The 72089-nt window shown below is 41.4% G+C and overlaps 1 protein-coding gene across 1 annotated transcript; it reads left to right on the top strand.

The window, feature by feature from the left end:
- Positions 1–23752: 23752 nt before the first annotated feature.
- On the top strand, positions 23753–68728 carry SYNE3 (spectrin repeat containing nuclear envelope family member 3). The gene is made up of 17 exons (XM_008933570.4): positions 23753–23905; positions 26886–27058; positions 27489–27798; positions 32888–33049; positions 33797–34141; positions 35297–35433; positions 37379–37526; positions 38287–38469; positions 38725–38868; positions 39718–39852; positions 40805–40966; positions 41700–41863; positions 42817–42940; positions 43113–43268; positions 43899–44048; positions 45305–45343; positions 57803–68728. Exons 1-17 carry the CDS (start codon positions 23762–23764, stop codon positions 57998–58000), a joined length of 2874 nt encoding a protein of 957 aa, XP_008931818.2. The 5' UTR covers positions 23753–23761; the 3' UTR covers positions 58001–68728.
- Positions 68729–72089: the final 3361 nt, after the last annotated feature.

The following is a 72089-nucleotide window of genomic DNA, read 5'->3' as shown; positions in this document are numbered from 1 at the left end:
GTTTGCCCATGTATAGGATTTTTTTTCTACCTCAGCATGTACAAGCTGTTTGAGGTAGTAAAATCAGAGCCATGAAAGCATCCACATAGGGAAATGCAGAAGAGGAACTTTGTGCAAGCAATTTTTAGAGACAGGGATGCATTGTCCCCAACCAGCAAACTCTTTGAATACAAGAGGCTTAAAAGGTCTATGTATGCAAAGTAATTTCCAAGGGGTGGTTTCAAGGAATTAATTGCTGCCAGTGACAGTGGTTCATGTACTCACTGTGATAACTGAGCCAGTTTTCCGAAGGTGAATTCATTGGTAAGATTTGATATTCTCTATCATCTACCTATTCTAGAGACATTCCCTTGGAGTCTAGCCCCTTTGGGTTGTATCCATTTCCTCACGCTATTCCGAAGGTCATTATGAGATAATCAGCTCTGAATTACTATGAGCAAGAGCAGTTGCATAGCCATAGATTCAATTTTACACACTGGCAATATGAACTTTACTCCAGGTAAATAGTCTGTCCTTTGACCTTTAACACTGCTGGTGAGGGATAGTGATTCCTGATGGTTTGGGAGCAATATAAATAAAGAGCTATTCCAATTAAGACTGTGCTGGCACGTGAATGGCAGATCACCTTTCTGGCTATGGGCAGAAATGAGCCTACGAAGGCTCCCCCGGCTGATACAACCAGAGACCACTGTTGATGTGAGTCATCCCATCCACCCGGTACTAAAGGGTCGAGAGCTGTCACCCCCTGCCTCTCGCAGAATCGGGGAGCTCACTCTTTCTTCACTTCCGAACTACATATCTCGAGGCTCTTGACCACAGTACTGTTATGTGTAATCAGATTTTTATCGCAAATAGCCCGTTTTTCTGCTCGTTAGGCAGACGCACCGCTCAAGTTCCCAGCAGCAGAGGGCAGCAATATAAACCCTGCCAAAGAGGACGTTTTCGTGCTTTATGAAATACAAACCTCTTCACATGCTCATTCAGTTTGTTTACATTATATTGTTGTTCAAATATGAAGAGGCTGTTCATTCTTTCCCTCCTTCCCTCCCTGTGGCTCAGTGCACAGGCTCTCATATGATTGTAATTTTTTGATGCCGCAGATGGAGCACAAGATGTTGATGACTTCCTGGCTTCTCTCCCTGGGCTACAGAACCGACGCTGTGGCTGGCAACGCACCACTGCTGCTGCTCCTTTTGTTTCTTTCTGATTTTCCCATAATTACCTGAACACACGCAGTAGACTTTGTGCTCAGCCAGTATTACAGTGGAAACAGGTTTTGTTTCTTAAGTTTTCGTTGGTTTTTGTTTGTTTGTTTGTTTGTTTTTTCTCAAAATGTCACTTCGTGCATCCAAATGAATTCCCGGTCGCACTACTTTGTGATGAGCTGGGGTTGTTTCACGCACGTGTAACTGCTGAGGTACAGGGCATTCTAAAGAAACATTAAGAGACTTGCCCACGTGCTGGCGCGGATCACCGGGGCTACCGGCACGCGTGGGGATCGCCTGGGGCTTGTCGCCCGCGGTGGTCGGTGACTCTCACAGCTCCAAGCCCCGCAGAACACGATACTGTGAGAAACTCAGCTTTTCCTCTTCTAGTGCATTTTACTCTTGCTAAAAATAGCAGAATGCGGGTGCTCACCTGGCGCCCGTGGCCGCGGCCGCCGCGCGGGGACAGCCCGGCCGCGGTGCCCAGCCCCGGGCAGGCCGTCCCGCTCCGCGGTCCCCTCGCCGAGGGCTCCGCTGGCGGCGGGGCGGGCCGGCCCGCGTTACATAAGCGCGCCGCCCGGGCGGGCCCGCGCCGGCGAGGGCGGGCCTCGCGCCGTCCCGCGCAGCCCCCGGAGCGCGGGGCCGGTGCGGGGTGGCCCCGCCGAGCCGAGCGAAGCTCCCTAGCGGCCGCAGCGCGGCGGGGGAGAGGAGCACCGCGGCCCTGGGGCTGCCCGCGGGGGGGCGCGGCGGTGCCGCGGCGGGTGAGTGGGACGGGGCTGACGGGGCCTGTTGCCGTGCGCTGCGGGGAGGGAGTACTGCGGCCGGGACTGCGCGTCGGGGCTGCGGCGTCCCGGGAGCGGCTGCGGCACGTCCGCGGGCGTGCGGAGCCGGGGCTGCGGCGGGGGACTGCGGAGCTCTGGGGATGCGGAGTTGGGCTGCGGCAGCTCTGGGACTGCACGTCCCGTCCCGTCAGTCCCGTCCCGTCCGGGCCGTGCCTTCCCGCCGGGCTGGAGCGCGGTCTGGCCGCGGGGCTCTCTGACAGCCCGCCGGCTCCAGACCCGCCTCCTGTTGCTCGGCGCTCCCTCTGGCCCGGGACCGGCGCGGCGGGGCCAAACGGGAGCCCGGTCCCCGCTCGGCCCCCCGGGTAACAGGGACAGCGGGCACCGCCGGAGCCGCAGAGCGGGAACAGCGGCAGGGCTTGTCCTTGCCAGGACAGCTCCCTGGGTAGTCCGAAAGCTCCCTGTCTAGTCCTGATACAAGTAATAGCGTAGCTGCAGTAACTGCGGCGTATCTCCCTAAATAATATAAGCTAAACGGGTAAAGCCTTTTATTTAGCTTCTTTAAAAAAAGAATCGCATCTGCCAACGAGTGCCAGCCTGGTTCAGCGTTCAGCTGCAATTCTGCAACTTTTTCTCCCCAGACAGGTGTCGGGCTCTTGCCAAAGCCGGTTGCTCAGCGTTACTATGAGGTTTCTTCATCTCTAGGTCCCCACTGCTAGGACGCCACTGCGGTTTGCAAGGTCCCTGTTCCTCTTCTCCCTTCCTGCTTCTTCCCCCTTCAAATCTATTAGATATATCTTCGCTTGGCTCTGATTGCCCTTAAGCAGGTCTGACTTCGTCACATGTTTTTTTCCTAAACTGTTAGAAAGTTTCCCAGTTTAATATTATAAGGCCCTCTACCCTCATTTTTGGATTCTGTGCAACTTTTGTATGTGAAGTCCCCCTGCCCTTATGTGTCATAAGGCTTTGGTTTCTCATACACTTGTTTTCTGCCATCTCTTTTATTCCTAAATCCCTATTGGTTTGGCTTGTGTGAGTCCAGGAGAATTTTATTCTTAGGAATAGGTCTATTCAAATAGGTTAACAAATTGAAATCTGCAGGAATTATGCATGTATATGATGACTAATTGTGAAAATGATGGTTGCAAGACTACTTTATTTTGCAAGTTAATCAGAGCAGGACGCCTGCCTTCTCCTTTGCTTTAAATGTAATCCTGGCTATCTTGAATCATTAATGAAAAGTCATGTCACTCTGCCACTCTTACCCAGCTCCTTGCTGCTACTTTTGGATGTTACTTTTAAGCTGTTGGCATGCTGTGTGTAATTTGAAAATCTTTGTAGGCAGTGCTTGTTTTCTGGGGAAAGAATTCAAAAAATGCCACAAAACTTTGAAAGCTGATTGGTTGCCTTAAAGTGTTTTCCTTGTTTTCCTAAAAATGTCTCAAATCTGATGTTGAAATGAACATCAGCTTGGCATGGTCTCTGTGGCTGCCAAGTGTGTGAGCCAGTTGGATCTCAAGGAAATATAACTTAATGCAATCAGTCCCGTGGTGACTTTTTTTTCCACAAGAAACAAACATCTTTTGGTGAGTCACAGCAACATTGTTCCCTACAAACTAGCTGTCAGGAAATGGAGTCTGACAAAGCTGATGGTCTCTATAAAAACAGCTTTCCCCTACACCCAGTGCTGCTTTCCCATTGTTTGTGAATCATCAGATCTCAAATTTCCAAGGAAGGCAGAATTAGCTACCATTCAGGGTGCGACACTGTGGTGCTTAACTTTCTTCCTGTGTTCCTTCTGATAGTTTCAGTTCTTTCCTTCAGACATGTATTTCACTGCTCCTTCTTTCCCTCTTATCTTAGTCAAGACTTCTACCATGCTTCCAAGTCTGTTACTGGTGCAAAGGTCCTCTGTGTGGCCTTTGTGCACTAACCTCATTAAAAAGAGTGTCTAGCTTTTCCTTGGGAGTAAGCCATTTTTTGTGCTCCTCTACTTATCTGTGGCTTGCAAATCATCCTAAAAGCTGCTGTGTGGATGCTCAGCCTCAGAATGTGGCTGTACCTGCATCCACATGACTTTGGAGAGCAATTCCACTGCCTGAGGGGATGCTACACACCTGCATAGATCAAAAAGATAACTAGCTTCTATTGGAAACAAGGTTTTTGCCATTCCTTAATGTATGTGTACACATGTATTTGTCCCTTAAATAATATTTTATCACCATTTCCCAGTTTCACACCAAGTGTGACATAAGGAGAACAGCTCCAAGGTAATTAAGTTTCTGCAAATTTTGTAGGCCAGCTGAGAAAAAGCAAGTCTAAAATCAGACATTTGCCAGGTTTCCCCAGTTTTTAGCTCAGTGACTGAGTGATATGTTTTTATGTGACAACCTCTATTTGGTAATAAGATATTGGATGTAAACGAAGCTGTAAAGAGAAAGGGAGAAGGATTTTCTGGGCAAATGCCCCTGAACGGGCATCTCCCTTAAAACTTCAAAGAACACAACTCTGATTTGATACGTTGCATTTTGAACATGGGAACAGAAAATCTTTGTACAGCTCAGTGTAAACTTTTAATCAACCAAGGAACAGTTCTGTAGGAGATCTGATTTCTTGAGTTCGGCTGGTCACAAAGTGCTTTGTTTTTATGTCCCTGCATCTCCAGGGCACAGCTCCTGTCTTTGTTCTGCCAGGCACGCATTTGAGCAAGTACACCACGTACAGATGGGCTGTGATCTCAGCTAGTGTCTTTAGATCTATTTCATTTTGACAGAATTGGCCAACAGTTTCAAGACTTACTGAATGCCATCATGTAAGCGTAATTCCCTTGAAACCAAGCAAAAGCAATGATCACTCATCCTGACTCAGAATAATGTATTTCTTGACATGGCTGGTAGAACAAATCCCAGATCTTTTGTAGCAGTGACAAGACACTGAATCTTGTTTTGGATTGGATTTTTTTTTTAAACTGTTAGTCCTTGTCAGCTGTAGATGGGGTTTCGTGATACAGCTTCAACCTGTCCTGGCAAGCTTGTTCTACCATATATACAGATGCTATGACATCCTTAGAAAGGGTACCTTTACAACTGGATTGGTTATGTCCATTTAAGGACTGTGAGCAAAATGTGAATCCCGGTAATTCAGCCATGTGCAAGGAAAAAGCCACACTGTTACAAGAAGAATTCTTGAGCTCCAGGATTGTTAACAGAGGGTGTAACTGGCAAGAGAGTTTTTAACTTGGCACAGTTTCTATGTCAAGGCAAAGGTATTGAGGCATCTGAAATCAACAGGAATAAATACCAGGTTCCTAAATACCATTTTGAGTCTGGCTGAAAATATTCTTACTGTCTTTGAAGTTTAGGAAGTGGAACACTTTTATTCTTGAAGGAAAATATCTCTTAGGGCAGGGCTTACTGGTAGTCAGTAATGTCTCAGCTTCTTCAAGCTACAATTCTGTGAAATTAAAAAATCCAAACAGGCGTTCAGGGTGTCTTTTGATCATGCTAGTCTGCTCTGCAAACAACTGAATGGTAGGATTTGTGCCTTCAGTTAATATTGGTTAAAATACTCTGGAATTACACAAGAAAAACTGAAAAGTGTTTAAAATTCAGTGTTTAAACTTCAAAACTGAGCCTGATATTGATTAAATGATAGGCTCCAAGCTATACATCCTTGAATTTTGCTTAAGTTTTGATCTGAAATATATTTCCATTGCCTGAGGCTGATATTGGCGTATGCATTTAGGAATGCAGACTTTTCTTATAACAATACTTCCGTGACTAGCTGCAGTATTGTAAGCATCAACTTAAATACAGTTTTGTTCTTTTGTTTGAAAATTTACTTTTCTTGTTTGTTCTCTACTGTTTGTTGAGGGCATAACTGACAGAATTTTAAAGAAATGGAGTCTTTTAAACTTACCTAAGGATCTCTCCTTACTCACTCCTCTGTGGAGCTGGAGCTTGAAGTCAGTCCTTGCCTTCCACAAGAATTGATGGCTTTGCAACCTGCTGTCTGTTAGGCATTGCTGTTGGATTCACTGCTTCATAGACTCAAAGTAGCACAAACTGTTGCTTATTGTAATATGTTCCTGTGTTGCTAATAAATTGCATCACCAGATGGTACTGCCTGCATTACAAAAAAATTACTCAGAGTTGTGACCCCTGGGGAATTTAATTTCAGGTATCTGAAGTGGCTCCACCTCAATGTTGAGATAAGGACGGCAGGCCTGACAGGGAAGGGCATTCTCACTGACACCACATGACAGTTTAATAAATAATCTTTGATGTGTCTGTGCACACAGTTTAATTGTATTCCAATGGCAGTGCATTGATTTTAAAGAGGATGTGGAATAATTTGTTTCCCTTTAGCAGAACTGACTTTTCATGTCTGTTGTTACAAGCTTCTTTTCTATGTTACTTAAACAAAACACACGGGCTTGGTATGAAGTCTTCCGTATGAAGGGATTTCAAGGGAATTTCTGCTCTGAATGTAACAGACTGAGGATTAAGGGGCAGTCTCAGCCTTGGGATATCACTGAACAGGTGCATGATAAAACATACTGGAAGAAACTGAGAAATTGCAGGAAAGAGGGAGAACCAGGAGATTGTAATTTGAATTGAACTCAGGTATCAAGCCATGGCTTTCTTGGTTTGCTCTTGATTAGTGTTTGTTTAGAGGTATTAAAAGATGAAATAACTGCTGTTGCAGTTGTGCTATGCAGAAAGCCTTTTGAGAAACGTGACAGTAATACTTGGGAGCACAAGCTGAATGAGAGGCTGATGTGAGATAGCATGTGCTGGGGGACTTACTGTTATACTTAGTATTCCCTGCCTCTCACTAGGGAATCCTAGAAACACTTTACATAAGGCTACATGCTGCTCCCCTTACAGTTGATATGGTGATAATAACAGTAAGAATAGAATAGATACTTCAGTTGGAAGGGACCTACAGCATCACCTGGTCTAACTGCCTGACCACTGAGGCTGAGCAAAAGTAAAGCACCTTATTAAGGGCACCGAAAGCCTCTTAAACACTGACAGACTTGAGGCATCAACTACCTCTCTAGGAAGCTTTTCCACTGTTTGACCACCCTCTCAGTCAAGAAATGTTTCCTAGTAGCCAGTCTAAATCTCCCTTAATGCAGCTTTTCCTGCCGCAGGTTTGCTCTGCAATCTTGAAGAAGCATGTACAGAGTTTTAAAATGGGAGCAGTAATGTTGGATGCCTCGTGTTGTTGGGTTTGGCACTGTCTGTCAGAGGCTACATTTGAAAGATAGATGCTGCTGAGAGCATCAGTGTCTCCATGTGTGAAATGGTACACTAATATCTCATCTCATAGGCTACACTTGTGTGTGGCAGCTGTGTTGAAGGTATTAGGTTGGAGGGTGTCATAGGTGTGACAGAGTAAACCACCCATAGTGGATCTCAATATTTGGGTTTATTTAAAAACCAAGAGTAGAGTTTTCACCCCAAGATATTACCTCACACACCAACTCACCTGCTCACTCAGCTGGACTGACACAACAGCAGTAATAAATTAAGCTGTGAAAAAAGCGTAGGGGTTACTTTTGGCTGTGTTTTCTTTCCACCTCACATAGAAGTGATATATGATTTAGAACATTACATCCTTGTAATCCTTGTGAATAATCCTGCTATTATAATGAGCCAATTGTATCAGAAAAACATGTGTTGCCTGACTGAGGAGTAGTTTAAGAGATATAACAGCTGGTCTTTATCCAGGCTCTGTACCCCATTGTTGGTGCAGCCTGAAGAAGTTCAGGGAGGCTGAACTGGAAGTGTACAGACACTGTACCCGCTGCATTTTCAAGTCAGTTAGATGGAAAGCCAGGGGCATGTGAGGAAATATGCCCCTGCCTGAAAGTTTCTGTGAGTAAATAAAAGAAATCTTTGAAGCTGTCAATTCTTCCCCAGGCTGTGCATTTCCTTTGACTTAGGTGACTGACTTTTCCTAATGCAAAAGTGTCTTTGCATGAGCACTCTCGAGCCTCCGTGGGAATGTGGTAGTGGTTATACGAATGGCAGATGACAGCGGTTGACAAATGTAGGTGATGTAAGTCAGCAGAATTGGTTTATAGCTGGTTAAGCACAGGCTTTGTGCGAAGTAAACAGCTAATTACACAAGCTCAGTAAACACCAGAGACGCTCGTGTTAATTTAGATCTGCAGATTAAGAGAGCACCCAAGGAAAAATTTACTTGTTACCTTGTCTTTTAAGTCCACAGGAGTCAGGGTAGAAATCTTGGCTCTGTGACAGTATTGCCCTTGGCTTCACCAGAGCCTGAGTTCTTCTCTTGTATTCTCAGATTATAGAGCTGCCGACTGCATTAGCTGTTTTGTCAGTGGGTGCATGCTGCTGGTGTGAAACGCCAATCTACAGAAAATGTCTTCAGCCTAAGAAAAAAGGAAAATATTTCAACCCCTTCTGGTGTTGTGTTGTTTTTGTTTGTTTGTTTGTTTGTTTTATGGTTTGTTTGTTTGTTTTGGTGTTTGGTTTGTTTGGGGTTTTTTTGGGGGGAGGAGAGGGAGAGGGTGATATTTGTTTGGTTTGGGTTCATTTGGTTTTTTCTACAACACAAATTCCCATCCAGGACAGAGCTACCAGCAACCCTAAAGATATTCTTGCCTTCAGCATTACTTTATTTCTCCCCTCAGGTGTTTGCTTGTCCAACTATTGCATAATGTGAGAATACAGGTTGTGCAGAGAGGCTTTGGAGTCTCCTTCTCTGGAGATACTCAAAAGCCATCTGGACACAATCCTGAATAACATGCTTTACTAGGGGACCCTGATCAAGCAGGGAAGTTGGACTAGATGACCTCCAGTGGTCCCTTTCAACCTCAGCCATTCTGTGATTCTGTGAATACCTCATGATGGAGGACAGAGAGCTGGTGCTGTTATTCTTGTCTGCGGAGCAAACTAGCATTTGCTGTCTGATGAAAGAGCTGAAGGTGTTTATAAAAAACATTTTTGCCAATAATTACATGAACACTTTTAATCCCAATACTTAAAGTGTCACAGCCTTTTTTTTTTTTTTAAGTCCTTTTGTTGTTGGATAGTTGTAGTTAGTCAGTGCTGAGGAATTTACCTGGATGTGCTTCAGTGCTTCTCAAATAATTGTTTTCTACAGTGTGCCCTTCCCATGTCAACTATCAGTCTGGTATTTGTGAAGAGCTGTTAGGTTATTGCTACTAGCAGGTTACACCTTAGTTTGGGGATTTGCAAATAGATGTTTTTCCCAGTTAAGCGACTATATCAGCAGTTAACCCTCTTCTTGGTTTATTTAGTCTTGTCCAGATCAGATCTGACATTTTTCAGAGTTTGGTTTTATGTGTGGATTAAGGGGGTTTTTTGGGTTTTGTTGTTTTTTTTTGTTTTCGTGGGGTTTTTTTATGCTGTTAAGTCAAAATCCTTTTTTTTTTCCCACTTGTTCAATGGGACAGAGCATAAAGATGACCCAAGCCTGATCTTCCAGATGCTCAGCTTGCAGGTGGGACACCTGCATCATTAGGCTGTGCATAATGATTAGGTTCTGCATTATGATTCATTATTTACACATAGTGAAACTGTGTAAAACCAGAAAGAGGGATGAAGAGCTTGACAACTGTCTGTGCCATCTGTGCCAGTACCTCCAAACCCAGTACTTGAGACAACCTGATTGCTTGATGTGGGTATTTCTTTTCTGAAAAGTCCTTTCACAGCAATTCCAAACCAGATTCTTTGGCAAGTAGCAATTGCTTGGGCAGTCCCTTTATACCAATGTTATTCTAATTCAGAACCAAAATACAGTTAGAAATATGATCTTTCCCAGAATGTGGAAATTTTGATTCCCATACATGCCCAAGCTGCATTTCCTTTATTACTGAGAGAGCAGCTTCCACCTCTGGCCAGTCTATGGCACCAACCCGCGCCAACTTGGCAGACTCACCTGACCACTTTCATGCTTTTTCTCCCAGTCTTGTCCTCACACGTAATCCTTCCCAAATCCACATCATGACCATTGTTCAGATTCCTCCTTAACACCTTTTTGCTACCATGTCTGTGGAAATTTGGCCCTGGTTAGGCAGCTGCTCTTCTGCCTGTGGCTTTTCATGCTAATATTTCTCATTTCTCCTATGTGTGTCCCCTCTGTCTGTATCCATGTTCTATCTGTTCTCTTCTGCTTCAGCAGTACCCTCTGTGAACTGGGGATGCCACCACTGCTCCACACATGCTACCTGCAGTGTGGTGTAGTGCTGATTCACATTTAGAACCTGAGCCTCTGCAGGGTAGTAAGAATACATAACACAGTTGTAATGGTTGTCCTTGGAGAAAATTTTTTATACTGCTGCTCTGTTTCTTATCTGAGGGGTTTCATAGCTCTTTGTCAGAGCTCAGACAATACTTTAAAACCCTTGCAACCCTACTAGGGTGACAACCTCTGTCTCCTAAACAGATAGTGGACTAGTACATCACTAGCTGCTCGTGCTAGTGGGCAATGAGGCCAGTCTGTCCAGAGTATCACTTACAGTAGATTAATCGGTGGGGCAGTGCAGTCATTTAACTCCATGGGCTGCACTGGGTTTGCAGAAATGTTTCCTTTGCAGTGCCTAGAGGCTGCCAGGTAATCTAAGATCATCCAACAAATGTTCCAACAGTTAGAGTTACAACAGATGTTACCACAGTTACGGATGTAACTGAATCCATATTTGAACAGAGATGTCGGGCTAAAGAAGGGGCCGTTCAAATGCTTTTGACTGTCACAACAGAAATGATAGTTGGCCAGAAAAGTGGGAAAAAACCTGTTCCACCCCCTGTTGAAACTGAAAATAGTGTTCTTTGTGTGGTAGAGAAAAGAATGACAGGTCAGATGTGGGAATATTTGGAATATTTTACTGAATCTGGTTTCCTTTAAAAATATGGAAAAATATAAAATCAAATTTACTCTAAAGAGAATTATGCTCAAGTGGTAATCTGATATTTATATGTTTCAAATATGTTTAACTGTATGTCAATATACTAACTTATGGAAAGTTTTGTGGGGAATGCTGCATTTTTCACTGTTAGTTTGATTCTTTCATTGCTGCCTCCACGTTGTGGCTCTCTGGCTTTCTAGGGGAGCTCTTTGGCTTTCTAGGTTAGTCATCTAAAGAGACTGCTTCTTACCATGTTTTAGAAGCTGCTGTGCATAGCTGCTTTTAACCTCATATGCTCTTCTTCCTTAGTTTCAGTCCTTTTTTTTTTTTTTAACAGGACTATGGCAAATTTACGGTGACTGTGGATATATCACAGCAGAGAGAGAACAAGAGAAAAGCAGTGAAGGGGTTCACTTATAGGCACTTTAAACTCTACTGTTCAAACAACACAATTCTAAACCAACCCTGATTTGACTTTCAGATAAGTGGACCCATCTCCAGTTTTTGTTCCTCCAGGCATTGTATATTTTAGTCTGCACACTGATGTGCTTTGAGATGTTCTTATCATTTCTAAGGATCATTCATGTTAGCAAAAGGCTAACAAGGCAGTTGGAAAATAACTGGTGTATCACTTCCCTCTCTAGAGGTACTGTCAGTTTACTAACTCTTAAGATGTTCCTCCTCTTCTGTTCCTCCAATTCTGTGTTTGGTTGACTGTGCTGAGGTCACTATTACACGTAGGGGTCACAGCCTCACTGAGGCTACTGGTCTTCGGTTAATCCTCTGTATTAGCAACTTCACAGGGTTAGCTTGATCAACAGTTTCTATTCTGTTGCTGTTCTTCCACCTAGATTTTCATCCATCTTTGTTCTTCTCTTCAGTTTTTACCCATGCTGCTCACTTGTGCTCCCCAATTCTGAAATGGGTGGAGACGATCACAGTTTTATCCCTGTTTGTAACTGTACTTTCTATTTTGGCAGTAGAATTTGAACCAACTTCCCCCCCATGTTTTGCTTTCACTGATTTCTTCACCTCTCCTCTTTATGTTTATTGTAATACTAGAAATGTTGCTCAGTGTGGTACAAATTATGATACACAGCAACTGAACAACTAGAGAGATTGGTAGCCTTACGGGCTTGCTTTGGATTTACACCAACTTGAGTAAGTGGGATCTGTTTGGTCCTGAAGTGTATTAACTACATCTACACCATAAGGATGATGCAAATGGTAGTGGTGTGGATAGACCAAACCAGTGGGTTTTATTGAATGTCTAACAGCAGGCATACCCAGCAGGATCATAATTAATCAGGGGAGAATGCTGCTTTATATTTTCCAACAGTTTTGGGGAATTAGGAATGGAGAATTCATCATGTGCTCTGGCACGAGAGACAGCTGACGCCTACAGAGTGTATTCCATTCAGCCAAACTGTGCAGCAGAGGTATTTCCTGGAAATATCAGCTAACCTCTTTCTTCCCTTGCATGATTGTAACTGAAAGCAGGATCTAGATTACTGTGTCAGTCTGCAAAGGGAATCTCCTGCTACAGAGCTGTGACTGAAAAAGAAGTGAAAGATAAAGGAAAATTATAATTATGTTAGAGGCTGAGCTAATGATTTCTAAAAATCTCAGCTCTGACATGTACCTGTCTGCACTTCTACTTCTTGCTGGTCTTCATGCTGTTTATTCTGGACTAATTCCTGTTTAGCAAACATCTGTCAGGCATAATAATTTCAACCATTAATCCCTACAGGAATTAACCAGCTTGTTAGTTGATGACCTGAACTAGATAGTTTCTGGGGATTATTGCTATTTAAATCTCACCTACCTTTTAAACAGTGGCGACATGCTCTGCTCTGGGTTTCTTTCCTTTCTTTCTTTTTTTTTTTTTTTTCCTGGCCTGATATATCTTTAGATTGCCATCCCCTCTTTCGCTCTCACAGCACGGAAGGAGGCAGAAAGGAAGTCCTGTGCTGCCTCTGACATGAGTGAGGAGGAAGCTACTAGTTTCTATTCGTGCCAGACTTGCTCGTGCTGCCAACTGAGCGAATTGCTGTTGTAATATCCAGTGGAGGCCAGGCTGGATACTTCTTGCTGTGTTGGGAACCCATCAGGGAACTTTGATGGAATCACCACAGACTTTTACCTGCCCCTTCTTCCAGATTTCCCAGGCTTTTGGTAAGGTTTTTGCAAGGTTACTTTTATTTCGTAATGAAGTGAGATGGTTGTGACCAGTCGATGTGTCTGTATCTTTTTGACTCCTAATAACTTTTGAACTTATTTTCTGCTTTCCCCTAATTTGCCAGAGAGATAGAAGTTTAAAGCTTTCAAGTTCCTTGAAACTTCAAGGATTTGAATTCTAGTGAAAAGGGAAGTAGAAGCAAGTGGCCTGTTGCAGGAGAGCCAAGACCAGCCTATTCATTGTCTTCAGAGCAAGCCCATGCCTTGCCTCCTGCCTGGTGAGGGTGGGAGGGTCCAAGGGTAAGGGCCCTGTGCAATGAAATAAGGTCCATAAATTGCTTTGTGAGCAGCAGACCAGGATGGGGAACTCCTTCATGTAAGGCGGGAGAAAAGAAGCGAAAATATCCCCACCATGGTGCTCACTATGGGTTGGAGATAAGGGGCAGACAGTGAAGTTAATAGAGAGAGAGTGTCTGCTGGGAGCTGGGAGTGTTGCTGCACTCAAGACATGATATCAGCTTTTACAACCCCAACATGTTTGCCAAATTGGAACTGCTGAGATCCCTTCCCTGAAGTTTGTGAAATAGTGTGGGTTTAATACCCCTTATGTGACTGTTGAAATGTGATCTGGGCCTAGGCAATAGGTAAAAAAGGGGATTAAAGAAATTCAATATTATTTTTTTTAAGTAGGAAATATAGTTTGCACAAGCAAGGACTGTTGCTTGTGTTGTGCTCATTGAGCTCAAACAAGGTCATCGGAGGCTCTGCTGTGTGGCGGTTCAGCAGTGGTCCTCATCAGAGTCGGATGCATTTTCCTCCAGGAAGATGATTACCAGCTTCTCCTGTTTTCTGAATCAACCTTTAGCAAAGCACCTGCTGAGCCCTGTTCTATAAATTCAAAATGGAAATAGTGGAGAAAAATTCCAGTGATGTGAAATGCCTGTAAAATATAACAAGTGTTTATGTTGTCTTTAAAAGATGGCTTTGGAGACTTCTGAGGAAATACCTCTACTTCTTTTAGACCAAAGTTAAGTTTGTGCCATCATGTATATTACTGCTTGTAGAGGAATTATATATTGCTTGGTTTAAACAAATCTGTATCTTTACACCTTTTCCTTCTTTCAAATATTTGAGAATAGGTAGTGCTATTACACATATGTCAGGACATGTTTGTCAAATACTTTACTGTTTGGGTACAAATCCTCAGCTGATGCAAATGCCTGTTGCTCTAAATGTATCTCTGTGTTAGCTCGCTGGCAGCTCCAGGGATATGTCCCATAATATTCAGGGTGGAATTTCCAAACTTGCTGATAAGTAGTAAACCCTGAGGCCCCACTGGAGTCTGAATAGAGCTGAGCTGCCTGATCTTTTCAGACATTCACAAAAAGAAAGAGAGCTTTGGTTTCTTGTAGTACTCCATTTCTAAAAGGCAGTTGCTAGTGGATGATGTAAGAGTGAGAGAAAAAGCATTGGCTTTACTCATGCTGCTCAGCACCGTAATTATCTGTGATCACAGGTTTAAATACCTCTCAGGTTCCCCTCACTGGAGGGGGACTGCTGACAAACACGGCTGTCTGCTGGGTCTGCCTGCTGTTTTACTCTTTGCTTTAGTTTTGATGGATCTCAGTAGGATGAGGTTCCAATCCCCTTTAGGTTTATAAACTACAGGACTTCAGTCCACAGTCAGGCTAAAATGACTACTAAAAAGGCAGTGCTGCTTCATCTCGGTTCTTCATGTCTGTTGTGAAGCCCTGGGCCATCAGAGTGCTGCAGTTCTGGCAGTGCTGGCCTATTCCCAGAACCAAAAGAGTGCCTGAGCTCCTGGCTGTTAGGAGGGGTCTGTGCAACTGAAACCACAGATGTGATCCTGCCCTTTAACCCACAGTGCCTGGCGAGCTCACTGTGGGAGGGTGACGAAGACATGGAAACTGCAATAGTTCAGGCAAAAATGAGTCACGAGAAAGCAGCCTGTTTTAGTCAATTCCAGAAATGTTCTCAACCACTCGAAGTTAATTTATAAGCACCATTTTGCAGTGGTCTACTTTGTTTCTGAGCTTGGGGATGAGGTTGCTGGCAGTTCCAGTACTGTATTTTGTTTGTGACACAGACTGGCCTTGTTTGCCCGTGGGTTTGTCTGAACACAAACCAGTGCTGTTTTGCAATATAAAGCCTGGCATTATCAGATTAATGCAAATATTACTTTTAATTATGTGAGTGCTGCTGTTTAGGTATAGCTTTACTTATCCTGCTGTATGTTTTTGACAGCGTTTCAAGTGTTTCTCTCTTGCAGTGGTCATTTTTCTCTTTCATTATATAAACAGATCTTTCTGTTCCATGCAAATTAAAATCTGCTAATTTTTCCATAACCATATGCTTTGATCCCATGAAAATAACTCTTATTTTAATCAACAGCTTTAGTATCTAAAATTAGTATTGTCCTACTTGCTAACTACTGTGGTTTTGAATTCCATAAGTCTCATTTTCACCATATAAATATCTCATTAGCATCATCCGAGTGATAATGTTTTGAAAGATATGTCTAAGAAATTTTATGTTTTGAAGAGTTAGTCCTTCAGCTGTTTTAAATGGGACAAAAGACGTTGTGCCCTTAGAGCATAATTGTAAAGTACTTGCAAGTGACTTTGTTTCTAAGAAATATTTCTAGTAAATACTTGACTTAAAGGTTTATTAGTTTGAAAGATGTGTGCTTAGTCCTCCCAGGCTGCACACAATTGCTCACTCAGAGGCAGTCATTTGACTGATGGTCAAATAAGATTTTAACACTGATTTTGTAAGGGGAAAAAATTGCATGTGTAAAAACTCCCTAGATCCAAATGTGGAAACTGTCATGTAGAAGAGGAAAGGATGTGGAAGAGGATGGAATGCCAGCTTATAGAAAGCTTGACATCCTATACCCCTGAGTGCCCACCCACACTACTACTGTAGGCCTTTTCAGGACATGAGATTCCTGCAGAAGGCAAATTGTCCCACCTCTGGTATGGATCCTTGCCTGAAAGCGCCTGTCTTTCTCACTGATTCCCTAGGGAATTGCAGGGCTACTATTCCAAGGTGTCCCATTGACAGCCTGAGGTTCAGTGCAGTGAATTTCCTCTCCTGGTGTAAGATCCAGCATGTTTGCAGAGCCCATGCTGAGGCCACATGCTCTAGCTGGGCTTAGGGATCTCCTTCTGGGTATCTCTGGCTTCAAGAGGTGGGCGGAGGACACGGGTGGTAGAACCACCCCAGCTTGCAGAGAGCACTGGAAATGCAGATGCAGGCTCTGACAGCCCTTTCTTCCATCCACCATTCTGTGTCCCTAAGTACACATCTATGCCTTGCTTTCTTTGCCAAACCCCTTCCGACTTGTCCTCTGTAATCTCTTTGGGACAGAGGTATTAAGCTTTTAACCTCTGCTCACTGAGGGGTGTTGTGAAGGCATACTCTGTATGTGGCTTAACACACTGGAGTCCTGATTTTGACAATTGCCCTTGGGAGCTACCGTGTGACAAACTGCACAAAAACAAGGAGAGCTGCTGCCAGCTAGCCAGGGAACAGTTTCCCAATGGGGTTATGATGCCAAACCGAAACTGAGCAACGCAGGTGGGGTATTAAGAATTGCCAGGAAGAATTACTTGGGAATAGTCTGCAGAGCAAAACTAATTTGCAAAATATATTTGGCAAATAGTTACAAATAACCACATCTTTGAGAAAATGAGATTGTCTGTACACAATAATATGACCAGCAAAAGAGGAATGGTTTATCAGATGTATTATTCATTTTGAACTGTTCACTGATCTCTAACCAAGAGCCAGATACACAGAGGTTTATTAGTCAGTATATCAGCGCTGTGACTGGCACCCAGTACTGAAGGATCATACACTCTGTGGAAGACAAGCAGGAGATAATTAAATACATAAATTCCAGTCTCCAGAGACCGTGAAACTAATGCTGTTGGCTTGTGGGTTTTTTTCATTGCCTGACTGATGGTAAAACTCATAGGGAGCTGAGCAAAGCTGAAACCTAGCCTAGGTGTGAACTTGTCCCCAGCTGCTCAAGATGTAGATTGCTGGTAGACCCACTGATACCTTTCAGGGGTAATTTCCCAATCAGATTCCCTGGATCTGAAGAATCTCTGAAGTGGTAGAGCAGAAGTGTTTAACCTGTGACTTCCCAGACTAAAGAGTCTGTGAATGGTAACTAGGAATGAAGTCTCTTGTCATTAAGTTTAAAGTCACTAAACAGATATCTGCATCTCAGCAGAGACACTTGAAGGGGTATAGATTAGAAAAGGTTGACAATCATTCTCTGGAGTGTTTATTAACTGAATCTTTGACTTTGTTCTTGTCCTTTCAAGTATTTCCTTACTGTTTAAAGGCAAGAAACAAAGTGCCTTTGAACCCAAGTTTTATCTATAAAGGGGATAAGATAGTCTTACTTCCCAGGGGTCTGAGTGAATAAATGCTCTAAAGATTGTTTAGTACCTCAATAATGTGGAGATAGAAAATCAAAATCTAAACCAGACAGCTATCTAATTTAGATACTCTGTCTCCTTGGTGATAAAAAAAAATTCTAGAGAAGTGCTAAAACCTGCATTTTACTTATCTAATGGAATCATGGTAGACCAACCTGTCTCCTAGTGTGACCTGGAAATGCACAAGTGTGTATGGAGTGGGGAGAGATTTGTAATTAAGAGTCCTCATGTATTCTTTTTTACTTCTAAGTGATTTGAAGACTGAAAAAAAAATCAAAATGCTGTGATCAAATCTAATTATTGTTGCTCCCTAAAAGGGAAGATAGCCTCAGGACCCAACTCTGCCTTACTTGTACATGGTGATTCCATCCAGGTAGAAAAGTATTTTAAAATTTCAGTCCCTTTTTTAAGGAAATGGCTTTTTAGACCTGGGAATCATGTAGTTTCCACAGCAGTCTTGAAACAAAAAAAAATCACATTTGTACTGGCTCTCACCAAAGTCTGAAATTAATCTTTAAAAAAAATGGCTGAAAAAAAATCAGGCATTTTTTGAGAGCCTGCACAGCATGTCTCTGCTTTTCAGGTTTTAGTAACAAAAAGAAAACTGTCAGGTGTGATCATGTTGTGGCAGAATGTCTTGCATTAGCCATAGGCTTCCTATGGATTGTTTTGTGAGGGAGAGGAAGTGGTTATGATATACATGAGTGCTGTATGTACTCAGGACATTAGCATTCCTTGGTTGAAGAGGATGCTTGTAACTAAGATATGGATGTGTTTATTCCAAAAACCCCTATTCATACTCTGGCTCATTAATTAGGACAAACAGTTGTTGACTGTCATAAACATTCACTGCCAATAACACTGGAGAGGGCTGTGTTGGAAGATGGCCAAGGTGATAGGATTAATGTTTTGAGTCTCTGAAAGATTATGCTGGAAAAAACTATACCTTTTATTTGAAACCTTGAGGGCTTCTGCACCTACTCAGGCGGTTTGACACAGCTCTGCATGGGTGCAACTACCCTGGAGGCTTTCAGTAAGGCTGGTGAAGCATTAGCTAGATTCAAAATTCAAAGTAGCTCCTCCTAGAGTAGACCAAGAATATTCGGAAAGACAAGGGTCAGTGCTCTGTGCCTCTGTGGTCTGTGACAATGACTGACTCTCTGCTCCAGTCTGAAGCAGACAGGTCAGGGCTCCTTGCTCTGTGTCTTCTCAGAGCTCCCTTTACAGTATCTAGGGAAGCTGAAAAGTTACCAAATTATCCCAGATACAATTCCCAGAGCCAGAATTCCTTGCACACTCATGCATTTGTCTAAAATTTGATACACTTCAGTGTTTTTTAAATCCTTTTTTTTTTCACATCCAATCCCAGAACCAAATGAAAAGAGTTATGAAAAGTTTGAACTATTTCAATAATTGGAAAATAGTGTCCCTAATGATGAGTGGTTTGAATTTTCCTGGAACATTTTTGTACTTTTATTTTTGTAAGAACTGGGTTCTGGAAACTAGTCAAGTATAGGAATCCAAGACATATTGAAACCATTTAAAAACCTGTGTTCTGTAAATGTAGGGTTTAAAGAATTTGTAAAATGGGAGTGGTTGTAAGAAACGTTTAAGAGATTTAAATTTGAAAAGAATAAAACAAAGCAAAACAGCATGACCTCATAGAAAGAAAATAGTATGTTAGGAAATGTTACAAAATAATAAGATAATCCTATGAAAAAGACACTGCACTTGAAAAAGAACTTTAAAAGCTCCCAGTCATGTATTATAATTATTAAATGAGTAAACCTTGCAATATGCCAGCAGAGTTATTAGATGCACTAGCAAGACTGCTGCAGTGGCTGTACTTAGGGAAGAACTCAGAGAAATTTGGCCCTGCAAGTGCTGTGTGGGTCATGTGAAGGATGACCTCTGCCTGCCTCTGTGTTAGGGTCTGTCATGGAAACCCAGGCATGTCCACATCTCTCAGTGGTGCTGCTCCCATGTAGTGGGTCAAGAACTATAATGCAGAGCAGTCAGCCAAATAATTTACGTGCTCTTTTAGCAGATGGCTCCAAGACCACAGCTGAAACAAGGCTGCCTCCACATCTCTTCAGCCTAGTCCAGCACAAACGGGGCACATTTTAAAAGCAAACCCTAGCTTGCTGTTGCTTTGAATCTCATTCCTTCCTGTCAGAGTGTTCAGCATGGGGGGAAGCTGAGGGTAGAGTGCATGTGCCTCCCATGTGCACGTGCACATGCCCCTTCTCCTCCAGGATTTTGGGAAAAGGTGGAAGACTGCAATTCTCTGACTTCCCTCTTTGCTAAACGGTTTTGTGCCTGGACAAGAGAGAAGATAAATGTGTGTTGTCCCAGGTTTCATCTTACCCTCCTCCAAAGGTACAGATATCCCATGGGTGTAACCAAGCCACAGACAAAACAGTACAAGCCCTGGTTTTACCGTGGGTGTGCAGTTGGTTTGGCAGAGCAGCTGGGCCAGGACTGAGGCATCATCCCTCCATGGCACTGAAACACGTGTGCCTACCCAGACATTGCCAAGTGGTGTTTTAGGGGCCACAGAGGGTGATTCAGAAAAGGCAGGAAGACTAGTGCTGTGGGAGAGATTCAGCTAAAGGTTTCTGGAGCTAATCCATGTCTTATATTCTCCTGTTCCTGAAATGTGCTTTTTATAGCCTCTGGACATGCTGCAGGAGCTGTCCTTGGTCAGTTTTCTTCAGCACCCTGAAATATTCTTCTTCGTTACTTCTACCAAATAACTGTGTGACTGCATTTGGAGAAATAAAACTCAGTTTTGCTCAGCATCTCATTATCTATGTCAGAATTTCTTATGCATAGTTATTAACCTCATTTAGTAACATATATATAGAGATACTAAGTGTTTTCTGCACTGTAAATGTTCCTTCCACAGTATGAATTAATACACTGATTCAAGTGGCATTAAAATGAAAAGCTCTTTTGAACAGCCACATGCATTTGACAATAACTGTGACAAAAACAATTTTGTCCAAATTGCTCAGAGGATCACACCAGTGATTGAGGGGAGGCTTTCCCTGGCACAGTGAGTCCCAGAGACAGAGCCTAGGACAGGGGGCCCTAATGGTCTGCTGCTGTTGCAGGTTGGTGTGTTAATACTGACTCTGCATAGCTGAACAACTCAGGTCTCTTCCGGGACCTCCTATGTCTTCTTTGTCCTTTTTGTGCTGATCAGAGTCCAGAAGTATTGCTCAGTCAATGATGCAACAGGAATGGGGTGAATACTGTTGATTCATTAACTCCTACTGACTAATCATTTATCTCAGCTTTAGAAGCATTTGCAAAGAAATTACAGATATTGTCATATTTCACAGTCAACTGCTGTTCTTCTTCCCAGGCAGACAGTAAGTCAGAAAACATAATTTTACCTTACAGGTATCAAGCATGCCATTAGTGCCTGGGAAGTGTTCCAGAACAAAAGATTGGCGCTGGAGCTGACAGTGTCTGGCTGTCCTGTGTGGAGGGAGGACAGTAGGTCTCAAGGGGCTGCCCAAATTCATGTGAGGTATAGCAGGTCATAGCTACCATGAAATCTGGCTGGGCACTGAGTTGTACTACATGCTAAATTTAATCATCTTTATGGTAATAGATGTAGGAATTACTTGGTCAAAATCAGTCTATGTTACGCAGGCAGTTGGAGTAACAAAGTGTTTCTCTTCCTTTGCAAACTGGTGATCTTAACATTGAAATAATATTTTTAGTGGCTTCCTGTGGAACTCCTTATGTGGAATGACTGTGTGTGGGATAGAGATCTTTGTGACTGTGGGTTTTGGACAGAAATTCCTTACACTCAAAGGAGAGTAGCGTGAGGGCAGAGTGTGAATGTGGTTTTCTTCCTGTTAGATGATGGTAGGTTTTCCACTGCTTCTTAACCCTCTGCTTTTTTATAAGAAATATGACCAGGACAACATAACATTCTGTATTGGCTACTCCATGACTGGAGTCGTGAAGCAAATTTGAAATATATGTTGCTGGGAATAGAAACCTCTCCTGGGAAATGAATGCCACTCCTCATCAGTGTCTATCCAGCAAGTGTACTGTGACTTTTTGTTTCACAAGAGCATAACTGGAATCACCACAGCTTATACTTGTGCATTCAGAAACTGTTTGCCTAGAAAATGTATGTATGTAACAAGGAAAGTTTTAGGGGACAGTCCCTCTACAACTGCCAGATATAATGTGAAAAGTTAATGTGAAAATGAGTTGATCTGTCAGCTACAACGAGATGCGTGCTCTCTTCTGAGAGTTGGATTATTACAATTCAGAAATGTCAGTTCTGGACCAGTCATAGTTGGAGAAGGACACAGCTATCTAGCAATCCACTGAGAATAACATTACTCCATTAGCTGGCTTCATCCTTTGGATTCTTGTGATGTAAGTCAATGGTTTTAGCTGTAATTATATATCCTGTCTTGTTTTTTTATATTTGAGAGAGGGAGTAAATGCCCCATACCACACCACCCTCACTAAAGCCAGTACATCCTGTTCTATTTATTAAATCTTTTCAAGGTGAGGTCACACTTTTTAAAATTGCCCTCAAGTTCTGAGAGTTACAGCCTTAGATTCTGCTCTGTCCTCCCACTTAGGGAGGAATTCCCTCTTCCATGCAAATGCAGCTCCACTGGTCTGTGCATGGAGGTCTGACCCCATCCTCTGTTCCAATTGTCCCTGTGGGTAGTGCAGTAGCTGTAGGTGCAGTTCTTTCACTCTCTTCTGGAACCTGTTGGGTAGAAAGCCTGCTGAAGGCTGGGAAGCAACAATTCAGACTTGTGAATACTGACATCTTGTTTCCTCTGGTCTGATGTGGAAGAAAATGCACTGGGTGCTGCAGGGGAGGACATCTAACATTGCATGAATACTTTTACCTCATGAAAAGGAATATCAGCAGGATGGTGGGAAACTTTCTGCTTGTGAGCAGAAGGATGGCTCTCCCTTATAAAGACTAAACTTCTGAGACCTATAGGGGTTACAAAATGTCACTGGTCCAGCTTCACCAAGAGCTGTGCGCTGAGTCTCTCACTGAACGCTTTCTTCCACATGAATCATTTCATGGAAACTGAGGGGCTGCTGTGGAACTGAATTCTGTGCAATGACCTTGGGTTCAGTAATTAAGTCTCAAAATTTCTGCTGCAAAAATCTTTCAGTGGCAAATAACAAAGGGGAAGAATATTTTATTTTACACTGATTGCTTGTCTGGCAGTAGTTGTAGGATGTGATCCAAACCCATTGAATGTCAGTGACTATCTTTCTGTTCACTTCAGCGGAGCTGACCTACAGGGAGCTTTGTTTTGGTTCATCCTTATTAGTCAAGTTTAGTCTGGGAGTGCTTAGGGGTGAGCCTAGGATGGCTCTGCTCTATTATTCAGGCACAAAGGAGGCCGTCTGGGCTTGTGCTCTAAACAGAGACATCAACAGAGCAACCAACCATCATACCTTCTCACTGAGAGAGGGAGGGGAAAATTAAAAGCTTGGAGCCTTGGTATGGAGTAAAAGAGATGGCAAAAGAAGACATCCACCAGCGTTGATATTCCCCTGCGATGGCTTGTGAATGGTTTGTCTTCGCAACTGCTTGGCAATTGCTGGCCAGTTCTCATTGTGTGTGTACCCCAGACTCACTGCATGTGCATTCAGGTAACCTCTGCGTGGTCTCAGGAGGAGAAGTTAACTGAAGGCCTAAGTACCTGATTCTGATCTCAACAGCCTTAAAGGGTTTATACACCTCTCGATTAAGCATTTGCTGAAGTGCTTTAGTAGTCTGGTGTCAGGTGCTCAGTACCTGAGCCAGGAAAGGCAGAGGGAGAATTTTATACTGACTAGGCTCTGTGAAGAAACAGAAAGTGTTTGTGATTGGTGTAGCCAGTCTGGAATATACCACAAACACTAAATTAATCTCATTTGAAAGCTTTGAATTAAATCTGTTTACTGTGATGGAGCCTCCCACAGTTCCCCACCTTCTTTTTGTTTCCTGGTATATTTTCATTTGGGAAAGCTGCAGTGTGAATGTGTTCTCTGTGCTCAACTGAACAGCAATACTGCTGCATTTTTTGGTATTATCGTTAAAAAGGAAAGCCACAACATCATTAGCTTTTCTCCCTTGCTCCTTTAGATTGCCTTGCGTTCCTGTTTAGGTCTTAACCAAAACCTACTTACCTCCCTGTTCTTATCCTTTCAGCTTCTTCAAATGCGATGACTCAGCAGCTACAGGATGAATTTGACAGTAGCGTGGAGAATGCAGAAGCTTGGATGAAGGCCATCCAAGAGAGACTGAGGATCAATGACAACACCAAAGGACCTCGATCTGCCCTAGAAGCCAGACTGAGAGAAACTGAGGTAAGGGGGGAGTGATGTAGCCATTCAGAGGTGGCAATCACAGCTGCCGTTGTTAGACCAGTTATTACTGTGAGCTCTGGAGCTGTACATTAAGAAATTGTCAGCTGCCCCTCATTTTTGGAGCATTGGTCCTGCATGGATGGGTTCACATCAGTATTCTTTCTAATTTTTTCCATCTGCAAAATGTTTACAGACGTAGAAAAAGAGGATTGCAATTTGATATCACAGGCTTCCAAGACTAGCAGTGGGTTTGGCAGGTTAAAATGTTTACAGTGAGCATGCTCAAACCTGCAACAGTTTCGTTGCTGCTTGCAATTACCATAGTAATTTGCAGAAGACCAGCATATCGTATAAGAGAATCAGAGCACGTTGGTGTTCCGTCTCCTCCAGGACTCTTGCACTGAGAGGGAAATATTGTAGTGTCCTGGTAATGGCTGTTCTAGAGTAATCCCTTTGTTCTTTTCCATAAACCCTGATAAAAAGATGGTTTACTGGTCCCCTTTGTCTTCTCTCTAATGAAAAGGTAAATGTTTTCATTTTTTCCTGGTTTTATTTAATCTCTTGTATAACTCTTCTCGCAGAGATCCTGTTGCAGATTGTGCCTGCTCTCTTACTGTGATTTCACATTCATTAACTTCAGTTTCATTAGATGTTATCTAGGTCTTGTAATCTCAGAGAAGGAAACACTCCTATTTGTCCCATCTCTACCATTCAAGATTAAAGGGAGTGGTAATATTTCTGTGATTAACATGAACTATTTTTATACCTTTATTACCTTTAATTCCAACTAGCCTGTTCTTTAAATGGCAAAATCTTTCCCGTTGTTATTTACCCAAAAGCCTTTTTTTGTGTGTGTCTACTCATATTTGGCCTGCCTCTTCTAAAGTTTAACAATTCAAAAGAAATTGCAGGCATACATGGAGGACAAGATACTTTACATGATGGTACAGTGACGTCTTCAGCCTTTTTACTTAACTGTGGTTTACTGGAGGATGGATCTTGCCTCTGGTGTAATACGGAGACTGTTCATGGAGAGGTAGATGGTAGCTAGACTTGCATGTCAGTCATGAATATCTGAAGCATTTCCTCTTGGTCTATAGTTTTATTTTTCTCCCCCTAAGTTGTTTTTACCCTTTCCTTTTGTCTGGGAATCTATAATGTGTAGTCTCAAAAAACAGGCAAGAAACACAGGAACTTGAGTAGAAGAGTGGTAGTTTGGAAAAGGGGGTGCATTCATGGCAGAGATAAGAAGTAAGGTCTAGAGGTTTGTGGTGATTTGATATGGCCAGGACCAAAGCCCACTGACTTCTGTGGGCTTTAGAGGAGCTCTATAACATGCAAAAAGTCATGTTAGGAGATATTTTCAATTCAGACTTGGGAAATTCATCATTCTAAAGATTAACAAGTGTCTATTCTCTCTTCCTGTGTTTACTTTAATCACCTGCTCCCTTGTTCTGCCCCCTTCCTGAGCTTGGCTTCCCTCTCCAGCTCGTGTGTCCTCGTGATGGTCTTGCTGCTTCACTATTGGCTGTTTTCAAATCCACTGATCAATTTTCAATTCCTTTTTTGCATCTGGCTTGTCAGGTTTTTTCATACTTCCTTCCTGTGGTTTTTTTTTCAGTTAATTTGTTAATGAAAATGCCAACCAATGATAGCAATCATATAAAAAACAGATTTGAAAAAGAAAAATGACTGTACAGCCACTGCTTTCTCTCTGGCTGTTGTTTGCTTTCTGTTGCTTGAAAAATGTCAGGCTCAGAAAACAGCTTTATTCTTAAATTTTTCCTGCTGGATGATGGCTATGGCTTGTATTTTCTTTCTTTGCCGTACCCTTTGCCATGCTTTCCTGGATTCTGTTAATCACACTTTTCATAGTAGATAATTTGTCCAAACACCTGTTTGTATGTCACATGCAGGTGTGCTGTGTACATGCCAAAAGAACAGCCTTTGCCCAGAATGTGAGACTGGAAATCTGAAGGTCTTTTATTTGGTCTCACCTTTGCAATAACTGACATGATTTTTTTTTTTAACAAATCCCATAGGTCTAATTTTTCCAGAAGTAATTGCTGATTTTGAACCTCTCGGTGTTTTTATTATAGAAGCCTTTTTCTTCAAATGCAAAAGCCTGCAGTTTGCCAGGAGTTTATGGAAGAACAGCAAGAAAAGCTAATCTGATGGTATCGGAAGTTTGGATAAAGTGATGTTGAAAGCTGACATCCAAATTGGAGCATAATTAATCTGTTATATTGTACAGAACTTGTTCTGTTTTTTCCATTTCTGGATAGAGGAAGACAGTTTACTTAAAATTAGATGACTCAACTTTCAGTTCCTGGCATTTCTATTTGTGCAAGATGCACATTTTCACCAATCTGTAACTTAGCAATTAAGGGTCAAAGCAAAACTTGGTAGCAGGCTTGTTTTCTAAGCCAACTTTTATTTGCACTAGGAAACCTTTTTAATATGCCTTATGATTTCTTATAGTAGACCTTAAAATTGAGACGTTGCAGTGTACCCTGTGGAGATTGGCTCTACGTGCTTTGGCAGGTGGGGGAGAACAGCTGGCATGTGGCAACATAGTGCTATAATTTATAACAGCAGTGGAAACACAGCCACAGGCATTTCATAGAAGATTATCTGTTTTTTCTAGCTAACTTAAATGTTTTTCAACTACTGTGTGGCTTTAAATTCAGTTCTTTAGAATGTTTAAGAATAAACAAGTCTGAAGAAAAGTTCATATTTTTCTTTCAGGAGAAGCTTTGCAGCAGGGAGTGAGGTGAGAAGGATTAATTGTCAGTGTTGTATAGAAACATTTCCATCCCACCATAGTGTTAGGTTAACGATTGGACTTAATGATCTTAAGAGTCTTTTCCAACTTAAATGATTCAATGAATTCATGATTCCTGGGTAAAACCAAAGTTTACATTTCATCAATTACACTTACTTTCTTTTCATGCTTTCAGTTATCATTTTTTTCTCATAGAAAATACGTGCCCTGGAGCCAGAAGGCAGCTTGAAAATGGACTTGATTCTTGTGAAGGCAGATGCTGCTCTTCGCAGCATCAGTGAGGATAAGAAGCACGAGGTACTATCTAAACTGAAAGACATTAAAGCCTTGTGGGAAGAGACAGCCATATACATTACTCATTGTCACAGGTAAGACAAACGTACTCTTTGGTGTACTGAGGCAGTTGTCTCATCCCATGCTTTCTTAAAACACTTCCTACCTCTCTCTGCTACCTGGATTGTAGATAGAAATTCCTGCTAATAATCTCAGTCCCATGAACATTTTGGGGACTGTGTAGGGAGAGAGGGTCAGTGGGACCTCAGGGCTCTGCCTTCACAGACTGGCCCAGCCGCCTCATCGTCTGGCATGATGAGTTTGGTCAGGCACAGGGACCTTGCACAAAATATTTCCTCCCCAAAGGAGGGAAGGCTTGAGAAGTGAATCTGGACCCTGTGAAATCAGAGCAGCTTAAAATTGCTGAGAGCCTTATCTGTTGCTTTGAAGACCTTTTGAGCTTGTTGTTCTCCACTGCTCCCATCTTTCATTTCAACTAACGCATCTCTCCTGCTTTCCCAACAGCCGTATTGAGTGGGTCTGGCTGCACTGGAGCGAGTACCTGAAAGCCCAAGATGAGTTTTACGCATGGATTCACAACATGAGGGTGACCTTGGAGCCTGACATTGAGTTGCAGCTTGGCTTGAAGGAGAAGCAGTGGCAGCTGAGCCATGCTCAGGTTCTGCTGAATGATGTCGTAAATCAGTCAGTCCTGCTGGAAAGGCTGCTGGAGGAAGCTGCTTCCTTGTTCAGCAGGATAGGTGACCCCAGTGTTGATGAGGATGCTCAGAAGAAAATGAGAGTGGAATATGAAGGAATCAGACAAGAAGCTCAGGTACACTTATAAGGAGTGGGAGGTGTTCAAATCACACCAGTATTCATACATTTCACCATACAGTATTGTTTGCTCTCTGCTCCTTCAGTCATGGTGCTTGGTAGGACTGCAAAAGGAAACAAAGCTGAGGACCCCTGTTCCTTCAGTCAGTGAACTGTTTGCAGGAGTTGTCAAGTTTCAAGATGAGCTGTTAATTGGGATGCTCTTACACAGTGCCATATAGTATGTTGTTGAAAAGTAACTGCAAGCTGCTTACTGTGTCCTAGTGAATATTGCTTTAGGCCATCTCTATATAAAGTTTGAATTGTTCCTAGTCTTTCAGCACATTAGTGATTCTTGTATAACCAGATGCAAAGTACCCATTCCTAGAGCCAGGGAATATTACAACCATGCACCCTTGTTGGAGGAAGTAACATTAGCCCAGATCCAGAGCTGCACTCCCTGCCTGCAGAACTGGGAAACGTGGAGGTAGGAGTCAGCTGTGGCCCAACACTTTGCTCAGCTCACCATTTCCAGTATCTGAAGGATTTTCATGCACACATATACTAGTTCTTGCCTGATGCTAATCTTCCAGTTTCAACAGTCATTAGATAGGCTAGTGTAAGACATCCTACTTCATTTTTCAGTACCAGTGATTTCCTTTGACCCTATTCCTGAGTGAAGATTTCAGAAAAAGCTCATGCTTTTCACTTTTGAAAGTCAGGTAAAGACAGGACTAGACCTTGTAGTGTGGCTGAGGGGTAGACACCTGTGGGTGGTTAGAGGAATTCAGTTTCTTACTAACAAATCAATAGAAAGGCTCAAAGGTATATTTTAAATATATGTATAGACACATCTATACCAAACAAAGAAATTAAAACCTGGTTTTTGTCTCACAGTGGCTTCCAGGAGTTTCATAGTCTAGAGTTACCTGTTGCAAATACAAATAATTTTCATTACATTGGTTCTGCTATCTGCCTCTGTTATAATTCTGCCTTCTATTTATTCCTACACCTACACCTGAGTCTAGAACTGGAGCCTGACAGCGATGTATGCTTTCCCTCCCTGGGTGCTGTCATACAAATTTAACTTCAGATCACACTGGAAGAACAAAATTGGGATGCTCATGCCATTTCCCTGCTTGCTCTATGGATACTTTTAATGAAAAATATCCCAAACCTCTAAACAACAAAAAAATTCTGAGCTGGCACCTTTTTTGAGCATGAAATTCAGGTATTTTTTAGCCATAAATATACAACTACTGCTAATGTCTCTCCAAAATTGGGAGTATATTTTGAAGTTCTGTAACTGCAGCTTCCACAGAGAAGCCACCAACAGATTCGAGCCTCTACACTGATTGTTTATTTTTGAAGGTGGATCTTGATTACAAGGCAACTGGTTTTACAAATAAGAAGATTTGTGGAAATTTAGGTGTTGTCAATCTAGATTACCGTTTAAAATTCTCATCACTCCCTCCTAACCAAAATTTGTCTTTGGTTTTGAAGCGGGAGACAGTCATTAGTTATTTTAATAAGGCTGTTCTTTCAATCCAGTAATTTGAATACTCAAAGCCAGAATTTGACCTGTCTGAGACTGGTTTTACGTAGTGTGATTTCTCTAACTGACTTGGATACATGCTGGTGTAAATGAGATCAGGAAGTGGCTCATAGTAGTTAGATAAAATACATCTTTATGTTTCCAGTCAACTGAGACACCAGAAAAAGCTTTTCTTTGGCATTGGTTATAAATAGCACATTTCATAGAAGGATGGAGTGAGAGAATCCAGTTAAGAAATCCCTCTTTCAGGAGATATGGAACACAAAAGGGAGTGGGAGGCCTTGGATTTTGCAACCAAAGTAAATGCAGAGTTCATCATCTAATGCCAAGGCTACAGGCACCTTGGGAATCATGTTGGAAAGTATAATACTAGTTAGAGAAACCCTGACATCTCTTCCAACAGGCGGGAAGAGTGAATGAAAGAGACGCAGAGTTGTAAGGGGATTGCTCCCGCCCCTCACATGATGAGAGGCGAGGCTAAATGTGCCTTGCAGATGCCAGCTGAATGCCTGAGCTGCCTCCCAGAGGAGGCTCTCTGGTGTTTGTAGATTACACTTGTGTTTGAAGAGCATTTTTAGATCCTGTGCAGTTGTCCAGCTCTATCAGAAGGCAGGCTGTTGGTCAGTGTTTCTTAAATAGTTTGCCTGTGATATTGCTTCTCTGGTATGAGCAAATGGTGGTTTTCTGTTGGTTTTTTTTTTATTTTATTTTTTTTATTTTCTTAGTGCTAACATGTGTTCTTAACATTCCCAAATTTTAAAAGCACATAATTTTCTTTTAATTGCATCGGCAGGAATATTTTTAGATGTGGAAGCCGTTTCCTATGTGCTTTCCCTTGCCTAGTAATTTACTATATGCAGAGGTAGGTGATTGTGTGTTTTAGCATAAATAGTGTCTGAAAATGGTAAGAAAAGTTGATATACAGTATGTTGATATTTAGACAAATATATAAAATATTTCTGAGCACAGCAAATTAATTTCAATCCATGTTGTCTCTGTTAACTGAAACCTAGATAATTATAATGGGTTTGCTTAGGCACCCTAGATCTAAGATTAAAAGCACCAGGAAGGGCTACAGGAGCTTTCTGTACTCTGCTTGAAAATCCACAGCAGGTTTAAAGCAGGAACTTCCTTATGTGGTCTAGATTGCCTTCTGGAGGAGACTCACTTGCTTTTGCTGACTGTAGGGGGATCTTAGGGGAGAGGGTTTCCTATGCCTTTATCCACCTTCCTTGAGTACCCAGGGTTGGGCATATCCTGCTAGGACACATTTCTTTCTCTGCAGCCCATGGCAAACCCATTCTTTTCCTGTCAGTGCTCTCACTCTTTCCAGGGCCATGTCCTTCATAATGTCTCCTCACATTAACCAAATGCATGTGGACGTTGAGTTTCACACTGTCCTGCTCCCTGAACAATTAGCCTAACAGGAGCAAATGATACCATATTTTCCATCATTGGAAAGTTTTCCTGCCTAACCTCTTGGGGGGCCAACTCAGCCAGCTCTTTGTAAGCCTTTTGTCTGAAAACTTGCCCAGTCTGTTCAGATCCATGGTGTCTACTCCTTGACCTGATAGACCAGCAGCACACCCAAATTGTGCACTCCTTTGTTTTGGCTGAACAGCCTTGGCCAAGGGTGGGTCATTTTGACTTCCTTTTAATCCCCCTATATATTAGCATAAGATTTTTGAGCTTAATGTCTCCACTTTGTTATTCTGATTTACACCCTTTGGAGCTTCTCTCAGGGCAACAAATTAGCCTAGTTGCTTGGAATCAATAAGCTTGCCCTGACTTGGTTCACATGGGTGTGTGGCCCATTTATGCTGCTACAAGGTTGCCTTCTTCAAGTCCCTAACTTGAGGTCCAGGAGTGAATTGTTTAACCTCTGCAGATGTGAGAATCAAGGCAAGGGGATTCAATAATTGAGATATTCTGCTGGATACATCTTGGCCACAGAAAACTGCAGCCGTAATTCTGCCTTTTGCTCTCATCCAAACACATTTATGGGTGGTGCAGCATTTCATCCTCCATGAGAAGCAGTTGTCCCTTAGCTGTCACTCTTTTGTCCCACAGTGAGTCAACTAACTTTAGGGGAGTCACTCATCATTTGCACAAGTCACCAGAGACTGCAGTGGCAGTGTAGAAAACACACCGGTGTTGTGCCACATGGAGAGTGGTGGCTTTGTACTTAACCTGGGCTTAACCACGGGCTTAACCTGTCCCAAAGGTGAACAGCAAAGTCCAAGAGTGACCACAACCCCCAGCACATGGGAGATCCTATGGTGACTGATTCTTATGCCATTCTCCTGTTGGCCTGGCTGGAGAATAGACTGACAGAGTGGTGATGGCTCACTGCCACCTCAGGCAGGTTGACAGGTGTGGGGACGTGTCCAGAGCATCACAGAGACAAGGAAAATGCAGAGGGGACTTAGTAACTCTGCCTACAATTGCAGCTGTCACCCTACTCCTCTCTGTGGAGGGCAACTGTGAGGAAGCTCTGCTCAGAGGCAAGTAATGTGTCCTATATTACACAAAATGAAACTCGTCCCATCGTCTGTGGTAGCAAAGCCTTTCAAGGGTGCTGCAGGCACTAATGGATTATGCAAGGAAAGAGTTTGTTTTTTTCTAATGTACCCATAGCGTAGCTCAGCTGCTCTCTATGCCAACTGGTAAAGGGCAAGAAAAAATCAGTCTGATTTTCCAGGAAATAATACTTAAGTTGGATATTATACTAATGAAATAGCAGAGCAGGATTCCTTGTGATTTGTGTCAAAATCAAAAAGGCTTAAACTTCAGCTAGCAAACAAGTCTAGTCTGAGCAAACGTGACTCTGTCTTGTTGTGAGGAGTGCCAGACTGGATCAGCAGGGAGCAACTCGTGACGTGTAGGCCCCTGTAAATTCAGGGATTGTCGGTTATAGGGTGCACACACAGCAACTTGGAAAATGAAGCCTGCTTTCCATAGGCTTGAATTTGCTTCCAGCGTCTTTGATACCACCACAGAGTAGTTTGTGACCTGCTAAGTGAGTAAGTGTGAACGTGCCTGGACTACACAATTGAAGATGATGGTCATTTTCTGTGCAGCCTGTTCAGATAATGAACACTTTAAAACAATTTGCATGCCCCTAATGCAATCTCTCTTATTTTTGTTTTCAGAGATAAGGAAAGTCAATCTGTTGTGTGCTCATCTCTATTTTTAACCAGCAAGGGGAATATAACTGCTTGTGTCTTAAAGTAAAAACCAGAAACAAACTTCCGTCTCTTTTCTTTTCTAATGAGAGAATAAGATGTTGTGGGTAGGAGAGGCCAAAAATTCACCTTGCAGTGTGTCTTCTCAGAGACTAGACATTGAGAGCCTGCAACACAACACAAATAGGGACAAGCCTTTATGTATTTTTGTACTCTGTTTCTCAAGAGGAACTTTGAATTCCTGTGGAGGCCAAGTGTCATGGGGGCTCAGGGAAAGGGACTCTTGTTTATAAGTTCTGGGTTACAATGTAAAGGAAAAAGAGCCAGATAAGCACTGTCCTCACCACTTCTGATGTCTCTTGTTACAGAACAGAGTGAAACTGCTTGAAACGATAACCAAGGAACACGAACAGTACAGCGCCAATGTCAACCAGTTTCAATCGTGGCTGAATGGTGTGACAGAAAGATTGAACTGCTGCATTGGAGAAGCAACCAAGTCTTCAGCAGAGGACAAGTTAAAGGCACTGAAGGTCCTTGAACAATATAACTCTAAAAAGGAGTTAGGACTGTGTGTTTTTCATGCCTGTATGTGTTGCTCAAACCACACAAGGTTGTACTTGAGAAAAGAATTACGCAAACTAGATAAAATGATGATTTTAACATAGGCTAGGGCAGAAGAGTTGTATCAGGTCCTAAAACTCGTAGTACGTATGGTTCTCCCAACTGCAGCATGAGTCACAAACTGGTCTGGTTTGTTTTTCTTAAAGCCTGATCTCCTACAGTTATGTGATTCTTTGAAAATATTGTCCTTTAAACTTGTTTAAATAAATGGTATTTGTTAAACATGACCCAAATAGACCCTAAAGGTTCACAGATTTTGAGAGTTTAGAGCTGGTGATGAAAATACCAGTTTTGAGAACAATATCCATTTTTTGGTGCCACTACTTCAACTATTTAGCTTTAAAATCTCTGAGATCTAACTATTAATATTTCTCTAGTATCTGCAGCTTCTGTTTTCTTTGTCAGAGACCTCAGGTGACAATCATTTATGAAAATCAAGCCAATATTTTCAGAATCATGGCAGTTAGTATTACTCAGAAATCAGTCAAATTATCAATCTTGGCTTCTGGTCACTTGAAAAAAGATATATTTTTAAATAAGAAGTGAAGAACAAAATACATATAACCAGGAGAGGTAGTCTTTTTTTCTTACTGCTTTCAGCTTTTCCCCCAACTTCCCATTCCTGCAGATAATCTTTATTTAACTTATTTTTGCAGGAAATTGCAAAAGACATTAGGAGTGGTGGAAAGAAATGGAAGCACCTTGAAAATCAGTGTGCAGAGGTGATTGAGAATACTTCTCCACTCGGAGCTGTGAGATTAAAGGATGAACTTGAAAAGCTAAGAAAAGCCTTGGAGAAGTTGAAACTGCTAAGTAGTGAGGAGGAGGAGAGATTGCTCAAGATCCAACAGTCAGAAAGTGCCTATAAGTACCAAGCCAGACAATTAGAAGCAGACATCCAGGAGCTGAGAAAAGATCTACAGAGACTAGAAAATGACCTGAACCCTGGGGAAGGGGAAAAGACTGAAGATGAGCTTGTAACTCTGTGGAGAAAATGCAATGTAAGTTGTTACCTTTCGTACGGAGGATCAAGTGCAGCCACAGACTGAACATTTATAGTGACATCCAACAGGTGCCTGTCCCATTGGTTAAAAGTGATAAGGAAGGAGTATGAATGTGCATGAAACAGACTGAGGAAAATGTGACTAGCAACAGTGGAATCAACTGCCCCAACCTTCATCTCACACTGCACAGAGGGAGCAGGGCGGGAGGATGTGTTGGAGTTTGTGTCTAGAGTTCAAAGGGACCATATGCAAAAAGAGCACAATACAGAGCAAACACCACAATTTGCTCCACTTAAAAAGAAGGAAATTAATGCCTCACTGTATATATAAATACATACAAGCATACACAGACATAAACACATTTTTGAGGTATTTGGTAAGACCATTTTTACATTATATCCTTCATCTGTATGAGATGAGTATCTGTATTCCTTTACTGGCAGACACATCATCATGACTAAGAAGTCCCAAGATTGAAACAATTCAGTATTTACACCAAAATCAATGTCTCAAAAAAATGAGTGCAAAAAAATTCATCACACATAAAGTAGATAAGAATCTTTACCACTCATTTCCTCTCAAGGGCTGGTTTTGCATTTATTATCTGTTCTCAAAATGCCTTTCCCTGCTGTTTGTATGTCTAGAACTCAGCAGGACTAGCTGGGAAAAGCATATGCAAAAAGGATCCACAAAATTTAGACTGGTTCAATCCAGCTACATTTGCATGAGTTTTAGTTGTTTTGTTTCCCTGAGTCACCCTAGAATTAATGTTCAGCATATGTGAGCCTTTGAGAAGGATCTGTTCATGCAAACAGACACTGCTAAGACTGCTCCAAAAATGCATCTCATGTTATGTACTACAATCAGCAAACTGAAACTGGGTCTGCCTGTGATTCACTCTGTTTAAACAGTGAACCCTGGAGATCAAATGCAGAGGCTGGACAGTGTGAGGAGAGGAGAGGAGAGAACCTGCTGGAACAAAATTGTTCCTGATAATGTTTTCTGTCTTAGCAAAGTCCACTCGTTCCTTACAACTAGGAAAAAACCTACTGAAAGGGGATTTGTGCATACCCTGAGAGACAGCCTTACTTCTGCACTTCATGTGTCAGACACTACTTAACGTGTAATTTGTTCATTATTTTTATGACTAAGGCTACGAGAGCAGCTCTGGCTGCAGAAGAGTCAAAGGTTGAGAGGCTGAAGGCTCAGCTTAAGGAACTGCTACGGTTTTCCCAAGATGTGCAGCCACACGCTGAGAGCGTTGTCTCTGCGATACAGCAGTATCAAAGGTACTGGGAAGTCTGATTATGGTTAGGGGGTGGGGGGAGTCTTCTCTCAGATATTGAAGGGATTGACAGGGGCCTAAGAAAAAAGTGATATGCCATCCAGTTGTACATGATGGGTAGAAATGAAAAGTTTTTACTAATTACATCCGCCTCTATGTTTCAGTAAAGCTGTAATTTCAGCCATTTGCTGGGAGCTGTAGGCTGCTGGTCATTTTCAAGCAGTGATCTTGCATCATTGAAGCTGTGTATGGTTTGAAGGAAATTAGATTGTTGGCAGCTAATTTGATCTTATTAGCATTTTATAATAATCATTTGTGTATTTTGCTTGTCTTTCATGACAGCAACTAGAAAATCAGGACAGAAGCTGTGGTAGTAAACGGTTTAGAAGAATTATGGCCCTCCCTTGTTGAGTTTGTTGTGGTGACTCACCAGCCTTAGGAATTATTTGGCAGAGTTTATTCTCCTTCTCCTGGCAGCTTATGTGCACGTTCCTGTTTTCAACTTGCCTTGGGTTGGAAACTCTGAAAGTTTAGCCTCTCCCCAGACTTCAGTGTTTCCGTTTCCAGGCTGCCTGGAATCAGGAAGTAAAGAAGCTGCAGCAAATTTGCAAACTAGAAGAAAGGATCTTTTTTTTTAAGGGGAAAAAAAAAGGTTAGTTCTTTTCCTGTATCCAAGCTTATTTCCCTCTGTCCAGTGCGCAGTATGCTGTCCTGCTGAAAGGGTTATACGTCATTATGGGAAACTATTTCAGTTTAAAAACTAGCAAAGAGGAGCAGAGAAGGCAGGGAACTTGTCTCTTTGTAGAAAATGGCAGCTGCTCTTTTGCCAGCTTCTCTCCAAAGCTTCTTTGGGAAGTCTGGCAGCTTCACACTGAGCCTGGCAGGGGCAGCAGAGCAAATGGCAGAGGATGTGTAAAGTTGGGACTTTCTATTTGCGGAGCTTTTGGCCTCTGCAGTCTTGCCTTTGTTTAGCTCTGTCATGTCCCAGTGACACAGGTAAGATTGTTGTTTCTGTTTTTATAGAAAGGTAGTATTGACCCTGATTGACACTGCTCTCACCTGCCTGTCTTGTGAATTCGCAGGATACTGTTCCCATATGAATATAGATTTTGGGCTGTGTTTTGCCATATCAGACAGGATTCTGCAGACTGGGAGGTCAGGAAAGCTGAGAAAAACAGGAGGCAGCTGCATGGGGTGTGTCACTGCTGGGCCTTGTTACTCAGCTCTGTTTTGGATAAGCCTTTATAAGAGAAGCCTGGATATTTATTGAATGCTTGCTGATTTTAATTTTTTTTCAATATATATACACACTTAATATAGCTGTGCATGTATGTGGGTACATATTCATAAATACAAAGCTTTAATCAGAATCACCTATATGTATTAATAGGTGGATAGTTCAAGTGGTTCTGCAAAATTTAAAATAATGTTTCTGAAATAAAAATGTATTTTCCACATTTTTGTGGGTAACATAGGGTGATCAAAGACTTCTTAATGTAATTTTTTTAAAGGAACAAAGACTCTATAATACGTAAAACAATACAGGCAACTGCAGTTACATTCTAGACACTCTTAGCTTGTTCCTTCGTCAGTAACTTAGACTGCTCTGATAATATGATTTGTTACATCACCCTGGTGATAGCAGCCAAGAAAGGTCATAAACATGGGTAGACTGCTGGCTACCAGAAAGGCAAAGTAATTCCTGATACACAGTTGCACAAGAGACAAATGTGTCTTACAGCATCTAAATAAAGTTTTGTCAGATGTCTTTGACTGACAGAGCAGCTGTTGGTGTACAACACTAGGCTCAGATAGTAAAAAAGACTGAGGCTTTTGTGTTGGATATGGTTTACATATGAGTATTGTGTTAATTCATGCCTTGGTGAATAGGATGTTTGGACTTGGATTTCTTCATAATCCTTCCCTTGGTTGTCACTTTATCCTTGCAGTGTAAAAGGCAAGACTTCTAAAATGAGCGCTGATACAGAGACCCAACTGAGAAGACTCTTCCAAAATCCCCTGCAAAATTTTGAACAGTGGAAGCCATCGGTCCAGATGCTCCTGGAGACTCCAGAGCCAGCATTGGCTCACATCGAGGTAGCAAACCTGTTAATAAGTTCAGAAAGGATACTGGGTTTGTGTTTGACCAAACCTGCATAGAGCTGCCAGTCAGCCGCAGCTGGAAGGGTCTTTCCAGTATGGCAGGAAAACCCACAGTACAGATGGAGGTCTTTACTTAGTTCTGGCTGTAGCACCTTGTCTTACTTTCTGCCCTCCATTTGTTTATCTGGAGTTGCCAGCTGAGTAGGCTGCATTAAATTGTTAGAAATCTTTGACAATGATGATAACATTGTTTAGCATTAGGCCAGATCTCCCCAAGTGGGAAGTCTGTAGACTCTATTAAGAATTGTGTAGTGATATAGCCATGGGATTATAATGCATGATTTCTGCATGTGCCCAGCAAGGTGTGTTTGTTATTTTGTCATCCCTGTGATCTTCAGACTAAATGTGTCTGTGAACAGGGATGGAATTTATCCTCAGGATGAGCATTCAAGCTGTCCTTTCTGTTGGTTGTTTAGGCCTCTCCTCTGCACAGACAACTCTTTCCATAGTACAGCTTTCCTCTATTTCTGTTCACAAAATGGATGCAGCCCTGGTGCCTCTAACATTATCAGGAAGACTTTTCCTTTAACTGGGCACTGTCCAGGTACCTTCTGTTACCCCTTGTTGGCCCAGCATGCTGTTTTTACTTGACTTTGTCATACTGCTTTGGTTGTGTGACTTGTGTGAGAATAATATGATTATATGGTTTTTATTTTTTTGGTAAGATTTCACTGGAAGGATTTTTCTCCTTTAGGCTGCTCTAGCTGAAAGCTCCCAGTTCAAAGAGAAGTTCATGACATTACAGCTGAAGAAGGATTTGCTAAACAATGTCCTTGGTGAGGAAAAAGCAGAGTCTTTCCTTCAAGAAGTAGCTGAAGCTTCAAAGGAGAGAGAAATTCTACACAAAAGTCTGCTGCAAAGCAAGAGCAAACTCCAGGTGAACTACAAAACTCATATTCTGTCTTTGCCTGTGGCAGTGGTCAGTTCCTTACTAAGTCAGTTTTACAGATATAAATTTAGTACTAACCAGCCCAATCCCTTTTTCTAGATTGATCAAATATTCAAATAAATTTGTGGTCTGTGGTGTAGTGTAACTTGGTGTTTGTTCTGAACGTGAGGTGGACATTGACAAAAGATAATGCCAAGGGATATATGTTAAATGCTGGATCTTTTTTCTTCTTTGTCCATCTAGAATTTGATATTGCAACACAAGAACTTTGATGCTGGTTTTGCACCCTTGCAGAAGAAATTATCTGCCATCAAAGCCAAATTAGATCTAGAGAAGGAACCACGGCCTGACCTCTTGGGTAGAAAGACACAGCTCCAGAGACTCCAGGTACATTACAGTATTGCTCATCTGTGTGATCCTCAACTAATTGTGGTCTTGTTTGTTTATATTGTCATATTTTATTAGCATTAGGAATTCAGTACCTGTCGCTTCAATTGATTGTGTGTTAGATAATTTCATTTGGTCCAGTTTATATCATGGAGTAAACTTAATTTAAAGCAAGGTAGATGAAACACTGGCAAACTGAACTTGAGGGAAGGAATAAGCAGCTGGAAGCTGTTAGTAGCACCCCCTTTCCACTCTTTACCTTGTTACAGCTTTGACAGATGCTTGATTTACTCCATGGGCTGATTCATCCAGCCAAGACAAAAAAAAAATAAGAAAAAAAAAAGAATCAAAATGTTCCTTTTGGTTAGTGTTTTGAACTGATTCAGGGTCCAAGATACAGAGCCTGTTCAAGGCATGCAGTGGTATTACATACCTGGGAGAGAAGAGAGAAGAGCAGGAGGGAAAGAGAGAGGGGATGTGACTCTGCCATGGTGAGTTGTGGTGATCCAGCAATACTGTGCCACTTTGTCCTTGGTGAACACAGGGGTGTTATCACCACGGCTCTTTGTAGTACTTAGCTGGTTATACTATGTATCCTTTGGCAGCTTCTCAGCAACTTACCTTCTTTGTTATGTGCTAGTAACGTGTAAGGGCATCCAACCATTTTTTTCCAGAAACATTTACTCCTAGACATCAAAACAACTAACTTTCTTAGTGATTTCTTAGTGCTTGCTGCTGGGGTTTTTTGTCCTCACACTGCCAAATGGAGCTACCTTTAGTGTATGTTTTGTGGAGGTCCATGCCATATCTAGCACACTACCCATATCGAATCTGTCTTTTCCTCTGCAGATGATCCAAGATGACTTGGCGGAACTTGCGATTCACATGGAGGAGGTAGAGAAGCTTGTTCAGTCAAATACCACACACAGGCATGAAATGAACCAACTTTCATCTGACTCTCAGGCCCTGAAAAGATCACTGGAGGTAACATAAAGAAGAGTTCTTAGTTGCCTGAGGAGTTGTTAGTTGCCACTATTTAAAAATGTTTAAAAAATCTTTGAGCATATGACATTAAATGCTTTGACTGACAGACACTTTCATTGCAAGGGAAGAAGGCACTGAATTCCTATGACTTTGATAATTCTTCCGGGATTCTCTGATTATCTGTCATGTGATTTGCCTTTGGGATAGGATACCATCCACACAGATTTTATCACAGATTTTATGTCTATATAAATTATTTCTGGAACAGGCCTGACACTTCTGACCAAAAGACCTCATAGTTATATTATCATGGTGGTGCTTGTACTTCACAGATTCCTGTATAAGGGTTTTGTACCAAAGTGTTTGATTTTTTTATAGCTTCGTGACCTAAAAGTTGATGAGAGAAAAGTGCTGCAATTTCATAAATACTTGTTTTGTGCTGAGGAAATTTGCAGCTTGTAAACATACCTATAAACTGACCTTCCGAAGCAGTCTCAGAAGAAGAGCTTATTAAGTTACCTTAGTTATGCAGTTCACTATAAAATTACATATGTTAAAATGCTACCCAAATATGCACTGTGGAATTCTAGTTTCAATCTGAATAATCCCGTTTATCACTGAATTGGACTTTTGCCAGAAAAGTCTGTACAGTCATCTCTGATTCAGGGAATATAAGACGTACAAAAAATCCAAACATGCATATAGTCTTTATTCTGTTTCAGCGGAGAAGGAAGGGAGCTATTGTAGTTCTTAATGCCCCCCCGTGTGGTTGAATTCAGGCCTGCAGGAGCTTGAAAGGTGTTTTCCCCACCACTGGTGCCAAAGGACAGTTTTTTGTCTTTTGTTATTAGCTGGCTTTTTCGTCTTTGCCCATGAGATTCTGTGCCTATCATAGTGTTAGACCCAGTAAAGACACTGTCTTTAGTTGTTGACATATTTTTATAATTTGTAGATGATGATACAGCAGAGTGAGGACCACGTTCAGAAGCATTGGGCATATAATGACAAACTGTCAGACCTCCAGCAGTGGATCACAGTAACCACGGAGAAGATTGATTCCTACCAGGATGCTGATGGAGAGCAGAACATCGAGGGCAGGATAGAAGACCTTGAGGTGAGAAAATCGTCTTAGTTTAAGATGTTAATGATTCACTTTGCAGCATTCAGACATTGAGAATGGGGGTTTCTAGTGAGGATTTCCTGGTTTGGGAGAGTAATGATGGTTTGTTCCTCCTGTGATAACTATTCGTTGCTGCTGCCTTCCTGCTTTGCCCTCTGTTGTGGGGCATGGAGCTAGGTAAAAGACAAGAGCAATGAAAAATGGCTAAAACTGTTGAGATGGATAAAGTATTATCAAAGGATACGTGGTTTTAAAAAGAGCTCTACCTGTCAGGGTGATCTTCCTGGACAATACCTGCCTTTGCCTGTGTGTAGTCATCGATACATTGAACATTACTGCCATTTTAGCCAGCCTTAGGCTTTGTTGAACTGAGCTGTTCCAAAGCTGCCAGCTTTTCCCTGAATAGCAGTACTTTGTGTGCTAGAGTTACTCTGGTAGGTTACTTCAGCTGGCAGCTTTTGTCTTCCTATGGGAAACCAAAAGATCTCATGAGAAGGTTACAGAAGGAGGTGCATGGACAACTTGCACCCTTTAAGTTTTGCCATCAGCTCTTTGACCTGCATTGGCTCTTTGCAAGAATCCACAGCATATTTTTTTTCCCGCTAGGTATGTTCTAGCTAGTGCCAACAGAACCAGCATAGTCCTGGACTGAACATGGCCTTCAGTCTGACATAGCCTCTGCTTTACCCAGGATACCTAGAAGTAATTGTAAGGCTGTGCGTTTCAGAGATGGCTAGCTGAGTTTCCAGATAAGGAGATCCAGCTGCACCTTGTGGAAGCTCATGGCCAGATGGTCATGGAGAATTCTTCTCCAGAGGAAACTGCCCATGTCCAGGCAGAGCTGGATCAGCTGAAGGAGTCATGGAAATCACTTAAGGAGATGGCAACTGGGTAAGTGTTCATGTAGATCTACCTCATCTCCCTTCCATGGGATGCTCTTTACTGCTATATGACCAGACACAATTGATGCTTTATGCTTTGTGCTGTGAAAGTGAACAGCCATGTTACAATGCCAGAAGCAGGATGAGATTTTATTTAATACTTTGTAAATTGAAAATCGTTACTTTCAAGAAAACTATTTTAGAGAATCCATGAGCCAGTCTTTGAATCTGCCTTTACCTCATGCTTGGAGTAGGCAGTGTCCTCTTAGGACCTGGTTTACCCTTGCATTGTCAGTCCGTGTTGGAGGAAATCGGGCATAGACTAAGTGATTTCTGCTGTTCTGTCTCACCTTCCTCTTCTCCTTGCTTTCTTATCCGGAGATACCTTCCAGGAGGGTATATCTGCAATGGGACTTGTGCCTTTTGCAAACTTGCAGAAGTATAAGCCGAGCTAAAATCCTCACTTAGCTGGGAAATGAAGACTTAATTTATTTTGCCTCCACTGTGCAGTGTCAAACTACTGCTCATATTTGCTAGTCTGTGTTAAAATTTAATACTGTGTTGCATGCACGATTATATTTGTATATAGTGTCAAAATAGGTATAAAAATGAAATGACTAAGTTGAGGAAGGCTTGATTGTACTGCCTCCTGTTAATAGAAAGGAAAGTATATTGTCAAGGTAATATTTTTATTCCCCTGAATAAAAGAAAACAAAACACTTGGAAATGTTAGAACCAGGGTACTGGTGCTGCTTTGAGACACTCCTGTCTTGCTCTTATCTTGCTAAAAAGATGTTGGGAATAACTGTAGTAGAAATAGTGCTAGTAATAGTAATAACAATATAATAATAATAATAATAGTGCTGTTTCACCAGAGCTGTTCTCCATAGCCACAGCCAAAATATGAATGTCTTACCATTAGATGTTCCACTGCACTGATGTCTCTTGTTTTGTGTTTTCAAGTCTTCTTAAAAAGTGGCAGTTAGATAGACCAGTGGCTGATAAGAAGAAAAGAGCACTTGTGGACAGCAGATGGATGTCTAGACCTGCCTTCCGTCTTTTAGATGTAGATCCCAACCATAAGCAGGTGAGATGGGTATCTGCCTTCATATCAGCTTCACAAGAACAATTTTATTGCCTTGATCTGATATTATGGGTTACAAAGTTGGATGGAGGTTGAGATCTTGCAATCAGGCCTTCAGAGGATACATCTGACATAACGGTAAAGGGTTTTTTGTTGCTGTTGTTCTGTGTCCTAGGAGAAGATGGGAGAAAGGCAAAACACAAGCAGCCACTTGAAGCTCCTACACAACTTTGAAGAGTGGCTACGAGGAGAAAACACTGAACTGACCAAAATTCTTGCTGGGACTCCATCTTCCACAGAGGAAATTAAGGCACACCAGAGCAAACTTGAGGTTAGTGTTTAGGGAGTGAAGAGGGAGACAAAGATTGCAACAAGTGAAAGTTCTTTCAGAACTAAAAAAAACCCCAACAACCAAACCCAAACAGCAACAACAACCAAAAAAACCCCAAACCACCTCACCAACTAAACAACCCCCTAAAAAATCCCCAAACAGACAAAAAATTCAAACGCTCTACTCGCTGCTTTAGAAGACTCTAGAGTAGATGAAGCTCAGAAACTTAAGACAAATTTCATCTCTTCTACTAAGAAAGGTCTACCAGAGCCAGAGTGGTAGAAGGGAAGGGAGTACCTGGCATCTACCTGTTGGGCTGGACATTTCCAGTGTGGGATGGTAAAGGTGTTCATTGAAAGAAGCTGATTAAAATCAGTGTCTGGTATTTGGCCAGATGCAGTGGCAATGGAAGCTGTAAGAAATATAACAAACAGAAATATCCAAGGTTGCAGGAGTCCTGCAGATTAACCTTTGGTATAATTTCAGACCAAAAAAGCAATAACAAAAATAAATGTGCTGTTCCAGAGTACCCAGTAGTTTGATTTAGTACCACTGGTTTTTGGAATGCTAGTTTAAAAATTGGGGCCTTCTATAATTCTGAGCTGCTGCTGACCTTCTGTTTGCCTGCAGGAGCTGCAGTCTCGTGTGCCTGATGGTCAGCGTCAATTTGAGGATCTTCTTCATCTTCACTCTGTCATTGGAAATTCTGAAGATCTGGAGGACCTGCGTTACCGATGGATGCTCTACAAATCTAAACTGAAAGAGTCCATGAGTTTGCCGGTAGGTGACAACTTACAATTCATTGGTGACCTCTGCCATTGCTCTTTTATATTGCTTCACATTGCTAGTCTTAATTCAACGTTACACATGTTAATTACTTAAAGGAGTTGTGTGCTATCTTTTTCCCTTTCCAAGCAACGCTCAAAATATTTCTCAAAATGGAAGATTCAGAACAGAATGACAATTGGCTGTTGTCAAAGAAGGATGAAGTTTGGGACTGAGAGATATTTGTGTGTGGGAATAGTCTGGATATATGCCTAGTTCTAGGCACGTGGATTTCTATTTTTTTGCCCTTTCTCCACACAACATTCTCTATTGATTTTTTGTTTTGACAGTTCCTTCAATAAGAATATATTTGCTGTTCGTTATTTGTGTCTCCTGCTGTGAGACAGAGTGATCAGAATAGTCACTGACTCAAAGTAACTGTGCACAGAAGGACCTAGTCCTTTTCGAAACTGTCTTTATGGGCTAATGATTTGGAATGAAATAAAGAGGAGGTTTATTAGTGCAAGAACCAAATTATTAAAGAAGTTACCAAGTTCTTGTATATAAGACATGCTAAGGATGGCAGAATTCATACCCATATATAAGATATTCCAGGGCATGCTGAAAATCTTCCCATGTTCTTAGGATAAACGTATATAATTATTAATTAATACTTTTCTTGATAAACTACTCACATTTTGTGCTCAACTTCAAGCTACCATAATCAGAGGATTAGATTTTACAGGTTTGCATACTTTCTGTATGCAAGTGCTTTGTAAGGTATCTGAACTCAAACACCTAAAATTTGAGACATTTGAAAAATTTCTGCCTTGGAAACCTTGTCTTCGAATCCAAAGCTTATTTAGAACACAAATTCTTTGAAGTGCATGGAAGGCAAGCATGACCTCTATCAATAAAGAGTTACATTTCTGAGAATTGTTTGCCGTTGATTGTAATGACTTACACTTTGTTAACCGAAACCTTCTGTAAGCATAAATATGGTCAATAGGTGTCAGTAAAGTCAAAGCAATTGCTGGGAGAACTGCTCATTGGATTCTAATAGTCAAGAACCTAAAAACATGTCATCTTTCTGCCTAAGGTGTGTTAAAAAGCTCATTAAAAAAAATCTCCTGCTGGTTCACTCTATCCAGGTGATCACAAATTTGAAAGAAACATCCCCTGTGAGGTGAATACTCATTTATAGGCTCCACTGGGATCTTAAGTTTATGCTTTTTTTTTCTTTGTTTTTTTTTTTTTTTTCTTTTAAACAGATTCCTGGATCTTGGGAAGAACCAGACAGGTTCAGAAAGGTATGACAGTTTTCTATCACTGGCTAAAAGATGTTAAATCAGACATTTTGCAGAAAATTATTTTAAAGTTTTCTAAAGAGTCTTGAGATTAATTTGCTTATTAAGAGCCACTCTTAAAGAAGTTGTTGATTTTCTCCAGATTTTAAGAGGAAAGATATTACAGAGTTTTTTCTCTTGAGCTATGCTTACTGTTTCTCTAGAAGCTAAATATCCAACTCCTGCAAGAGGAGGGGAACTCAATTCTTATATATCTACAGGCTATATGAATTTAATTCATTTTCCAAAAGAGGAAGAACCTAAATATCTCTCTGAAGCATTTAAGGGATAAGTGCCTAAAATAATTTTCAAAGTGGGACTCCTAATTCTTTAGACACTTGTGAAAAATAATGCTTTCGATCATTCAGCCCACCTTCTTTCTAATGCAGAAAACCAGAGAAGGGCAAGAGATTTGTCTAATGTTATTGGACTAAATCCTTATTCTAAGCAGCAGAATTCCTCCTGTGAAGGATTTTCTTTTCAAAGTGATGACATAAGAAACAGAAGCAGTACAGGAGATGATAAGGAGAAATTTAAAGAAAACAAAATGCTGCCAGTTTCTTATTAAACCAAGCAGCACTTCTGATCCCATTTTCAAAAAGTCAGCAAGTTTTTCTGTTGAACTTAATGTTGAACCGAGTCTTTTTCTCTCTGTCCTGATTTGCTTTGTTTACAGACGCTGTTAGGTTCTACTTTGTACTGTCATCTCACTTTCCATTTCTTTTCAGAAGGAATAGAATAAGGCTCTATTTACAACACGAAGTAGATTGAATGAATAATGTGTCACAGGAACATAATCACATAGTCATTTTAAGCTAAATCAAACCCTCAGTTTGTCCTCTTGCAACATCTTTTCAGAGGAGACCAATATTTAAAGGATGAAGTACATTGCACTTCTTCTAGTGATGGCCAGAAGGCAAGATTTTTCTCATTCAGATGAGATATTCCTGATACTCAAATGTGGAGTAGCTCCTCCAGTATTTTTCCCCAGCAAAACACTGACCAGTTTTAAGGTAATTTTCACATGTTTCTTGAATAGTTTTGGCCTCAGTTCAGCCTTCCCGAAAACCCCCAAAGAGTTTCTGTTCTTGCCTGTCTGGCTCAGCATTAATTGTTTCACTCAGTAAGGTCACCAGAATTTTTCAGGCTGGAAAAACAATATGACATTTTAATACTTGGTGTAGAGGCAGCCAAACATTGAGTAGTGCTGCTTTTCCCTAGAAGAGGCCTAAAGGGATATTCCAGAAGACTGACCAAGGAATTCTCTGATTTCATGTGATTTGGTTGAGTCAAGTTGGTTATAGTGAAAAACAAACCAAAAGCTTTAGGCGTAAGCACATCTCTGCTACAGTTAGATGCCATTTTTTAATTCATCTGCCTGGGGGGTACATGGTATATTTATTCATCCTTAAATTCTCCATATTAGACTGAAGCCTTCAGTTAATTTTCAAGGATACTGGAATAACATAATGGCAGGTAGCAAATGTTTGTCAATTATTCCTACAGCAAGAGCACAAAAAACACATTCTGTAAGTTTTTAATAGCTACTGAACAGAAACAAAGAGAAACAGCTCAGGGTGAGAAGGAATGAAGAACTGAAATAGCTCATAAGCTTGAGGGAAATGGCTCCTATTCACCAACAAGTGATTTGCAGTTTCCCTTCAGCCTGTACAGATGTTGTGGTAACTTAGACCCTGCTCACTTCAGGGAGATTTTGCTGACTTCAGAGATTTCATTCTGTGTTTAAATAGTATCACTACAGTGGGAATCCAAGTGCTCTAAGCAGAGACGTCTATTTTTTTTTCTTTTTCATTCAGGCTAAGGGTTTTATCAGGATGTGAGCCTGTGTGGCCATAAGATTTTTGAGCACTATTTAGGAAAGCCAGAAAATAATGTTGATTCCTTTTGAGTGCATCACTGTTTGGGCTAAGAGAAGAGGAAAAGCAAGCTAACTGCAGAATTCATGGCTTTGCAGTTCACTTTAAATTCACTTTAAATTCAGATATAACACTTAAAACGTTGCTAAAAATGAAAGCAAGTTTAGGCAAATATTTTTGTATGCATGAATATCCTTTCAAAGCCGTGGTGAAGGAAACCAACTACCCTGAGAGAGCAGCTGATCTCAGTTACTATCTGCAGGAACAGCACATGGTTGGGGGCTGCATCACTGTGCTTGCAACATCCAATGAGTTTGCATGCAATAAGATCAGGTTGTTTCTAATATGTCAGCTCCCTCATGCTTTTGAGCCACACAAAATCAGTAGAAGTGTCAGAATTTCAGGTGTTTTTGGACTGATCTCTGCTTTTTGCAACACAAGGTCCCCAGTGATTCTGCTCATCTCTCCTGTTTGAGCTGTGAATATTTTGCAGCAACAGCAGATCAGTCTGGAGAAGCAGAAGACCCAGCTGCAACCAGTCTCATTCCATTGCCTTCCAATTTTATTCCATTTCTAGCCTACATGGCCAAATGTGGGGCAGAATAGAGCCTGCTCCATGTATAGTAATGTGCTTTTTTCCTGATCATTCATCCATTGCTGAGGACATGCCCCCAGCCACTGGTGCCCTTAGGAGCAGTACAGGCTAATGACTGCGATGTGAGCAACTTCTTGTTGATTAACAAAAAACATTTGCAGGAAATTGCACTGGCTGCAGTGAGTTTTTAGCAGGTGCCAGTGACAGGGCAATGTAGATGGATATTTCTGCAGGGTACCTAGCACACTCAGGAACATAATCAAGCAAATGCTCAATAATAACTATGATAAATGTTACTTTCAGAGGTTGGCTCCCAGCTACCTGAAAATATTCCATGAGCATTTTTAGCACAAATAGGAAGTCAAAGCCTCATTATTTACAGGTCTAGGTAGCACTGTTTGATTTATTTTCCTGAGTGCTCAGAGTAATTACCCTTCCTTGCTAAACAAACGATCTGGCTTTATTGTTTGTACAAACAAAATAATTAGAATTCATTACATCAGTGGTCAGCTAATTGCTTCCTTTGAGATTCTGCTAAGAGTAATCTCCTATAACATACAGACAGAAGGAACATGTAATTTAATCTTGTTTAGAGACACCATTGATCTGGAGTCAATCAAATTAATGCAGTCATTCAGGAAACTGTACGAAGCAAGAGCTGCCACAGCTTGCCAGGAAGAAAACAGTAATGTGGTCTGCTCTGCTCAAGTGCAGATATGACAGGAGTTCCTCATGGCAGAAAGTCAGACTACAAAAAAGCACAGCATTGTGAGTTAGTGCCTGTGTTAGTAGTGCCTCTCTAGTGCAAGTATGTGGCCCATTTTTTTTCCTGAAGTCCTGCTAGGTGTTAGGTACTTGATATCTTCTGCACAATTACATTCTCATTAAAATGAAAAAGACTTATTAAAAGGTATCTTTGCCTCAGTTTTCAAGACCTCTTTTATAGGTACAGATAATATCTCTCTATTTTTTTTTCATCTCTGAGCCTATAAGCCTGTGCTTACCTTTTTTTAGGCATTATACCATGACCTAAACACAGAAAAAAGGGCATCTTAGTGCTAAAAATTAGCAGACAGAATTATTTTCTCTCAACAGTGATGTTTATTCTAAAGGAAACTTAGTTAGAAAAAAAAAAAATCCCTGAAAATCCTGACTGCCTCTTCCTGACTCTGCTTCCCAACACTGCTAAGCATGCTGAGCCAGGCAGCAGCATCCCCTCCTTTTCCAGCAGGCTCACAGGCTTCCCTTCATGTTACTGCACCTGTGAGACTCCCTGCCTGTCTGCTCTTATTTCTGTAGGTTTCAGTTGTTTACCAATTTACATTACAGTATTCCCAAATGTTAGAGGCTCTTTGTTTGTTGTTTGTCTGGTCCTGCCACATTTGTGCCTTGCTGATGCCCTCTCTCTACAGTAGTGCTGGTGCACGGTGGTGAAGACATCTTGCTTCCCAGGACATCTGGTTCTTACTTTCTTTTCAAAGATGTGTCCTTTCGTAGCCTGCCATGTTGTGAAATATTTGCAGATTTTCACCAAGGAGATAACTCAGAATGATTTTCTCAGCAGATATAATTTTACCTCCTAACTGAAAGGTAACGAGAGAGAGGGGTTTGTTGAGCGATAGCAGAATGCAACCAATTTTCAGTATCTATTTGAAAAATGTTTTTAACACTACTATAAAAAGCATGGTAAGAAAAACTCTTCAAATTGTTACCTCAAATTGTATTAGTTTTTGAAAAGTAAGCCGTCATATTTTTGAATTATTTAAATAAAATGCAAACTACATTAAAATTATGTATAATGACTGCTGAAATTTAAGAAAAGTTTGATCTTGACTTGAGAGAAGTCAATGGTAAAGCAGCTGGAAACATACATTGCTGAGAAACTAGCTCTCTTAAAAGTAGTACAGCCTTGCTCTTAAAACATATAGCAGTGCTGTGGGGGTCCTGGTTGATGGTAAGTTGAATATGAGTCAGCAGTGCCCTGGCAGCCAGGAGGGCCAACAGTGTCCTGGGGGGCATCAGGCAAAGCATCGCCAGCCGGTCGAGGGAGGGGATTGTCCCGCTCTGCTCTGCACTGGGGCAGCCTCACCTTGAATATTGTGTGCAGTTTTGGGCACCACAATATAAGAAAGATATTAAGCTATTGGAGAGTGTCCAAAGGCAGGCAATGAATATGGTGAAGGGTCTTGAGGGGAAGCTGTGTGAGGAGTGGCTGAGGTCACTTGGTCTGTTCAGCTTGGAGAAGAGAAGACTGAGGGGAGACCTCATTGCAGCTACAACTTCCTTGTAAGGGGAAAAGAAGAGGCAGACACTGATCTCTTCTCCGTGGTGACCAGTGACAGGACCCAAGGGAATGCCCTGAAGTTGTGTCAGGGAAGGTTTAGGTTGGATATTCCAAAGAGGTTCTTCACCCAGAGGGTGGTTGGGCACTGGAACAGCTCCCCAGGGAAGTGGTCACAGCACCAAGCCTGACAGAGTTCAGGAAGCATTTGGAGGATACTCTCAGGCAGCTGGTGTGACTCTTGGGGAAAGTCCTGTGCAGGGCTAAGGGCTGGACTCTATGATCCTTATGGGGGTCCCTTCCAACTCAGCATATTCTGTGATTCTGTGTGATATATTTGTTGGGACAAATTGTATTCCTTATGAGTATATTAAAAACTGGTGGAGTACTCCTGTGGTTTTAGTTGAATTCAATTAAATTCAATGAGCAGCTCAGCCCCTCACTTCAGCCCCTGTCGTGAGATGGGGGAGATTTGGAAAGGTAAAAGTGAGAAAATTCTTGGGTTGAGATAAAGGCAGCTTAATAATTAAAAGAAGGAAACAAAGTAAACAAGCGATACAAAAAAATCCCAGTGGCTCATCACCAGCAAACTGATACCCAACCAGGGCAAGGACAGACCTAATAAAATTCCCTTTTTACTGCTGAGCACAAGGTCCTATTGTATGGAGTATCCCTTGAGTCAGTTTGGGTCAGCTGTCTAGGCTGTGCCCCCTCCCAACTCCTTGTGCACCCCTAGCCCCCTCGCTGGTGGGGTGAGGTGAGAGGCAGAAAAAGCCTTGGCTCTGTGTACTCACGGCCCAGCGAGAACTAAAACATGGGTGTGCTACCAATACTGTTTTCAGCACAAATCCAGTACATAGCCTCATACAAGCTGCCCTTTTAACTCTATCCCATCCAAAACTAGTACAACTGGTTTAAAACCCTCTTACCCTGTTGTGAACCTTTTGCAAATGGGGATATTGCAAAGGGATATTCCATGCCATAGAGTATCATTCTCAGTATTTAAAATGGAGGAGGTGGCTGGGGGGAGTCAATCACTGCTGGGGGACGGGCTGGGCATAAGGTGGTGGGTGGGAAACAACTGTGTTGTGCATCACTTTTCTTACTTGGGTTTTATTTTTCTCTGTTGTCTCTCTTTTCATTAAAGTTATATTACTATTATAGTTTTTATTATTATTTTATTTAGATTATTAAACTGGTCTTATCCCAACCCACAGGTTTTAGCTTTTTCTTCAATTCTCCTCCCCTTTTCTCTGGATGAGGAAAGGGGGGCAGAGTAAGTGGCTCTGTGGTATTTAGTTGCCAGCTGGAGTTAAACCTCAACAACTGTTTATGTGCTGAAGACAGGACCAAACGAGGGACCTTTTCTCCTTGCCTAGGTCTAGAGAATTATAGAAATCAGTGTTACTTAAACAACTTGTCCTATGACATGCTTCTCCTAAAAATGTGTCGTGTTGTATATGCACACAGAAGCTAACCTTTACAAACCTACTTGTGTCACAGTAGCATATGGCAAAGTAATTAGGTCTAAGTGACTTTGCAGTAGAAATTTTGAAATATCTGCTGTATGTGACTGCTGAAACCTCAGATACAAACTGCTGGCTCTTCTTGTTTTCTGTTTTTTAAATGAAGCCTTCACCAAAGCTTCTAGCTTATCATCCAGACGTGTTGAAGGACCCCAGAATCCCTCCTGAGAAAGAAAACAAAGTCTTTAATTTGCTTATATACTTACTTATTTACGTACGTACGCTTAGCTCTTCAGAATCGAAAGGAATGTTAAGGTTGCGGAGTCAAGCAGTCTGAAGATAGAAAATGTCAGAGCTAAAATTGCTTGTATGACCACAGTTAACCTCCCTTCAGCACATTCATTCTGGTAGCTCTTTATGAGATGGAGAATGATAAGCACAGGACTCAGTGAGGCCCCACTTATTATTCCTTACTTATTCTTCGCTGCTGGTGGCCTAACCTGGGCAGTGTTTGCATTTAGGAAAATCCAGTTCTGAACGCAGTGGCTCACTGTCCTTTTGCAAAGGCCGTAGAACCTCTGATCAACAGTATCCATCTCTTAGTTCCTGCTGTGGTTTATGGGACTGTGCTTTGCCCAAGAGCATGTTGGATGCTCAGTTCTGTGGTGACAGTAGTATCCAACTCCCTCAAATTATTTCCCCCTTGAAAAGACCAGTTGAGATTTGCAATATGTTGTTTATCTTAGAGAGGGACACTCGTGACTCTGAGCTGAGAACTGATGAGGAGCCCAGCTCCAAATTATCTCACACTGAGGTAAAAACCCAATTTGCTTTGGTTTGAGAGCAGCCTGTGATCTCCCTGGAACTGACCTCTTCTTCTGGGCAATAATCTGCCTCTGTGAATGACAACTGAATAAGCATCCAGTGGGATCTCAAGTGGCAGAAGCACAGGGCCTGTGTAGGTTTGTGTAGGTTCAAGGGGAAACTGGACAAGTATCTTGAAGAAAGATTCCTTGAGCATTAAATAGATGCACAAGCTGCATCAGGTTCAGGAAACTGCCTGAGCTGAAAGTAGCTGGAGGCTGAGAATATTAAGGAGAGACTGTCTATCCTTGCCTTAGTACCTATACATCTCTGCCTGTTGCTGTAGAATAGAGGATACTTGGGCTGGGATACAGCACTGGCATGAAGCGGAATGGCTGTTGGTGTCTGTATAGTGTCTGTAGGACACTAGAGCCTTGGTCTCTATCCCTAGGGAGAGCAGGAGTTTTCAGGCAGCAGTGCATTTTTCAGGAAATGCTCTGAGGTCAGAGGAATAAACCCAGACTAAATATTTTTTCTCTACTGGATCACTGAGTCAGTGGTGCAGGTATGATTTTTGTCAGGCACACTGGTGACATACAAGCAGCAGCAAAACCCCACTAATGAGCTTGGTGTAAGATGCTATATTGCTCTGCTCCCTCAAATAGCTAGATTAACTATGTGTTTTCTTATACCCTGGAACATGGTCAATAGCAAACTTGGGAGAGCACTGATTTTTAGTAAAACACTTCAGCAACTTACACAGGAATATTATGGAGCAAGTTCTAAAGTGCTTCTCTGCTGTTTCCCATCCAAGTGATTTTTCATGGTGTGTTTGGTGAGGAGTTATTAACTGCAAACAGATTTAAGTTCTGAGGACTCCCTAGATCTAAACCGATGCTTGTCATTCAAATGCCCCAACATGAATCAAGTACAAATGTGAATGTTCACAGCCAGTGCAGTTCATTTGGTAACAAGCATGCATTTAGCATTACACAAAACACAGCCCTCCACCCCTTGACAGTCCTTGCTTGTCCTGGTATTTTGAGGGAGAAGGGGGAGGACATTTATTCTTGATGGTGAACTTTAAAAGTATATTTTCTTTTTAAATGCCAACCTATTCCTTTTCCATGTGTGTTTCAAAAATGTCTCTGACACTTTGGCTCAGTACCTAGGTATTCCAGCTGTTATTCTAAGATGGTGGAAATTAAAGTTCTGTTGACTTCACTGGAGCTTTGCCAGTTTTTCTCAGAGGAAGATTTGATTTCAGAATATTTTGTGGAGCCTAGGTCTGACATATGCACTGCAAGCACTGTGGGTGCTGGGTAGTAACTGTACTGATGCCAGTAGCTGGACTGATTCAGGAAGGGAAATTCCATGGTGTAGCAAGGGTTGTCATTCTGACCCTCGATCTCCTATGCAAATTAAATATTCAAACTGTCTCTTGCAAAGGTGGAACTGTGTTAGACTGGCCTTTTCTAATGCAGAATGATGTGCTAAAGGGTTGGGAGTCTGGTCCTGATTCCAGGCCCCTGATCACTTTGAGCCCAGGAGAGCAAAGGTTTGAACCTTCCTCTCCTGAATTTCCTGTTGGTGCCATAGTGTCAGGTCACCACAGCCTGAAAGCATCTCTTTTTCATGTCACTGACCTAAAAAAATACCTTAACTAAGTAAAATTGAATGGCTGCTTTTTTCACAGAGGGGGAGTCAGTGCCCCAAATCTGCCCTGCTTTTTCCAGCTGTATTCTCATTCCCGTTAAAAGTCACTGCGTCTCCTTCAAAATTTTTTATCCTTTAGCACCTGCTGTAATACCACAACAAAAAGATATCACCAGTTGTTCCAGCAAGCACAAAGCAAGAACTAATGTAGGTTTCATGTCACAGCAACCTGGGCATATAAGTAATGAATCCATTTGTAAGATATGTACTGAACTCCATGGACAAGTAGTTCCCAATCCTGACTATATTTAGTTGTCTCTGTGCATAATCCTGCTGCAGACACTAAAGTTAATGATAAATCTCCTATGCATTTCAGTGCGTGTAGGTTGGGGCCCTTATATATTAAGGGTTTATTTTTGCAAATTTGCTGAAAGCACCAAAGCCTCACTGCTCCCATGTGCCTCATTTTCAGTCCTGCAGAGACATCATAATACCATGTTTGTGATAACTGATTCATTCCCATGACAACAAATGGAGTCAGAAATACAAGATTCTGACCTTCCTGTGTGATCAAACAAAACAGAGAAGCTGGGCAAAAGAGACAAAAGTTCACCAAACACAAATGCCTATAAACTCAGCAAGCAGGTGGGAGAAAAGCAGTAGATAAAAGATAAAATATTTCTCCTTCTCTGAAGTTCTGCCTCAAGGTAAACGTCCCTCCACAGGTTTTTCTCATGCGAGGATCTGCTATGGTTAGCATAAGTATCTTCCCCTGCAGAAACCTCCAAGGAGAGCAAACAATAGCTTGTTAATAAAGCCATTTCACGTTAATTCTTTCTGGAGGATGAGCTGTGAAAAGCAATACTATTTTACAGGTCCTTCCAGTATATCTAAAAGCAAGGCACTTAAATAGCTTTTCAATCTCCTCCTGTTTCTTAGAATTGCATTAGTAGTCTTTGCTATAGAAATCCAGGCAGAGTAAGTGACATGCTCTGAATCAAATGCTGTATTGGTAAAAGAATTGGGGTAGAAAAAATGTTAGTGGCTAACTGGCAGTGTGGTCACCACAAGAAAGCAGTGACAAGACCTGAGTGACCATATCTGCTCCCTGGGCTGTGGCAGGAAAAGAGACAAGGCACAACTGGATCAGTTGACTTTTCCCATCGGTTCATAGACACAATGAGATAATTGGGAAGAGAGGTGTTGCAGCTGGTCTGGCAATTAAATAATAGTTTCAGATTAAAGTAGCTTTCAAAACCAATGCTAAAGGATTGACAGCAGTAAAACAAAAGTTGTAGGTGCTGCTAGGAAGACTGGTAGTCCTCACAACTGTATCAGTGTGTGATGGACTTCTAATTCCCACATTGTGCAAACATTTTTGAGACTTCCAGTCATAATGAACCATTGAGCAGTCAGTCACAGGATCCTACCCTTTAACAACATCAGCATTAAGACTCACTGTGCCTTAGTGGTATAATAGAGAGCATGATTTGAATAGTCCTAAGATAGAGGTAACTCAAATCTGATCTTCCACTGACAGAACTACACCTCATAATATGTACCAAAAAACTTGTTCATAGCTTCTAGAGCTTGGAAAGGGTCTTTTTCCTTATAGATGGGGTGCTATGATAACTGTATTTGTCATATGGCTGTATATTATGGATGCAGTGAAGAATTAAGAATGAGAACTGGTCAATGAAAACAGAGCTGTCGATGACAGTCCATTGGTTTACACTGACTGCACCAAGGAGTGGCTGTTTTGTGGCATTACAGAGACAAACCCAGACAGGTGGAACCAAGAGTTGTGGCCACTACCCTCATGGGTAACAGATTTAGTGTTGACTGTAAACAAAGAATCCCTGCAGGATCTTTCAACCAATAGGCTAATGAAATCCAAGGAAGATAAAGGATGTCAGGTTTGGACTCCAGGAGTAGAGAAGGGAAAGTCTCATTAATACAGCTACTTATGCCTGATACTTCAAGAACAGGTCAAAGTGGTAACAGAGGACTCCTGCTAGACAGGTTGGTGAAGCTTTGATTTTGTGAGTAAATGATCACCGTACCCCGGGAGCTTGCCCATTGGTGCTCAACGTCAGTCTCACATCCTGGCATGTACACTTTACCCACTGACAGTTCCAGTGTTGGGGATCTGAGTTTTCATTGGCCTCAACGAGCAAATTACAACCCAGATATCGTGGGCCAGAAATGGTAGAGCAAGCAGCTGTTGCTCTGCTGCCTCTGCATCTGCCTGATACAATAATTAAATCTCATCAGCCATTTGGTATAATGGAAGCAAACCAGCTACAACAGAAGGATTTTGCAGCACAACTGTCTCATGATGTGTAACTGCAGCTATATATTTGTCTTCATAATTAATTCTCTAAGCATTTATATAGCACTAGAAGGGACTGAGTAATTTGGAAAGCGGTAGAAGAGATCATTAAAAATAGCAAAAGGCATAATTACTTTTTTCTATCATCAATCTCCTCCTTATCTTCTCTGCTATGTTCACCATGGACTATCCATGGTGGTGCTGTAGTGGGACAGACATTGCCTGCTAAGAGTCCCATAGGGGCCAGAAGCCCTAATTTTGCTGCAGCACTGACATTGCCCGTGTCTTGAACACAACAAATTCACTCCCTTTTGTGGAAAATGTGGGTCTCACTTCAGTGGAATTTTTGTGCTGATATTTGTGACATAGGCTGGTACCTAATGTTGTAGCTGCATTAAAGGCTGCATTTATGTTCAGAGTTTAACTCCTTGTTTGATGAAATGAATGGGTTATTGAGCTCTCATCTTCAGGATTTCCTTACAGATAATTGACTTGACCTTTTCTTGGGGGGGGGGGAACTCATGTGGTGTAGCTTATTGTCAGGAGTTACCCAGGAATCTTGCCAGTGGAAATCTCCCTTCTGAATTAAATTTTTCTGAATTCTGTAGCCCCAAATTTGTTATCTCCTGGTCATGCTAATCCATATTAGATTCATGAGATTAATTGAGCTACTCTAGATTTGTACCAACATAAAGGAAGTGTAATGGGACTTCTTTGTGTGGCCCTCCCATGAGTCCACATCAATAGATGTGACTTTATTGTCTTCTTCACTGTCAGTGTTGTGTTTCTTTCACTATTTTGCATCATACAAAATTTTAAGATAGGCCTGGTAAGGTATAAGAGGTACTGAGTCAGGCTGCACTACAGGGCCTTTTTTCTGACCTTGTAGATTCCAAAGCCAGGGTTCTGAGCATGTTGCAGCTGGGGAGATGATTATGAGCTGGATGAGCTGCCAAAGAAGCTCCTTGCTGCTGACAGAGAGCAGAAGGCTGGCTCCTCTCTTCCAGGCATCAGCATTCTCATTTTACAGACTGGAGAATAATTAAAGCAGAACTTCTGTGCCGTATGCTGGCTGGGAAGGAACCATGCTTGGGCATGAGCATTTGTAACCACCACTTTGGAACTGGAAAATGGACTTGGAAGCAATTGTTTTCTTCTCGAAGGGTCAGCAGTGTTTTCCTTCTAGAAGACAAAGGTGTGCCACAGTGAATTCTTGAAGATAGTGAAATATTTTCCTGAAAGGCATAATTTAACTACCAGCCTCAGCCAGTTTCAGTGTGCCAAGCACCCAGGCTGGATCCTAGGGCAAGGACAAGGGTTGTTCTAACCTTCTACCTGGCAGTTTGATGTAACTGAAATGGGTGTCCCCAGTACTTCATTTCTCTGAGTTCTCTTTGGTTTGTGTCTTTCAGAAGCGCTCTGGAGGCGTGTGCTCATACCTGCATCGAGTGTGCTGGGCAGCACTACCATTGCAACTCCTCCTCTTGCTCCTCCTGCTCCTGGCCTTCCTCCTGCCGCTGGCAGAAGAGACCCACAGCTGCACACTGGCCAACAACTTCGCTCGGTCCTTCAAGCTGATGCTGAGATACGAGGGCCCCCCCCCAACCTAACTTCTGGGCATGACACGAGGTGACTGGCAGAAATACAGGCTCTTTGTTTTTAACAATTGCAACTATTGTAGGTTTTAGGGCTTCTAACAGAGCCGTCATATCAGCTGGATAGGTCACATAGGTGCAACATTAGTCCAATTTAATCAGGTATTTGAGCAAAATTAATATTTTTACAATATTTTATTATTATATTTATAATATGTATATAGGGACTGTGTATGTGTATGTATGTACATATATGTATAAATGCATATCTGTGGTCAAACTAACACCCATCATCCACTCATCCACTGTTTAAGGATAATCCTGCGATGTTTCTGTTTCTGCCATCTTTCAGCAAGCAATACTGAAGGATGGTTTTGTTGTGGGGTTTTATGGGCGATTTTTAATATTGGATTCTTGTTGTTTACAACTGAAGTCAGAGCAAGTATGGGAACATGTGTGCATGCATCACAGTGCAAACTGGAAAGCAGGCACAGTAGAATCAGGTTTGAAAACAGTGGTTGACATTCAGCCCAAGAAAGATTTGGACTATTCTATTTGAAATCTTGAGCTGCTTTTTCAGTATCTAGATACAGGGAGTTCAGAAGCTAATGGAAATGTTGCTACTGACTTCAGTTGGAGTGGGGGTGGACCTCCTCTTGTTTTAATTTTTTTTCTTTTCCAATTACTGTGTTCTCTAGCCCACCTGAATCAGGAGAGGTAGAATACAGTAGGAAGAAAGATGAGAAAAAAGAATATATTTTTTTAGCATCTCTTTAGCAGGAGAACTTTTAAAATCAGGTCATCATTTTCTGAACAAATTTGGGAGCACTGAACAAAACCTTGTATCAGCTATCTTGCATATAAAAAGCAATGGGTTTTTTTCTGTTGTTTGTGGGGTTTTGTGGTTTGGTTTGTTGGAGTTTTTTACTTTATAAAGAGGCATTTAGTAATGCATCATAAAGCCTGAACAGTGGGACGCAGCCTGGCTCAGTGTCAGCAAAGCAAAAGTCAGAAGTACTTTAATAATACCACCCTGGAAACATGAATCTTTCCTATGATGCTTTTATATGAATGGTTTATTGAAATGATGTAAACTGATTGTATCAAAGAGAGTCAAGTGTAAATTTCCATATGGTCTAAACTCTAAAATTATGACAACTTGTCATTTATTTACCTAACCTTATGCCTGATTTATCAAATTTTTGAATGTACCTTTTAACACTGCCTTTTAATGTAAAAGCAATTCTCACTTTATTATGATGAAGCCATTCTTAGTGGTGTTTTAACTAGCTGATTCCTGAAAGAAAAAGTAATTTCTAAAAATGTGTGCCATTTTTGAGAACTAACCCTTATTGTCTCATGTTTTTAGCCACAGTAGTAATCATGGAAAAAAAAAAAATTTAACAGCCTCCCCCCTATGTTGCAGGAAGAACTTGTCTTCTGAGTATCAGTATGGGGTATTCTGTGTTTTTTCCAAGCAAGTTCCAAAAGAATATAAAAGCTGTTGTGCAGCTAAATTATGTAGTAGCTGAGAGACTGAAGGAGGCAGCCACTTACTTAACAAAACCATTAAAGTTTTGCTAAAGAAGCAAACTTGGGTAAAATAGGGAGGTGGAGCAGCAAGGAGCTCATTATGGGCACAGAATGAGAGAGAACAGGCAATGTGAAAGTGGAGCTGCTAAACATAGAGAAGAGAGGTGTGCAACAATTTATAAAGCCTAAGAAAAGGAGTCACAATTAACACAGAGGACAAAAATAATGGCTCTGTGGAGGAAAAATCTCAGAATCTTTTTTGGTTCCCTCTCCCTGCTACAGTATTGATACTGTTGCATATTACACAGCTTTTCTTCAGTAAGATTTAAAATGGGGCAAGTAACAGGGACATTACCAGTGTTCTGAGGAGACTCTTCCACGACCAGGACCCTGTCACTGTGTTCCTAATAATGCTTCTGACTACACTGGGTTTACTAATGTTGGATTAAAATGCCAAAATTCTGCTAAAAATATAAAGGAGAGTGGAAGTTAAAGGAGATGGAGAAGGTAATCAGTCAGAGCACAAGAACAGAATGAGGAGGAGCTGAGCTGATGTGGATTAAAACCTGACTGTCAGGAGATATCAGAAGAGCTCTCAGAGCAGGCAGAAGGGGACTGGAAGCAGAAAGATGAGGAGTGTGGATGTCTGCTGAGCAATAAGACGTTGACATCGGGAAGTAAAGGAGGGCCTATGATTTCTTTCATGACGGAGCCAGGTGTAGAGGAGCTATAATTTGTCAGAGGATGGGGCAAATTAATTCTTTCTTTGCAACTGTTCTTTCTGGTGGCAGAACACATACCTCTTCCTCTCCTCTGATTATCTGTGCAAGTGCCATCAGCCCTGAGGGAAGAAACCTTGTGGCTGCCCAGCAAGGAGCTAATCATGATACACATCTCCATTTCAAATTAAATCCTCCAGCAGAAAAGAAGTGTGGGGGAAGAGGGGCAGTAACAAAACCAGCTCTGTGTGGTTGTGGATATGTGTAAGTGTGCACACACTTTTTTGTGACGTGGCTACATTGCACTTCTCTGGGTCTTGCTGAGCTGTTCCAGGTGATGAAAGCAAAATACCAGTGAGAAAGTAAAAATAATGAGGAGTAATAAAGCTGCAAGTGGAAATCAGTAGGGAGATAGAAAAGTTTTTTCTATGAAAGCACAAAATCTCACATCAGGTTTCTTTCTGCCCAGCCTTTCTGATCTGGGTGATTTGTATGGGTTCACAAATGCATTTGACACCACAGGAGTGTGCAACTGGGGGGAAAAATTTCTACACAGAGGATCATAAGAGAACAACTGCATCACCACCTTGATGTTTCAGTGTTGTGGCAGTTTAAAAAAAAACACAACAAAAAACAAAACTAAATTAGAAACACACTTTTGCTGCTGGGATTGCAATCAATTTATTCTGTAGGTCCCCTGTCTGTAACCTTGAAAGTTTTTGCTTTAAATCTCAGTCGATCCATTCTCATTAAATTAAGTAATCTAAATATCTCACATAAGTGATGAATATTTCTACTTCTTTGCCATGAAAACTCTCCAAAGCACAGGACTTTAATGTTCATGTCACTGAAAACAATTTAATTCTTTCATAATGTCATTGACCTTACCTATCCAAGGCAGGTGTGAGATTTTTCTGAGAAAGAAGTAAAAAAAAAAAATCACAAAAATACACTTGAAATGTAGATGCAAAATTTATTTTCTTTTTTATTCTCTTGTGATTTTTTTTCTGAAAAGTTTGTCATACTGATTCCTGGAAGTGTATGTAAATATTAATCAAGTCGGTAATTGGAATAATGAAAACAAACTGCCCAGTTCAGCTTCCAGGAAACTGTACAAATCTCAGATTCCTCAAAACACAATCTAAATCATACTGTTTCCAAATCAGTCCTGAAAATCTTGAGCACAGTTCTTTATCTTTGCTCACAGATGATTTGGTAGTTATACTCTCACTTTTGAGCCTATAAAATCCCCAGCTCATACATCTCTGACATCCAGACGTAACTGAAGTGTGTTATAGCTCAGGTTCAGACTGGGGCCACTGCCTTAAGACATCCCTTGCCAAAACCTGGGATGCACAAAATAGATAAGCGTCCAAAACTGAGGACTTGCACTCCTTTACCCTAATCCAGATCCAACCACTGTTAAAGGGTACTAAAAGACTCTAAAATATATCGAATATATTTGAGGTTGTAAACTGTTTGTGCACTTTGTTCAGGCCCCGTAGCCTGTTCTCCATGCAGATGCCCAGTCTGTTCACAGAGCAGAGCCCTTACACATCTCTCCCAGCTCTTTTGCCTGCACTGTTTGACCCGGTGCTTGATTGACCATATTAATGACCCTTCAGTGTTGAAGGCAAAATCCTGCACTCCATTGCCCATGCATTGCCATAAGAATTCTGCACAGCCCCAAAGGCACACTTCAAACACAACTTTTGGCAAGAAAGCCAGCCTAATTTGTACATTGTAATTGATTTTGAAGCCAGGTGCTTTCAACAGAATTTTCCATGACAGCAATACATTGAGGTAGAAAATTGCTATTGTGCTGCATGTCTATTAACAGCCCTTTTTCTAATTCCAGCTAGCAATTTAAGTGGTATTAAATATTATTTATATATACCCTCTTCAGAAATCTCTGTATGAAAAACATGTTCAGTTCTAAGCACACACATTATAAATGTTGTGTTCCTCTGCTAGCACTGAATCTCCAGAGCAGTCATGATTTCTACCAAGTGCTACCTTATTTGTAGTGACTGAGATACTTACAAAACTCAAACATTTGAGGCTGCAAATAAAGCTACTAGCCTAACTAATAAAACCGTCTAATGATCACTGAATAATTTTAAGAGCTTTCAGAATGGCTTTACACTTCTCCTTAATCCCTTTTGTTGGAATAGTTGAAGACCTCGGAGAGAAGAAATGTCTCCAAAAAATGACCATCACTAGATAGACGGATGGTAATCTCTGCACATCAGAAGAAATAGTATGTTCTCTTTAGTTGCTCTAGGACCTCAGGAGTTTGCTCCTCTTCAATATTAAATAGGGAATGTTTTACTTTGATGTGTGTGCATACACATCTCATTAGCACTAAAGAGATTTGAAGAGTCAGTTCATGTACAAGAATTCTTTTAACTTGTGTTGACAAGAGAGTATATTTCCTCTTTTGTTCAAAAAAAAAAAAGAAAACTGCTGTGTGACAGAGGTTCCCAGAGCAAACAAAGCCTTTTGGAATAACTGAAGATTACAGACTGAAATTAAATTGTCCGCCATAGGAAACTGAAGAAATAGTTTTACCTTTCAAGAAATTCTGGTATAACACCCCCAATAAATATATCTTTGCCAGGCATCATATCTGTCTTTCAAGTCATAGGTTGTATACCCAGTATCATTTGCTAGTCTGCAGCTGAAAACTTGTGTGCCCAACCAACTATATCAGCTTCTTCCAGAGTTGCTGGGGGCTGTCAAGTATATTCTTAGCAGTTCTCAGATCATTGACCTGCTCTGAGCCATTACAAGTTTATTGCATTAGTCGATCTGTCAATGTTTGGCAACTCTCAGAAAGCAGTTTATTAAAATACCAAAGATAATATTTCTGTTACAGACAACACGATTCATTCAGAAACCACTCTCATTACTTTTGCCATATTTAAAGAAAGATATCTATTGGTTATACTGGAATATAAACAGTTAAGTTGTAGATGTTGGGAAGCTGTGTGGCATGTTTTAGACACAAGGCATTCTGACTTGTACATGTCTGTTTAAGAATTGTGGGTTCATGTTGCATTTGTTCCATAGTAAAACAAAACAAACCAAAGATTCTTCAACATAGCATTGAAAAAAAACTCAAAACCAAACAACAAAGCAGGATGGAATAATCTGTCATACAGTTGATTTTTTTATTATCTCTTGTCTATCCAATTTAAAATATGATTATGTGTCTACAAGAGAGTTATCAGTAGATCTGGAAACAAAGGAATATATATCAGGAATATACCAATTCAAACAGTAGCCTAACTGGCACCTCTGTTCTCTAACCTGCTTCAGCAACTGCCAGATTTTACCTCATTGTACCGTGAGCTAACCACCCTCCTCCTGGTAAAGCATGAGTAAGATAAAACTGCTCAGGTTAATGTACAGCATCCCAGTGGAAGCAGCAGGAGACATTAGGTCTTCAAAAGGCAGCCTGATATCTTGATGCAAGAGAGGAACTGGTACATTTGGCATGATGAGAGCAGCCCAGGAATAATGACACAGGAACGAGGGCTTGCCATCCTGCTTTGCCAGACAAAATTTTGACAGTGGCCATCAGCACTATTCAGTTTCATGTCCTTGACTGTGGAAGGAGGCTCCCCTCAGGGTGATTCACTCTAGCTGAGATTTGAGCTCTGGAAGTAGCTTTTTCTTTTCCTTAAATACAGAATAAACTGCTAAATTAAAGCCCTCGTTGACAGATTAATGGTAGGTAGTGGGCCCTGATGCTCCAGGAAAAGATACAGGAAATGCTATTGTAGATAGAAAACTAGTCATGATGGTCTCTCTTCAATCCTTAGGAGATAGAAATTCACTGTAGAGCTGAAGTGGGAGTTTTTCTGTTCCTTTGCAGGTAAATGTCAGGTGTTGTCTTTAGTCTTCTGAATTTCGTGGGTGAGCCTGTTCAGTGCCTTGCTGAATGCTAGTGGTTTTCTGGCTTCAAAGCTGTTTATAAGAGTAAACTCCACATTCTTCCTATGAGTTGTGTGGAAAAGGTAATCCCTGAATTGGTTTTGAATCAAAAACTTTTTGTCTGGGGGGTGGGCAAGGTTTGATTTTCCTTCTTTGGCCCCTTTGTGTTGAATCTAAGGAAGTAGAAAGACCAGCACTACCCTCTCCAGGCCATACTTTGTCTTTCCTTCTTTTATGAGAACAGAGGAGTCTTGGCTTTGTCTCCTTCCCAAAGTAAATTATACCAGTCTTTTATAGCTTTTTTCCTATTACAGTTCTTCCACTCCCTAGGTCATTCCTCTTATGATTCTAGATCATTTCTCTTAAGTGTTTCCAGTGGCAGTTCTTCCTCAATACCTAGATCAAAAAATCTGGTCTGGTTTCAGTAAATTTAATTTCAATAAAATTTTCCCCCATTGCAATTCATCCTGCAGATGCTCTGCCTGTTTCTGCTGCCCCCTGTGTCAAAACAGCCTTCATCACTATGTGAGGGGACTCTGGTCCTGACCAACCATCTCTTCCAAGTCTCCTGGCCATGTCCTGCCTTCATCTGCCTTCTGTTTTGGCTCAGGAACTGCCCTTAATATTCACATCTGCAGACAGGAGTGTGAGGATGTTGCTTAACAAACAATTAATAAAGAAAGCCTTGCTATTAGCATTGTTCATAGCCTTCCCAGACCCTTTTCTCCTCTCTAAGCAGGTTTTGATGTGTAATCCAATTACTGAGTGCAGAAAATTGCCCCTTAATCAGTGCAGAGGGCCAGTGTTTCAGTTTCAGCTCTATTACCCTCACATTGTCACTGCCAGTGTACATGCTCACATGTGCTACTGGGCCAGGCTGAGTGCTCCAGGGTCTGTGCCCTTGAGCTGCCAGGAGTGTTTGAATGTTGTTGTCATACATGCTAAATAAGCCAGGACCCTTTTTTGAGCTGGGAAAAAAAAAAGAAAAAAAAATAGAAAACTAAAATGGGCGCTTTTAACAAACTGATTTCGCAACTCATTTATCAAGCCCTATAGCAAACCATTTATTTTAGCTCCTTTTTCCTCCATCAAAAGCTGTATGTTAAAAGGCAGAGGTGAATTTTGAGGGGCTGGGAACTGATCCGCCCTCACCAGTGCTTTGCCGGGAGGCCTTCCACTAGAATTCAGGGGTAGGAGCTGTTATTTCTCCTGAGGTGAATCCCACCTTCAAAATCAAATTATTTCTTTTGTCAGGTCTAGTAAGCATTGAACACCACAGACTTTGTTTCACTACAGGTATGAATGAACGCCTCTGTACGGTACTTTCCATTGCTATGAAATATATATGTATGTATGTATGTATATGTGTATATATATATGTAATGGGGAGCATAATTATTGTTCTACCTAAAGAAAGGTGACATTCCACTTCAATCTAACTTTCAAGTGCAGCTTTTAAGAGAAACTGTGTCTTAAAGGGAAGCTGAAAGAGTTTAGAGGTATATGTTTTAATGAGCTTTAATAAGCTCTGAGTTTGGGTTTCAGTCTCTAGGGCAAAATGCACCCAAGATGATTTTCCCATCACCTTTCCAGATCACACCCTGTAAGAATTTAACCTGGGAGGCACTGCTTGAGCACTGGCTTTTCCTGAAGGTACTTGGATGTTGCATGTGCTGTGTGTCCGTCCTCAAGTGTCAGCCTCCATTTTGTACATGGGCTTGACAGGGAGGTGAAAGACACACCTTTGTCTTGCTCCAAGACCCTGATGGTAATATTTGCCTCAGCAGATGTTTTCTCTTTGATCAGTGTAACTCCTTCCACTTTTTTTTTAACTTTTAATTTGTGTTAAGTAAGTTTATCAGGTGATTCCAGGAAGGCACACTCCATCTGCCCAGCATCAGAGCTTCCCTTCCAGCAACATACCTTCTTCTCATTTGTTTACTTGACTGTACTGGACCACTGTGAAGCAATTACACAAGCAATAACGCAGATGTTGCATTTTTCTGCCATTGCCTTTTGTAAGACACAACTCTCCACTGACATTGAAAAGTGGTGGGAGACCCAGAAGCTGCATTGTTGTTTACTAGCAATATAACCAATGCACAGTGTTCCTACAGAGGGCCTGTCCTCACTCTTTAGAGCAGCTGGCTGTCTCAGGCCCAATTTAATTCACAAGGCTGGATTATAAACAGTTTTGGATCTCTTCACCAACAGTCCATCAATCTTGCTTCCATCAGTTTTTGTGCTTTTGTTCAGTTTCAAGCTAGAAGAAAGTTTAAAGAAATGTGCTAAGACTCCCATATAGGGTGAGTAAATATCCCATATGTTTCACAAAAATTACAACAAAATTAAGGGATTTGCTCTCACATAGAACAGAACTAATAAGAAGTTCTAACTGAAATATTAAAAAGTTATTAAGAACAGCCTGAAATTTCTGTAATCAAAGTGTTCTCTGCTTTTAATTTAAAAATCACCAAATAAAAATGAGGTTCATTTTGCCACCTTCTTTTAGAAGTGGCCTGAAATTAAAATTTGAATCCTCCCTAACGGGAGGTTTATTGATGTGGATCTGAATTGCACCAGTCTGTCCCATGTTAGATCACCCGCCTCTGGGCAGAGGGAAAACCAAAGGCTGTTCACAAGAGAAACTCATGTTATGAATGGTTTTAAAATTCTTCAGAGCTCCTATCCACTTCCAAATGTCAGTGATGGGGAGGATCAGAAACCTTCCTGTGACCCCTGTCATTTCGCATGTTGAAACCCTGGCTTGAATTCAGGTCTCCACCTCAGCTTCTTGTAAATGTTAATATTCAAGTAGACCAAAAACCTTAGAGGCAATTACAGCATGAACATCTCTTCTTGTTTATGTATAGTAGCTGATAGCAGAGTCTGCAATAATAATCTGTGTTTATACATGTGCTGTTTAATGTAACAGTTGGGTACAAAATACCTTTTAACTGTCACAAGAAAATAACTGGATTGATGTCACTTTTTGCTTGTATGAATATAATTATTTGCCTTGCAGGGACCAGCTCTACTTTTGTCATGTTATTTATGATTTTTAAATACAATTGTGATAAATTAGGCTCATTTCTAAGATAAACAATACTGGAGCCAAGCAGCTGCCTCTGTACATGTGCATGTTATCACAGCTGATATCAAGTCCAAGTCAGACTCCTTGTCTTGCTTGGACCTTTCTTTAACCTTTCTGGCTTATTCAGGGAAAGTGGACCAGTCTATTTTCTTATTAAAAATATGGCTTTGTGAAAAGCTGAACTTATTTTTTAAATCCTTTCTTTTCTGATTCAGAAAGACTGTAACAATCATATTTTTCTAAACTGCCTATTGTTTGTGTTGGGAAAGGATATATAGACATATATTTTACTCTACAGATTTCCATGTACTGTTGGAACTCTTTTTTTTCATATATATCTTCCTATTTGCTAGAATTAGCTCAAAAAGCTGTAAGCTTCTGTATATTGACTCTATGAAATTCTATAAAAATGCAGCTGCATAAAAAGACTGACTTTATTTTTTATGTAAATTGTTAGAGCTAAGTCATCCTTAGTGTTATGCCACGTGAGATGTATGGAAAGAAATCAGGTCATTGTTTTGAAGGCTGGACAGTGTTACGTGACACTTCCTAAAAAGTCTTGACTGAAAGTCAGGAGAATTTATGTTAAAAATTGGACTATTTTGGGCCCTGATTCTATAGTTTTTTCACACTGTTTAGAACCTTATTTCAAAATTAGTGCCATGGAATTTCATGGGAAACATTAAAAATAAGAGCCTATGATGTGTGAATAGCTGTGAGAAAAAAAGGACCTTTTCTAGTGAAGAACAGGGCCTTTTAACTAGTTAAGAGGCGATGTTTTGAGTGTTTCAGGACAACTTTTTGTGGTTTTTTTCTGAGCTGTGCACTCCTGTTTATTCTGGATTTAATCCATAGCTGAAATGCCAGATTAAATTGATTGAAGCCCCATGTGCAGATGAACATAATAGAAAGCTGTGGTGAAGTATTGCAGAAAATGGCCTGATTTCCTTCTTCGGAGCCATAGTTAAAGTAACTCACACCCTTGGCTTCTTTGCACCTGTGAAGCAGAGGCCCTTGCTTTGTACCTCAGCTGTGGTATAACATGGAAGGATTTCTGCTCTCTGCCTGGAAAATACTGTCTATTCCTTGTCCTTGTCAAAGCATAATATTTTCTCAAGTAAAAAATCTGATTCTTCAAGAGTCGTCCAGGAGTTAAGGGGCAGCTGGAACCTTCTGTGATCTGGCCACACTATTCCAAAAGTTTATCCCTCGATGACAAATAAAATGTGATGTGACTGTGCTGTTTGCAAGTAGGATAAAGAGACTGGAAATTCATCACCCCAAGCCCTAGCCTTGTGACCGTTCTATGATGCTCCACTGTTACCAATGAACTATGTTGAATCAGATTATAAAATCACAGTATTTTATTGCATGTGTCCTTTTTTGAAATGAAAACATAGTTGTATTCGATGTTGCAGTTATAATGCAGTAAATAAACACATGTGCATTTCTTTTTAAGGAATTTGAAATTATTTTGGGGGGTGGTTGCGCATTTTTGCTCTGCTTATTTCTTACCATCAGAATATTTGGACTGACCTAGAAATAGCCAGAATAAGTGAAGCAAGGATAAAATTTTCTGCTGTCTGCACTTGTGCTCAGGTAAAACTGGAAGATGGTTGTACTCAATGTACCTACTTCACTCTAGTCCTTTGAGATTTAATAGAAAATGTCAGCTTTTCCTTCAGTCATTTAAATAGAATTCTGCTGGACTCAAAGAAAATGTGAATTTGCTAAATCATATTATGATTCAGTATGATTTCTTATGGCATTGGTCTGTGACACTCTCTGTGGGCTTCTCCTCAATTCCAAACCTGCTAATTTCAAACCTGTTAAGACAAACAGGAGGTTTTTTGAGACCCTCAGTTTTGAAGTTAACACCAATCACATGTAGCAAACAAGCAGTGTATCAGCATAACCACTGCTGATTTCTCTTAAGAGTAATCACTGCAGCATGTATGTACAGATGCACAACTCACATTAACATCCAGGTAATTGTTGGGTTTTTTCCTGAATCTTTATGAGACAGAGACTGCCAGGATCCCTGACATCAAAGGGCTCCACAGGCAGTTATTTCTGGACAAGTATAAAACCTCTACAATTTTTTGGTGAACCTGTGGGCTGAGTTCCCTGTTGTTTTTATGAACACACTGAGCTTTATCCAGGTCTTTGACTTCTCTCCAGTATTTGGACCATGTGATCTTGTGCTTTCCTATGAGATGTGTCCTGCTAAGCCCCCAAAAGTACAAATGCAGACACTTCAGCTGATCACAGCTGTGTCAAGGTCAGAGCAGCAGCCCAAATCCCTCCCAGAAGAGAATGGGGTAAAACAAGCCCAGGGCTGTAGGAACAGCAGACTGTCATAGTGGACAGTTGCATTCCCATTAGGGCTACGATTGATGCACAGAGGAAATTTCTGCTCTTACAGGTTTTTATTTTTCCTTTGCAATGCATTTTTTCATCTTCCAGTTTATTTTTTGTGGAGCCAGAAAGTGGGCTGCTTTGTGTACATCAGGGTTCTTCTGGAACCAGCAAAAAAATTTTGGTTTCATTTTGTCCTAAACACTGTACAGAGACCAGGAAAGTCCTTCATCCGGTGGGGAGGGAAAGTGCCTACAAACAGACAAAACAGCTCATGTTTGTATGGGGAATGAATATTTTGTTGACCAGGATTAGTGTGTAAACAAATCTACAGCTGATTGGTGGGAGTTGGGACAGTCAACAAGAATTATTATAAACACTTTCAGAGGACAATGAAATACTCCAGGCAGTTATAAATCTCTTAAGTCATATATTATTGGAGGAACACCTGTTTTAGATAGCAACCCTGCTGCTAGAGGATGGAAGTTTAGGTTGTAGCAGCAAAAGGTGGCAAGTTCAATAAATAAGAATAATAGAGTAAGACCCTCAAGTGGAGTAAATCAGTGCAGCTTCATTGAAGCTGTTGGAACTAAGTCAATTTACAGCAGTAAGAATCTGGCTTGTAGTCAACAGGGATTTTTTAGAATGTTTAAAACCTCTCCATTTAGAGAATTCTCCTCTGCCTTATGCCTGTGCACTAAATCGTATCCACACGAAAGTCCTTGCCGGTATAATGAGGTCATTTCGGATGTGAGTGTTCATTATATGCTTAGGTAAATTAAAGGGAAAAAATACATCATTAGCAAAGTCTTAAATAAAGGATGGAGCAAGGTTAGCGAGTGAGAACTGTTCAAATGAAATCAATCTCAGCCCTGGAGAGTTAATGGGGAGTGGCTTTCTGTGGAAAAAGGCTGATGCTCTGTTGATGCTGCACAAAGAAGCTGAGCGTTATGGCCATGAGGAATTAAAAGCAGGGACTGAGGTTTTTTCTAGGTTAATATTTCAAGCTTTCTAAATTTCATTCTGTGACATGCCATGAATGCAACCTAGGTTTCCAAATTCAGAAAAATGCTCTGATAAACACATATTGCTGAAGCAAATGAAACTGAAGGCTCATCCGGTTTTACTGTAGCACTCGTAGTATTAAGAGGGATTGTAATATAATCCTCTTCAATGAATAACCCTAACAGATGTTATCAGAGTTGCTCTGTATGAGCTGTGGACCTCTTGCTAGAACTCCCTCTGTGGAAGTCCAGTTCATAAATTGTCCTAATGGGCTGCCTGCCTCATCCTGCTGCTGCCGCGGCATGAAAAGGAGGTGGTTACCAGAGGCCTTGAAAGCCGGCATTATTCCCATCTGTTTTTCATTACAATACTGCTAAATATTTCATGCTTTTTGTTTTACAAACAAGTAAGAGCAAAACTAATCTTTTTGTTTAATGTTCCTTGATCGACGTTTCAAGGAGGAAAAAAAGAAGTTTTGGGTTTGGTTTGTTTTTTTTTCTTTACTTCAGATCTCTGCAAAAGCTTTTAACGGAAGATAGAGCAGATTTCCATTGACTTTTCTGGTGGGCTTTTTATGGCACCATTGATACAGGAAAAGATACGGGGGAAATCCAGATGATGAATGTGCTGTTCAATCAGCTGGGATTTCTTTGCTTGCGAGGAGATAACTCGATGAAGTGCAAACAGAGACAGGGAGCAGACATTGACTTCTTGTCAGCTATATAGAGAGCTATCTCTGGCTGGGGCTGCTGGAAAACACAGCAGCTATTAGTCCCCCTTTGCCCTTTCACAGCGCCCTGTCAGAGGGTCCCCAAGCACTGCAGCCAGAGCCATCCATTAAACCACAGGGCAACAACTCTGTTTAATTACCTCTCCTTTACAGGGAGGGGGAGAACAGCTCTGGGAGGATTCAGCTGACATTTTAACCTCCTGGTTCCCTAAACTCCCACTGAGGTGGATGAGTGAAAGCATTCCCATGGGCACTCAGCATCTCTGGCAGCAGGTGCTGCCCCTGCCCCAGAAGCATGTAGGTGACCCAGCTCCACACAGTGACCGCCATCCACAGGGCAGAGGTGAGGAGGAGGTCAGGAGCCTCCTTGGGACATGCAGTCTCCCCTCAGGTGACCTGTGGACATGCTGGACAAAGGTTTTGAGCAGTTTCTTTCCAATCCAAAGCACACACTGGCACAGTGTGTCTTGAGTGATACCATTCCACTCGAATTGTGGTGTTGGCTGGTTTATCTGATGTTTGGACAAATACCTTCATTATGGCACCCAGTGGGCTACTTTAGCTGTGCAGCCTAATTGCAGACAAAATGTGCGAAATGTCACTCAGAAAGGGCTAAACACTCATAGAATCATAGAATGGTTTGGGTTGGAAGGGACTTTTAAAGATCACCTAGTTCCAACCCCCCTGCCATGGGCAGGGGCACCTTCCATTAGACCAGGTTTCTCA

This window comes from Manacus vitellinus, unplaced genomic scaffold (assembly GCF_001715985.3).
Source record: "Manacus vitellinus isolate BGI_N305 unplaced genomic scaffold, ASM171598v3 scaffold_6_pilon, whole genome shotgun sequence".
Classification (NCBI taxonomy): domain Eukaryota; kingdom Metazoa; phylum Chordata; class Aves; order Passeriformes; family Pipridae; genus Manacus; species Manacus vitellinus.
Note: the sequence above shows the minus strand (reverse complement) of the source record. Positions and strands in the feature narration are given on the sequence as shown.

Bases quoted from the DNA above. Each gene is read 5' to 3' on its own strand.
- SYNE3 (XM_008933570.4), top strand. From the start codon at position 23,762: ATGACTCAGCAGCTACAGGATGAATTTGACAGTAGCGTGGAGAATGCA. The intron at 42,941-43,112 runs GTGAGATGGGTA...TCTGTGTCCTAG, and splicing joins TAGATCCCAACCATAAGCAG to GAGAAGATGGGAGAAAGGCA. The intron at 45,344-57,802 runs GTATGACAGTTT...TGTGTCTTTCAG, and splicing joins AACCAGACAGGTTCAGAAAG to AAGCGCTCTGGAGGCGTGTG.